Source organism: Gossypium hirsutum, chromosome A06, assembly GCF_007990345.1.
Source record: "Gossypium hirsutum isolate 1008001.06 chromosome A06, Gossypium_hirsutum_v2.1, whole genome shotgun sequence".
Taxonomy (NCBI): Eukaryota; Viridiplantae; Streptophyta; class Magnoliopsida; order Malvales; family Malvaceae; genus Gossypium; species Gossypium hirsutum.
Window position 1 is genome coordinate 7,256,015 of NC_053429.1, and position 60,948 is coordinate 7,316,962.

The 60,948-nt window shown below is 32.6% G+C and overlaps 3 protein-coding genes and 1 pseudogene across 6 annotated transcripts; 3 read left to right on the plus strand and 1 right to left on the minus strand.

Moving 5' to 3' along the window:
* The first annotated feature begins 24,087 nt into the window (after nt 1–24,087).
* On the plus strand, nt 24,088–33,824 carry LOC107962509 (uncharacterized). 2 transcript variants are annotated; one of them, XM_041115002.1, is made up of 16 exons: nt 24,088–24,522; nt 24,613–24,753; nt 25,635–25,802; nt 25,947–26,240; nt 26,588–26,640; nt 27,100–27,190; nt 27,297–27,512; nt 27,997–28,056; nt 29,263–29,342; nt 29,469–29,791; nt 29,889–29,980; nt 30,065–30,194; nt 31,155–32,314; nt 32,390–32,709; nt 33,066–33,233; nt 33,347–33,824. In XM_041115002.1, the coding sequence occupies exons 1-16, from the start codon at nt 24,253–24,255 to the stop codon at nt 33,456–33,458; spliced, it is 3,678 nt and encodes a 1,225-aa protein (XP_040970936.1). In that variant the 5' UTR covers nt 24,088–24,252; the 3' UTR covers nt 33,459–33,824. The 2 variants fall into 2 exon arrangements, with proteins under 2 accessions (XP_040970936.1, XP_040970937.1); XM_041115003.1 differs by having other exon boundaries at nt 24,089–24,522; nt 32,402–32,709.
* A 9,376-nt stretch (nt 33,825–43,200) lies between these two features.
* Nucleotides 43,201–45,034, plus strand: LOC107962510 (uncharacterized). Its single transcript, XM_041115004.1, has 3 exons — nt 43,201–44,025; nt 44,459–44,580; nt 44,679–45,034. The coding sequence occupies exons 1-3, from the start codon at nt 43,627–43,629 to the stop codon at nt 44,827–44,829; spliced, it is 672 nt and encodes a 223-aa protein (XP_040970938.1). The 5' UTR covers nt 43,201–43,626; the 3' UTR covers nt 44,830–45,034.
* A 5,156-nt stretch (nt 45,035–50,190) lies between these two features.
* On the minus strand, nt 50,191–52,164 carry LOC107962512 (uncharacterized). 3 transcript variants are annotated; one of them, XR_001701654.2, is made up of 3 exons: nt 51,781–52,164; nt 51,512–51,629; nt 50,191–50,430 (listed from the first exon to the last, which is right to left on the minus strand). XR_001701654.2 is itself a non-coding variant. In XM_016898927.2 (2 exons), the coding sequence occupies exons 1-2, from the start codon at nt 52,076–52,078 to the stop codon at nt 51,580–51,582; spliced, it is 348 nt and encodes a 115-aa protein (XP_016754416.1). In that variant the 5' UTR covers nt 52,079–52,164; the 3' UTR covers nt 50,191–51,579. The 3 variants fall into 3 exon arrangements, 1 of the variants encoding a protein (XP_016754416.1); XR_001701653.2 differs by having other exon boundaries at nt 50,191–51,438; nt 51,781–52,136; XM_016898927.2 differs by having other exon boundaries at nt 50,191–51,629.
* A 598-nt stretch (nt 52,165–52,762) lies between these two features.
* On the plus strand, nt 52,763–59,952 carry LOC107963239 (small glutamine-rich tetratricopeptide repeat-containing protein 2-like; annotated as a pseudogene).
* Nucleotides 59,953–60,948: the final 996 nt, after the last annotated feature.

A 60,948-nucleotide genomic window follows, 5' to 3' on the forward strand; every position in this document is an offset into this window, starting at 1 on the left:
GTTGTGTACGAATCAGTGAGTAATATGTACATATTAGATGAATTGTGACCTTTTGGTTCTACCTGAATTAAGTTGTGTGATAAATAATTTATGTATATGACTTAGAGTCGAATGGTCACTATGGGTTAAGTTTGAATGATGAAATAGATATGTGATATTTACGTATGACTTTTGAACCGAAATGTAAATGATGGTGTTCATAAGGAGCTTATATCCGAATGTAGCAAATGACTACTAATGTGATATGTTGAATGAAAGGTGTTAAAATATGATTAAATATGCATGATATTCGATGTATATCCGGGTTAAATCCCGCAGGCTTCGTACTGGTATTATATCCGGGTTAAATCCCACAGGCTTCGTGCTGGTATTATATCCGGGCTTAAAGACCCGCAAGCTTCGTGCTGGTAAAATATCCGGGTTAAATCCCGCAGGCTTCGTGCTGGTATTATATCCGGGATAAATCCCGCAGGACTAGTGCTGGTATTATATTCGGGCCTTCGTGCCTAGTAGGCTTTGTGCCAGTGATGTGTATTCGGGCCTTCGTGCTTAACAGGCTTCGTGCCGGTGATGTGTATTCGGGCCTTTGTGCCTAGCAGGCATAATGCCGGTGAAATGATATGTTATGTGAATTCGGTGTTCCTTGTAAGATAAGGGTTTAGCCGAATGTTAAAGATGAAATGATAGTGTATTGTATCATGCTTATATGGCCTAATGGCAAGTATAACATGTTGGTAAAAATGCAATATGCTTTTTTAATTGAATGATAAGTTTGAAATGAACGTGAGTGAAATGTTATGCATAAGCTATCAAATGCTAAGTGTGAAAATGAGATGAAAGAAAAGTGTTTGAAATGTATAATCATATACGTTCGAATGATGTTAGTACTTAATTGATATGAATATGTTATATGGAACTTGTTGACTTGATTATTCGGGCCTTTGAGCTTAGCAAACTATAATGCAGGTGAGATACTATTCGGGCCTTCGAGCCTAGCAGGCTATAATGCTGGTGAACTGATATCGGGTCTCGAGCCTAACAGGCGAAATGCCAGTGATTTGAGAAAAGTCCATGACTAAGGTACCTCGTGTTAGGTTGACAAATGAATACATTCAGTACGTTAAGTGGGCCAAGTACGCATTATGTACTCATATGTGAGTTTGATCTGCAATGAATCATAAGCGTACATTATGATACATACGTGAATAAATGTTATAACTATATCTATGATCATGATACACCGGGTCAGGGTGTGAAAGTATGTGAAAGTATTCGATTTAATTATGTTATACGAATTCAGATTGAGTGTGATAAGAATGATGAACGTGCATTATGTGTTTGTGTGTATTCGGCCAGATGGCAATATACCTAGAATATGGCCACTTAAGAAATTGAATAATCGAAGTGTAATTGCGTTTATTTGTTTGCATTGTTTAAGACTTACTAAGCTTATGAAAGCTTACTCCGTTGTTACATTCCTCTGTTTTATAGATTGTTGACTTCGTTACCTGCTCGGGTTGGAGTTCGCCGGAGATATTATCACACTGTCGAGCTCACGCTATTGGTGTAAGTAAATCCTAGTATTTCGAGTCTATAGCATGTATAGGGTTTTAATGTTGAGTATGTGATATTATAATTTAGCCAAAGGTGTTGGCTAGTGATGTTTTGGGCCTCGTAAGCCCATATATGGGACAGATTGCATGTGAAAAGAAAAGTTTTGAATTGATTGAAATTTTTCGGCACTGTTTTTGTGTGATTGACTGAGTTTAAGTCGGGCAACAGCTCGAACCCTGTTTCGACGAGGGATACGGGCGAGGGGTGTTACATTTAGTGGTATCAGAGCTATGGTTTAGTCGGTTCTCGGACTAACATAGCAAGTATAAGAGTCTAAATGTACATGCCATAAGTAAAGCATGATAGTGTGATATCTCTCGGCTCTTATAAATTGTTTTGCTCAGGTAATGATGTGTTCCAACCGAGCTATTATTAATTGATCCGAAAATGCTATTGAACTGATTGTGATATATTTGTGATATGATGGAATTGAAAGGGAATGAGTACGATCGTTCACTAATGAATTGACGGAAAAGATCATGGTTGGACCATGGCAATACATGAGACAGATGAACTAGTGTAAGACCCGTCGGGGACGTGGCATCAGCTCGACTTGTGCTAAGCGTAAGACCTATCTGGGATAGGCATCGGCACAGCCCAGTGAGTGCTAGTGTAAGACCTATCGGGAATAGGCATCAGCACGGGCAGAGCAGAACTAGTATAAGACCATAGTTGGACTATGGCATCAAGTAAGCGATATACTCAAAACCGTAAGACGTTTTCCGATTTGATAAATATTGACAAGTGATCAATACTAAATGTGGAAACTTGATAAGACATTATTGGTAATTTGAGTAAGAGAAATGAAAGTGTGAATTGTGATAAATTCACTTATGTTTTCCTAATATTCACTTGAAATAAAGTTACGTGTATTACTGAGATATGTGAAATTGTATCTGTAACGAATTGAAAATTTGAAACGTTTGAATCAATGTGCGTATTATTATGATGAGTGATAAAGTTATTTGTGTATACAAATATGAAAGTTCCATTCGAGGCTTAACGACCCCACCCCCTTACCAGTGTTATTATTATAAGATTTCATTGTAGTATGATCGGAATAAATTCAAGGATAAATTCATACGATGTTATTCTTCTGTTTCTATTGAATGGTGTTCCATCTTATAAAAGTATATGAGATGTGATAGTTCAAAATGAGTTCAGAGTAACAGTTATTTGATTTTGGATATCTGGACATATAAGATTTTTGTTAATGTTATTATTGTTCTGATATGGAATAAGTATACAGATGGATTAATGGTTATGTAAAGGATCTTCATATGAACTCTGATTGTGAAATGTTTGTTTATCTGGGTTGTAATAGATTATACAAGTATATGGAATAAAAGAAATCAGTGGTATTATAGAAGTGGTTGTGAGATAGAATTTCTATCCAAATTGAATCAAAAATTTTATTATTTTCTAAGAGAGAAATCAATTGGATTATGATTTATCATCTGACAAGAAAAGATCGGTAAGATGGGGTTTGCATGTGCAAGGTTTTATTTGATGAAGTGACTAAAGTATCTATGATGTGATCTGTTGGTGTAGACCAAAGTTCCGGATTTTTTTGGTAAAAAGAGATACATGTGAAGAATGGAAAATTGTGATTCCGAGAATTTTGCTAAAACTAGTCGGAAAGTGGTTTCAGGATCACAAAACCGAGTCCCAAAAATAATCAGATGTTATATTATGTGTTTATTTCATGTGAAAGTGCATGTGTGAAAATCCCATGCTTTGATTCTGCCATTTGTGAGTGAAATTATGAAATAGGACCTATGTGAAAATTTTTGAAAATGCTATAGGCTAATATGTAGTGGCCTAATAAATAGTAGTGCAAAATAGGAGGATTTGCATGTCAAACTCCCCATTTTATGTGTAGTGGCCGGCCATGGTGTTAATGGTAGACAACATGTGCAAATTTTTTATTGAAGTTATGGCATAAGTATGGCACAAATAATATATGTTATTTTGTGTCTTAAAATGTTTAGTAATAAAATAACAAAAAGGAAGAAAAGGAAGGTTTTTGTTCATTCTTGTTCATGAAAGCTGAAAATAGAAGAGAAAGGAGAGGAAAAGAGCTCTTGAATGTTCGGTCACTTGGGGATGAAAAATCCAAGGTAAGTTCATGGTAGTTTGCTTCTATCTTGATGTTCTATCTTGATGTTCATGAGTTCTTCTTGATTCTACCCTAACTCATGAAGCATATTTTGATTTTTGGTTGTGTTGTGAGCATTTGGTCATGAATTAAAATGAAGGAAATGGTTGTTGTTTCATGTCCTTTTGATGAAAAATGGAAGATAGGTGAAGTTGAGTCAAGCAAATGAGCATGCATGTGCCTTAGATGCTAAGGGAAAAATCGGCTAACATGTTGTGCTTTAAAATGATGAAATGAAGATTATGCTTAAGTAAAATTATAGATATGTGATGATTGATTGGTGATATGCATGTTTAGATAACATGCATGCAAGGTATGTGTGAAAGAGTGATTTGGTAATAAATCTGTTTGGGACAGCAGCAGTAACGTGATTTTGGAAAATCACCATAAATTGTGGGAGATGAGTTAGAAGCTGAATAAATTATGTAAGTAAAGCTTAATGAGTCTAGTTTCTTATAAAACAAACCATGTAAGCAAAAGAATTTCCGATAATGAGATATTTGAAGTGATGTGGGATAGGGTCAGAATGACTTCTAGATCCTCTATTCTGTCTTTATAAAATCATTATAAATTGTAAAAAAATCTTCATAAGATGAAATTTATATGCTTATACTCCTTAATGAGTCTAGTTTCAAATGAAATAAACAAGAACATATTTTGAATTCTGTACAATGAGAAATTTTATTCGTAGTGAGGAGTGGATAGATTAGTCAAACAGTGAAACAAGGGAAACTTTAAGAAAAATCTGGTATTGATTAGCCAGACCAAAAATTTTGAAAATTTTATGGATGAAAGATATATGAGTCTATCTTCAGGGAAAATTAACAGCACTTGATTTGGAGTTTCGTAGCTTCAGTTATAAATAATTTAGTGACTGTTGCTTAGGAAGACAACTTGCAGTGAAATTATGATTATGTGGTAAAAATTGACAAAAATTTGTTAATGAGTTGCTTATTGATTTCTTATAAGCTTACTATGATCAGTAGGTGTGAAAGTCGAATATATATATTTATATATAATATTTTGAAAGTGATGCTCGAATAGTCGAATAATGACTAGTTTAAAATCTTTGAATTTAAGCTCAAGAGCATAGAGGGGCAAAATTCGGATAAGGGAAAAGAGAAAGTAATCGAATAGCCATTGTAATCGTTCGGCAACATTCAAGGTAAGTTCTTAAGTGTTTAAGCTTGATTCTTTTTTATATGCCTAAGAGTTAAATTAATATGGTAAAGGGAATGTAAATTTTATTTAGTTAATGTGTCGAATATGTAATGATTTAAGGCTATAAGTCGATTATGGCTATTATGCCTAAGTTGAACTGGATTTGGAAATTTGATGCACTAAATGAGTGTTACAATGACTAACTATGCCGTATATGTGCTGGTGGAGATATCACGATTGTGATTATTGAATATCTAAAGGAAACCATGATGTGTATACAATTATTATATTTAGTCCGTTGTGGTAGCCGAAGGTGGCTTGGTACTAAAGTGATTAAATGTGAACTTCGATGAGGTAACTGTTAGTGATCGATGATGTAAGTTATGCATTATAATATATATTCGGGTTTCAAACCTAACAGACGTAATGCCAGTGAAATGACATAGGACTTAAAGGTCTAGCAGGCTTATGGCCGGTGATGAAATCAGGTTATTACGTAGCAGGCAAATTGCCGATAAACTATTAAAAGTGTGGTGCTATAAGACTATGGGCTAATACGATATGTGGATTCGTTCCGTATAGTAAATTATTCAGGTACGAACAACCTAATTAAGTACATGTAAATTAAATGAATTTGATGATTGATGTGAATCGAACGTATAAGAAATGGTTTCATGTTTATGTTCAATTATGAGACCTTGTGTTAAATCGACAATCGAATTCGTTCAAATACATTAAGTTGGTTAGGTATGCGATATGTACTTATGCATGTTAAATCGATTGGAATTGAATCACAAATGTGAATTGAGAAGCATAGGTAAAAATGCCTATATGTGAGTAAGGGTAAACCCATCGTAAATTATCGATAAGGATGGGCTATGTGCGGAACCATATTATAATTGCTAATTTGAAAGGTTGTGTACGAATCAGTGAGCAATATGTACATATTAGATGAATTGTGACCTTTTGGTTCTACCTGAATTAAATTGTGCGATAAATAATTTATGTATATGACTTAGGGTCGAATGGTCACTATGGGTTAAGTTTGAATGGTGAAATGGATATGTGATATTTACGTATGACTTTTGAACAGAAATGTAAATGATGGTGTTCATAAGGAGCTTATATCCGAATGTAGCAAATGACTACTAATGTGATATGTTGAATGAGAGGTGTTAAAATATGATTAAATATGCATGATATTCGATGTATATCCGGGTTAAATCCCGCAGGCTTCGTACTGGTATTATATCCGGGTTAAATCCCACAGGCTTCGTGCTGGTATTATATCCGGGCTTAAAGACCCGCAGGCTTAATGTTGGTAAAATATCCGGGTTAAATCCCGCAGGCTTCGTGGTGGTATTATATCCGGGATAAATCCCGTAGGCCTAGTGCTGGTATTATATTCGGGGCTTCGTGCCTAGTAGGCTTCGTGTCGGTGATGTGTATTCGGGCCTTCGTGCCTAACAAGCTTCGTGCCGGTGATGTGTATTCAGGCCTTTGTACCTAGCAGGCGTAATGCCGGTGAAATGATATGTTATGTGAATTCGGTGTTCCTTGTAAGATAAGGGTTTAGCCGAATGTTAAAGATGAAATGATAGTGTATTGTATCATGCTTATATGGCCTAATGGCAAGTATAACATGTTGGTAAAAATGCAATATACTTTTATAATCGAATGATAAGTTTGAAATGAACGTGAGTGAAATGTTATGCATAAGCTATCAAATGCTAAGTGTGAAAATGAGATGAAAGAAAAGTGTTTGAGATGTATAATCATATACGTTCGAATGAGGTTAGTACTTAATTGATATGAATATGTTATATGGAACTTGTTGACTTGATTATTCGGCCCTTTGAGCTTAGCAAACTATAATGCCGGTGAGATACTATTCGGGCCTTTGAGCCTAGCAGGCTATAATGCCGGTGAACTAATATCGGGCCTCGGCAAAATGCCGGTGATTTGAGAAAAGTCCATGACTAAGGTACCTCGTGTTAGGTTGAAAATGAATAATTCAATACGTTAAGTGGGCCAGGTACGCATTATGTACTCATATGTGAGTTTGATCTGCAATGAATCATAAGCGTGCATTGTGATACATACGTGAATAAATGTTATAACTATATCTATGATCATGATACACCGGGTCAGGGTGTGAAAGTATGTGAAAGTATTCGATTTAATTATGTTATGCGAATTCAGATTAAGTGTGATAAGAATACTGAACGTGCATTATGTGTTTGTGTGTATTCGGCCAGATGGCAATATACCTAGAATATGGCCACTTAATAAATTGAATAATCGAAGTATAATTGCGTTTATTTGTTTGCATTGCTTAAGACTTACTAAGCTTATGAAAGCTTACTCCGTTGTTACATTCCTCTGTTTTATAGATTGTTGACTTCGGTTACCTGCTCGGGTTGGAGTTCACCGGAGATATTATCACACTGTCGAGCTCACGCTATTGGTGTAAGTAAATCCTAGTATTTCGAGTATTTCGAGTCTATGGCATGTATAGGGTTTTAATGTTGAGTATGTGATATTATAATTTAGCCAAAGGTGTTGGCTAGTGATGTTTTGGGCCTCGTAAGCCCATATATGGGACAGATTGCATGTGAAAAGAAAAGTTTTAAATTGATTGAAATTTTTCGGCACTGTTTTTGTGTGATTGACTGAGTTTAAGTCGGGCAACAGCTCGAACCCTGTTCCGGCGAGGGATACGGGCGAGGGGTGTTACATGGGTAATGTGACGGAAAGAAATATCAGAGAAAGGATTGATAAAGGCGTAGCAACATCGGAATGGATGCAACTTTTCTTGGATTTTTCGTTGTGTCAGTTATCAAACTCATTCTTGGATCATTGTCTCTTGTTTATTCAAATGGAGCATGATGATCAAGGAAGAAAAAAAAGGTGATTTCATTTTGAAGCGTGGTTGGCTTTAGAGGATTCGTGTGAGGGGAAAAAAGACGATTATTGGAAAAGAGTTCAGGAGGTTTTATGGATAGAATTTCGGCACTTACCTTTTGCATGCGAGTTTGAGTTGAAAAGACCAAAATGAAAACAAGTAAAAATGTGAAGGTATTAACTAAGAACTTGAAGAGTTGGATGGTCATGATAGATTGAATGAGACATTGGTCGAGTCAATAGACATTAAACTGCAACTTAATTTGAAGATAGAGAAGGAGGAAAGATATTGGGAGCAACGAGTTAGAGTGAATTGGTTGAAGATAGGAGACAAAAACATGACTTTTTTCCCACAATTATGCATCTTAGTGATGATGCACGAATTGTATATGGGGACTGCAGAGATAGAAGGTGTTGTTAGAGCCTACTTTATGGATTTGTTCGTGACAATGGGGATTGGAAACCTTGATTATATGCTATTGGGGGTAATAAGATGCATTTTGGACAGTATGAATTAGGGATTGACTACTGAATATAAGGAGGAGGAAATTGTGGAGGCATTGAAAATGATGGGGCTTACAAAAGCTTCAAGGGCAAATGATTTTCCAATGCTTTTTTACTAGAAATTCTATTATATCGTTGGTAAAGATACCTACTTGTTCTACCTCAACATTCTTAATAGAGGTAATTCTTTGGAAGAACTTAATAAAACTAATATTGTTTTAATCCCAGAGATTTCTCATCCCACCAACCTTAAGAATTTTCGTCATATAAATCTTTGCATGGTGATTTACAATATAATTGTTAATATTGCTGCTAATCGTTTCCATGTGGTACTTGACTTATGCATTGATGAAGCACAGAGCACTTTTATGCCGAGTAGGCTTATTATTGATAATGTGTTACTTTTGTATAAGGTGCTTCATGCATACAAACACAAAAGAACAGAGAGAATGGCTTTATCTTTGAGATCAGACATGAGTAAAGCTTACGATCGGGTAGAATGACCTTTCTTAAAAGGTATGATGTTAAAAATAGTATTTGCAAGTTCTTGTCTTGAATTTATACTACATTGCATTAGTTTGGTGTTGTATTCTATTATTGTTAACGGTGAAGAATGAATGAACTTTAAACCTTCTAGAGGGTTTCGACGAGGTGATCCTTTAAGCCATTATTTATTTTTATTGTGTAGAGAAAGTTTGTCGGCTCTTATGAGATTAGATAGGCAAAATGACCTACTAGAATGTGCAAAAATATGTCGGAGTGCTCCCCCAATTTCACACCTTACGTTTGTTGACGATTGCATCTTTTTTTGTGAGACTATGAAAAGAGGGGGTTAATGCAATCAAAACTATTCTCCGAGAATATGAAGTTTGTTTTGGTCAATGTGTTAATTTTGAGAAGTCTACTGCTTTCTTTAGTTCTAATATGATAGAATTGAATAAAACCATCACGTCTCAAATTCTTAATGTTAAATGCTTTACAAATCTGAATAAGTATTTGGGTTTATCGAATACGATGGGTAGAGGTAGGAGATTGGTGTTTCAATGGTTGAAAGATAGGATAAAGAACAAAATCAGTAGTTAGAATATCAAACACCTTTCACGATGAAGAAATGAAGTTTTTATTAAGTCTGTTTTACAAGTGATTCCAATTTTTCTTAATGTCAAAATCCTATGTATGGAATTGGAAAACATCATAGGAAATTTCTGGTGGTAAAAAAGTCAGGGTAAGAGGGGGATTCATTGGTGTGAATAAAGGAACTTGTGCATTCTTGAAGAAGATGGGGTATGGGTTTCAAGAGTTTATTGAAGTTTAATGTGGCATTGGTAGCAAAGTAATGGTGGTGTTTGATACATAATCCAAATTATTTACTTGTGCGTATGTTAAAGGCCAAGAACTTTAAGGAGATGATTTTTTAAATTCAAAATTAGGTCATCTACCTTATTTTACTTAGAAGAGTTTGTGGGCTGCAAAGGGTTTTCTTAGAAAGGGCTCGATTTGTAACACCCCTCACCCGCATCTGACGCCCGGACAGGGTTCGAGGTGCTACATGGCTTTTATTAACACTTCTATACTAAACAGGGCCATGAAATCTCAAATAATTAAAAACTTTTCTTTTCACATACAATTTGTCCCATACACGGGCTTACTAGGCCCAAAACATACATCTGGAGTGGTTCGGGACCCAACCGAGAACTCATGAAAAACTTAGAAAATCTCTTGCATCAAGGCTTCATACGCCCGTATGGGTATAGAGCACACACCCGTGTGCTAGGGACACGCCCGTGTCTCGAATCCGTGTCCAAAAACCTAGACAAATACAAGGCTATTTTCCAAGCCATTTTGTCACACTCACAACAGATGCACGCGTACTTATACAATAACATACAACATGGCAAAATTAGGTACTTAAACATTCCTAACATGTCATGATTATGAAAATTTCACATGCAGTAGATATTATAGATTTTACTCACATCTTTACCACATTCATGCTATAATCATTATAAACTCATCACATAATACCATAGCACATGCATGCATAATTAAAATGGATTTACAACCCCATAATCAAAATAGGCCAATACATATGGCTAAAGCCATATCACATACTCTAATATTTAAACTCCTATACATGCCATAGGCTCAAAGTACTTGAAATCACTACACCAATAACGTTAGCTTGACAGTGTGATAATATCTCCGACGAATTCCAACCCGAGCTAACCTGGAAACCTTAGGAAACATGGGAAAGAAGGGGGGTAAGCTTTCTCTTAGTAAGTAAATATGAAAACAATAAGCAACTCATTAACTTGTTTTATCAATGTTTACAACATATTCTCAAGTTCACTACAAGTTGTCTTTCTGAGAAATAGTCATTAAATTATTTATATCTGGGGCTAAAAAACTCCGAATTAAGTTCCGTTAATTTTCCATGAAACTAGACTTATTTTCCTTTCTTCCATAAAATTTCTAGAATTTTTGGTTAAGCCAAATAGTACAGTTTATTCCTAAAAGTTACCCCTGATTCACTGTCTGATAGTTCCGACCCTTCTGTACTAAAGTTCAATTATCTCATAGTACAAGACTTGAAAAATGTTATTGTCTATTTCTCTTGAAACTAGACTCATATTTCTATTTACTAATTTTTTTCTAGAATTTTTGGTTGGGCCAATTAGTACAGTTTATTAGTTAAAGTCTCCCATGTTTCAGGGTATGACCACTCTGACCCCTGTGCACTACGAACTGAATTTCTCCCTGTACAGAATTCCAACGACCATTCCGTTTATTTCCCCTAAAAATAGACTCAATAAGGAACATGTAAGGTATGACTCTTAATAATTTTTGTAAAATTTTTGGTGAATTTCTAAATTCAAAATAGGGGATCTCGAATTCATTCAGACCCTGTTTCACAAGAATTCAAATATCACACAATATAGAATTCTTTTTCTTCCCCTGTTTCATTCATGTGAAAATAAACTCATTAAGCTTTAATCCCATATTTTATTCTGCCTCTAACTCATTTAGTGTATTTTCAAAGTTACACTACTGCAGTAACTCAAATCTACCAAGGCTAAATTACTCATTCATGATCATTGTTCACAAAATTAATACAACATCATTTGTATAATCATCACCGAGACATTCATATCACATTTTCATTTACCATCTTACCATTTTGTTGTTATGTCAAGTTTTCAACCCGGGGGTTAAGTACATACCTGTTCAAAGTATCCATTTCACAACATTTATCAATACGTCTCTTTCATCTCGAGTATTCCTCCATTTGAGTAGAATTTTACCCATTGAACACATCGGAATATAATTCGAATACATGGAAAGTTTGCACATAAGTGCCACATATGTAGCCAAGCTACCATGTAACCCGCCCATAAGTGAACTCGGACTCAACTCAACGAGCTCGGGCGTCCACATCCATAAGTGAACTCGGACTCAACTCAACGAGCTCGGATGCCTAGTTACATCTCACGAACTCGGACTCAACTCAACGAGTTCGAACATTCGCATCCATAAGTGAACTCGGACTCAACTCAACGAGCTCGGATGCCCAAATATTCCAGTGACATGTCACTTGTATCCTAATCTATTCCTAAGGTTCAACGGGACCTTTTTCCCAATCATGTGTCTCAACCATCTTCTACGGAATGCCGATACCAATACTCGGTAGTATTTCACATTTTCCAAGTATATCATATAATTTGGCATATTATCAAACAATTATCACAAGTATAATATCTCATAATAATTATCATATCATTTAAATAACATCAAAACATTTAAAATAATAACTATGTTACCAACATTTACATATGAACTTACCTCGATACCACAAAGGTAAAAAAAGACGTAATTATCCCTTAATCGATTTCTTTCCGTTCTAGGTCCAAATCTCGATTTTCATCATCTCAAATATCACATTCAACTTATTAAAACAATGTACTGATCAAATTAGTCCATTGACACACTTGAGAAATTTTTACAATTTTGCCCCTATATTTTGCCAAAATTACCAAATTACCCCTAGGCTCGTAAAATAATTTTATCACGTTTCTTTACTCCTTGAGTCTAGATGAACCATTTTCTTAACTATAGAAACTCATAATTTCAACTATTTCACACATTTACAACTCATTTTACAACTTAGCAATCTAGCCCTTTTTAAGGTGTTTTCATGCAATTTCTTTCACAAAAGTTGTTTATTAGACAACTAGGACTCATAATCTTTCATAAAAACACAGAAAACAACACATTTACTCTCATGGCAAAACCCTAGACTCTTCATCATTTTGCAAAATAGACCCATCATATGAAAGCTCATGCTTTAGGGGTTCCAAAAATGTAAAAATCATCAAGAAAGACATTAAAAATCACTTACTAGCAAGGGATGTAAGTGGCTGATATTTTAGAGCTTCAAAACCCCTTTCTTTTCTGCCATTTTCGGTGGGGGAGAAGAGAAAAATGATAGCTTTTTCTTTTTAATTTGTTAATAATAAAACTAGTCAAAATTGGTGACCAACTTCACCTAATTTTGACTTTTGAACAATTTTTTTTTGTCTCCCATGGCCGGCCATCACAATTTCAATGGCCTAATTTCACTTTAAAGATCCCTAATTTAAGATACAAGGCAATTTAACACCTTTAGGTATTAAAACACAACTTTTACCTTTTACGCGATTTAGTCCTTTTTCGAAATTGGACTAGAAATTGCTAAAATTAACTTACCAAAATTTACATGCACTTATAAAATTATATTATAACACATAAAATAATACTAAAATAATTTTATCTGGCCTCGAAATAGTGGTCCCGAAACTATTGTTCCGACTAGGCCCAAAATCGGGCTGTTACATTTCTTCCCCCCTTTAGGGATTTTTGTCCCCGAAAATCTTACCAGAAAAAGTTGCTCTCTACTTTCACGAGTCACTTATATTTTTCTCTCAAAACTTACAAAAAAACTCAGCTGAAACTCATACTCAGGATTTCCGTAATCTTTCCACAATTACCATAAAATTCTCGGCTCAATTCGAAATACTGAAAACTGATATTCTAAGAACTATAAGCTTAGAAGCACAACTTGTCCAAACCCAACTAACAATACCTCTGTATATACCAGAATAGTCATGCAGACTACTATCATCAATCTATCAAAATCCAATATGGTATCTCTTATTTCCCGGAGAAGAGAGACATCCCGATACAAAATTCATACTAATCATTTCTCAATTTTCTCATTCAATGTCAGCACTGACAATTATAATCTTTAATATATCTGATAATTGGCTTCACCCAGTAGTCAATTTAATATCCTTTAGAAGAATAAACAAAAAAACTACTGTGAATTCTGTACATAATTCTCTGCATAGCCTGGACTTTCTCAATACCCTAATCTTACTCTGAAATAATAGTAACAGAAACCAGAAATCAAATCTTCCTTGCAATTCCAAATTAAAAGTCGAATCATGCTGTACTTGTTTAATTTACCATTTATAGCCACATTTCTATACGCTGATCATCAACTGCTTAGAAACTTTACTAACATGAATCAAATGATTCCAACTTCATAGATGTGGTCTCTTTATTAATCAGGATAACTATACTTATAACATCTCTCGAACAAGAGAAATCCAACTAATATGTTTCCATAACATACTTTCAAGAATAAAACCTCATCATTTCTGACTGTACGACTACTTACCAAGGAACACGTAACGGTATTCTTGAACCAGAGAATAAACTTAAATGCACATAACTCAGATTTACTTTTGTAGAATAACCATTCTTTACCACAGGAATTTTAAAGAAATCTCGACATTGAAATCCCCACACTTCTATGGTCGAGCCAGAAGCTTAATCATAACAGATTCTAATATCGCAAGTCAAAGATTACTCGTAAAGATAAGCCAAGCTTGATAATTCTTGAAACAAGAACGAGAGAAAAGCCAATATAAGAAATTCCAAGATATAAAGACTATACCAGAAATCAGAGAATATAATCCAGAACAAAATAATATAGATGATCCGGAAAATCCCTTAAAGAAAACCAGAAAGAAACTACTGTCTGTACGCTCTAGAATTTCTCGTAACAGAGATAATATAATTCTCGCATATATAAACCATAATCAATAGAACATCAGAATAATCTTACATAGATTTTTTTTTCTATCAACTTCATTCCAATATATCAGAACAGAAATCTAAAAAGATGGGGAAAATATCAATCACAACTAACTGGACCAATAGAGCTTTTCATCTAATATCACAGTCAATAGCATACTCGTATGATAGAATTCTCACTCGAAAGGGATAACCATACGTATTCCCCAGAATAGAGGAAAACATAGAATACTCAGAAGAGAAAGATAGCCATAACTTTTATTTGATTGAATCCGACATATTCAAACATCAGTGCAAGTCCGACATTATTCCTCTAACTAATTCTGTCTTCACTAATCCCATACTATTCCATTATTATACCTTTTTAGTTTCACTTTTGCAAGCTTATGCAACATATCTCTCGAGAATCTCATCGTATAACTCTATTCTGGTAAGGGGCGAAGATTGTAAAGCCTCTAAACTTTTGACTCTCAAGCAAATACATATTCAACAACAACATAGCTTTACGCATATTGATTCAAACATTTCAAATTTCCAACTTGTTATAAACACATTTTCACATATCTTAGTAATACATGCAACTTTATTTCATGCGAATAGTAGCTAAACATAAGTGAATTTATCACAATTCAAACTTTCATTTCTTTTCTCAAATTATCGTTAATGTCTTATCAAATTCCCATATTTAGTCTTAATCACTTGCCAATATTTATCAAATTGGAGAACGTCTCATGGTTTTGAGTACATCGTTTACTTGATGCCATAGTTCAACTATGGTCTTGTACTAGCTCTCGTCTCAATGCCGATGCCATGCCCCATACCTGGTCTTACACTAGCACACAAATCTTATGTATTGCCATGGTCCAACCATGGTCTTTTCTGTCAATTCATTAGTGAACGATCATACTCATTCCCTGTGTTCCACCCAATTTGATCTTTCATTACAACTTTCATGCTATTGTGACATTTATGATTCTCTAACTGAGATTATAAAGCATAACATTGCTGTATCTTGACTTCATTAATCTAGACATAAATGTCAACATCATGTATATACTGATTATTAATCATGCAATAAAAGCATTCATACATACATTATGTCATTTCAAACAAATTTCTTTCTTTTCATAAACACTTGGTCAAATCAAGTTGGACATTTAACATCGTATGGATACTAACATGCATAAAAGAGCTTTTCACAACTTAACTTTGTTTCATTCCACTATTTTACATTCTTTAACTCAAGAGTATCACATAATGAATACTAGTTCATATGAAAATCATGAATTTCATTTCATACCTTTCCCATTTTCAGCATGTCACAAGTATGATTCAATAATCTCAACTTTACTCTTATCTTTATCAAGATTTACTCGATTGGAATTCATTCCTATCTTAACCAACATTTTTGTTAGGGCCGAGAGATATCACACTATCACGAGTAATACTATGGCATGTATAGCTAGACTCTCTTACGCTAGGTTAGTCTGAGAACCGACTAAACCATGCTCTGATACCACTAAATGTAACACCCATCGCCCGCATCCGACGCCGGGACAGGGTTCGAGGTGCTACCTGACTTTTACTAACACTTCTATACTAAACTGGGCCATGAAATCTCAAATAATTAAAAACTTTTCTTTTCACAAACAATTGTCCCATATACGGGCTTACGAGGCCTAAAACATACATCTGGAGTGGTTCGGGACCCAACCGAGAACTCATGAAAAACTTAGAAAATCTCTTGCATCAAGGCTTCATACGCCCGTGTGGGTATAGAGCACACGCCCGTGTGCTAGGAACACGCCCGTGTCCAAAAACCTAGACAAATACAAGGCTATTTTCCAAGCTATTTTGTCACACTCACAACAGATGCACGCATACTTATACAATAACATACAACATGGAAAAATTAGGTACTTAAACATTCTTAACATGTCATGATTATGACAATTTCACATGCAATAGATATCATAGATTTTACTCACATATTTACCACATTCATGCTATAATCATTATAAACTCATCACATAATACCATAGCACATGCATGCATAATTAAAATAGATTTACAGCCCCATAATCAAAATAGGCCAACACATATGGCTAAAGCCATATCACATACTCTAATATTTAAACTCCTATACATGCCATAAGCTCAAAGTACTTGAAATCACTACACCAATAACGTTAGCTTGATAGTGTGATAATATCTCCGACGAACTCCAACCCGAGCTAACCTGGAAACCCTAGGAAACATGGGAAAGAAGGGGGTAAGCTTTCGCTTAGTAAGTTCATATGAAAACAATAAGCAACTCATTAACTTGTTTTATCAATGTTTACAACATATTCTCAAGTTCACTACAAGCTGTCTTTCTGAGCAATAGTCACTAAATTATTTATATCTGGAGCTATGAAACTCCGAATTAAGTTTTGTTAATTTTTCATGAAACTAGACTTATTTTCCTTTCTTCCATAAAATTTCCAGAATTTTTGGTTAAGCCAAATAGTACAGTTTATTCCTAAAAGTAGCCCCTGATTCACTGTCTGATAGTTCCGACCCTTTTGTACTAAAGTTCAGTTATCTCATAGTACAAGACTCGAATAATGTTCTCGTCTATTTCTCTTGAAACTAGACTCATATTTCTATTTACTAATTTTTTTCTAGAATTTTTGGTTGGGCCAATTAGTACAGTTTATTAGTTAAATTCTCCCCTGTTTCAGGGTATGATCACTCTGATCCCTATGTACTACGAACCGAATTTCTCCCTGTACAGAATTCCAACGACCATGCCGTTTATTTCCCCTAAAAATAGACTCAATAAGGAATCCATGCATGTAAGTTATGACTCTTAATAATTTTTGTACAATTTTTGGTGAATTTCTAAAGTCAGAACAGGGGATCTCGAATTCATTCAGACCCTGTTTCACAAGAATTCAAATATCACACAATATGGAATTCTTTTTCTTCCCCTGTTTCTTTCATGTGAAAATAGACTCATTAAGCTTTAATCCCATATTTTATTCTGCCTCTAACTCATTTTCCACTATTTTTAGTGTATTTTCAAAGTTACACTACTGCAGTAACTCAAATCTGTCAAGGCTAAATTACTCATTCATGATCATTGTTCACAAAATTAATACAACATCATTTGTATAATCATCACCGAGACATTCATATCACATTTTCATTTACCATCTTACCATTTTGTTGTTATGTCAAGTTTTCAACCTGAGGTTTAAGTACATACCTGTTCAAAGTATCCATTTCACAACATTTATCAATACGTCCCTTTCATCTCGAGTATTCCTCCATTTGAGTAGAATTTTACCCATTGAACACATCGGAATATAATTCGGATACATGGAAAGTTTGCACATAAGTGCCACATATGTAGCCAAGCTACCATGTAACCCGCCCATAAGTGAACTCGGACTCAACTCAACGAGCTCGGGCGTTCGCATCCATAAGTGAACTCGGACTCAACTCAACGAGCTCGGATGCCTAGTTACATCTCACGAACTCGGACTCAACTCAACGAGTTCGAACATTCGCATCCATAAGTGAACTCGGACTCAACTCAACGAGCTCGGATGCCCAAATGTTCCAGTGACATGTCACTTGTATCCTAATCTATTCCTAAGGTTCAACGGGACCTTTTTCCCAATCATGTGTCTCAACCATCTTCTATGGAATGCCGATACCAATACTCGGTAGTATTTCATATTTTCCAAGTATATCATATAATTTGACATATTATCAAACAATTATCACAAGTATAATATCTCATAATAATTATCATATCATTTAAATAACATCAAAACATTTAAAATAATAACTACGTTATCAATATTTACATATGAACTTACCTCGATACCACAAAGGTAAAAAAAGACGTAATTATCCCTTAATTGATTTCTTTCCGTTCTAGGTCCAAATCTCGATTTTCATCATCTCAAATATCACATTCAACTTATTAAAACAATGTACTGATCAAATTAGTCCATTGACACACTTGAGCAATTTTTACAATTTTGCCCCTATATTTTGCCAAAATTACCAAATTACCCCTAGGCTCGTAAAATAATTTTTATCATATTTCTTTACTCCTTGAGTCTAGATGAACCATTTTCATAACTATAGCAACTCATAATTTCAACTATTTCACACATTTACAACTCATTTTACAACTTAGGAATCTAGCCCTTTTTAAGGTGTTTTCATGCAATTTCTTTCACAAAAGTTGTTTATTAGACAACTAGGACTCATAATCTTCCATAAAAACACAGCAAATAACACATTTACTCTCATGGAAAAACCCTAGACTCTTCATCATTTTGCAAAATAGACCCCTCATATGAAAGCTCATGCTTTAAGGGTTCCAAAAATGTAAAAATCATCAAGAAAGACATTAAAAATCACTTACTAGCAAGGGATGTAAGTGGCTGATATTTTAGAGCTTCAAAACCCATTTTTTTCTTCCATTTTCGGTGGAGGAGAAGAGAAAAATGATAGCTTTTTCTTTTTAATTTGTTAATAATAAAACTAGTCAAAATTGACCAACTTCACCTAATTTTGACTTTTCAACAATTTTTTTTGTCTCCCATGGCCGGCCATCACAATTTCAATGGCCTAATTTCACTTTAAAGACCCCCAATTTAAGATACAAGGCAATTTAACACCTTTAGGTATTAAAACACAACTTTTACCTTTTACGCGATTTAGTACTTTTTCGAAATTGGACTAGAAATTGCTAAAATTAACTTACCAAAATTTACATGCACTTATATAATTATATTATAACACATAAAATAATACTAAAATAATTTTCTCTGGCCTCGTAATAGTGGTCCCGAAACCATTGTTCCGACTAGGCCCAAAATCGGGCTGTTACACGATTGGCAAATTTGAGATGGTATGAACGTCTCAATTTGGGAGGACACTTGGGTGCTTGGACATGGGGATTTCAAAGTTTAGAATATTGGAAATAATCAAAATTTGAACAAAGTAGTAGAACTTATTGATCCTAGTACTAGATTGAGAAAAATAAAGTTGATAATGGATACCTTTCACGAGGCAGATGTTGAAAGAGTCATTTGTATACCTCTATCGTGCAATTCGCATGCAGATCATATTGTTTGGCATGGAGAGGCTATATGTGATACTCAGTTCGTAGTGGACGTAAGTTACTTCTACAAGATTTACAAACTCCTATGGCTACCAATATTCATCCTAATTACAAGTTGTTCTACAAGAGATTATGGAATCTAGACCTACCCTCGAAAATTAAAATTACAAACTAGTGAATTTGCATAGATGAAACCAAGCGAAGTAAGACCTGTAATACCCCCTACCCGTATTCATTACCGAAATAGGGTATGAAGTATTACCGGAGTTTACGAATTAATTTATTTTTTTAACTCAATATAACCCCTTTATAGATATCTAACCTTCCCTGCAATTTTAAACCAAAAACAATCCACATCAACCAATCCAATTCAACATATTTTCAAGATAGATTAACGCATATAGATTCATGCATATTTATAAGATAACGTCATCATATACCAAAATCAGGTTTGTTAACCATACTAGTGGCTAACTTTACATTCATTTCACGTTAACATTTACTTTATTAGCTTATACATGCCATTGATTTCCAAAATAAAGTTTCTTGATATACCGAAATCTTGAAGTTGATAGTGTGATGTGTCTCCAACCAAATCCGACCTCCGAGCTCTTAACACTACAAAACAGGGAAAAAGTAAACAAGGTAAGCACTTTGTGCTTAGTAAGCTTATGTAACAAGAATTATACTTGCCTAATATTTTCAATACAATGCAATAAACATTCAAATATCCATTCAATGCGTTATTACCCTAACATGCAAAATCTCAACATTCAATTTAGTACAATAATTTCCATGTGTCAATAATATATATACCATGATTGATGAACTCATCAATACCATGATTTCCATTCCCTTATATATATTTTTTTCATATTTATCCCGTTGAATTTCTTGGAATTTTTTATGGATTTTCAGAGGTACACTTTTAGTGTACATTTCCGGGTCCGCCAATTCATATTCATGTGCGCACATTTCATTTCAGAGAGCACACTCCCACGAACCTCATCCTTACAGCATGATTACCAGTCCAGGCTAAATCCCCTGTAATATAAACACATAGAGTATTGTCAGGATTACCAGTCCAGGCTAAATCCCCTGCAACGACAATTACTCTAATGAGCTTGGATCTGAATTACCAGTCCAGGCTAAATTCAGACCTTAATTCAGATTACCTGTCCGGGCTAAATCTGTTTTACACATATTCTTCGAGAGAGCTATATTAGGATAGGATCACCCGTCTGGGCTAGATCCTTTTTACAGTCAATTCCTTTTCAAAGATCCATCGAATTTTCCTTTCATTCAACCGGGATTTCTTCCTCTTTTATCAAATATGTCAATGTTTCATTAATTCTCATACAATGAACATTTAAATCATATTCATATCAATAACATACATTTCAAGCATTTAAGAATATAATTCAAGTTACACGAACTTACCTTGAGACTTGTTTGTAAACAAAAATCTACTAATCCCGAAATTTTTCCTTTCCTTGATCTAGCTTCGTATTTGAATCTTCTGGATCTAAATAAATAAATTTAATTATCAATTTAATACATTTCATGTTCATATGCAACATTCTCTATAATTCAACTATTATTTATAGTTCATTCAAAGCTGTCTATTTGAGTCATATTCACTAAATTATTTTTATCTTGAGATACAGAACTCCAAATTAGGATCCACTAATTTTCCCTAAAACTAGACTCACATATATTCTTACCATAAAATTTTCAGAATTTTTTGTTTATCCAATAAGTACAGTTTATTTTTTAAAGTCACCCCTGTTCTGCTGTCTGACAGTTCTGACCATTCTTCACTAAAAATTAATTATCTCTTCATACAAGATTCAAATGATGTTATAGTTTATTTATATTAAAAATAGACTAATTCAGAATTCTATACATATAAATTTAAGCCCATAATTATTTTTATTCAATTTTTTATGATTTTTCAAAGTCAGAACAGGGGAATCCGAATTCATTCTGACATTGTCTCACAAAATTCATTATATCTCATGATTTACAGATCCATTGCTTACATCGTTTCTTTTATGAGAAACTAGACTCAATAAGATTTAATTTCATATTTTTTCATCTTCTAATTAAATTTCTACAATTTATGGTGATTTTTCAAAGTTAGTCTACTGCTGCTGTCCAAAACTGTTTTAGTGCAAGCTGCTTATTACCATTTTCCCCTAAGCTTTTAATAAATAATAATTTCGTCCCTACTCAATTAGCCTCTCAATTGAGCTGATTTTTCTCAATTAACACTTTATTCTATCACTTTAAACTACTTTATAACCTTTAGGAATCAGAATTTCAGCACTAGACTTTAATTCCAAACATTTTCACAATTAGGTCCTAAAAATCAATTTCTATTGAAATTACCTAATAAAATCGTCTCATAAAACAATTAAAGCTTCAATTTCATTCTATTTCATCATAAAATTACAGCACCGAACCATGGTGACTTTCAATTTCATCCATGAAATCAAAAACTAATGAATTTAATAGTACGACCTAGTTGTAAAAGTTTTAGAAACAAAAAAAAATTACAAGAAATATGCAAGGATTAACTCACTTGGTGCAAAAATTATGGAATACCAGCTTAGAGAACCCCACCTATGGCGTTTTGGCTGATAAGAATGAAGAAAAATGAAGAGAAATCTAGATATTTCCTATTTAGTCCTAGCTTTATTTAGTTAATTTTGCAATATTCCAATTTTGCCCTTAATTCATCAGTTTTCCAGCTGATTTCATACCCTTGCCGTCCAGCCCAAATAAATTTTGAGTCTAATTGCCTTTTAAATCCTTTCTCATTAGACACTTAAGCTATTTAATCATTCTAGCAACTTTTACACCTTTTCCAATTTAGTCCTTTTCATTTAATTACCTACCCAAACGTTAAATTTTTCTAACGAAATTTTAATACCACATCATAACATTTCATAAATATTTATAAAAATATTTCCGACTCGGTTTTATGAGATCAAGGTCTCGATACTTTGTTTTTACCCAATTCTTTCAATAATTCCCTTTTTTCTTTCTAACTAACCACTAAATCGGTAAATTTTTTTTATTGATATTTTCATACGATTTTCCTATTATATAAATATTCATGTAAAAATATTAAAATAAGTTTCTCTTTAAATCGAATTTGTGGTTACGAAACCACTGTTCCGATAACCTTAAATTTAGGCCATTACAAGACCAATGCGAAAGAAGTATTGCATTACAAGTGGTAGATGAAGTGCCTACTTCCAACACCATCACGATTGAATAACTTCAATAATAAATTACTTTACTCACATAGAACTTTGATAAAACTTTTAAGAAGTAGTCAATAAGATTCAAGAAGATCGAGGCTTCCAAAAACACCCTGAAAACCAAAAATAAATGAATTGTTATCAAATAAGAGACTAGAAAAGATAATAAAAAATGAATCCAAAGTCACGAGTGTAATGGCTATAGATATATATAAGCTGAGTGTGCCAACACTCCGAATAAGAAAAAGAATCCTCTGCCCGTGACTTAGAGTGATGAAGATCACTCCAATAGCTCTAATTTTGATGAGGATTATCAAAACAATTATGTGACCTTCACGACAAGTGTTATTTAAAGATTAGAAGTGGACACAAATGGTGAGCCAGATGAAGGATCTAAAGAAGAGTTTTTGAATACCTATAAGACCATGATTGAAAAATGAGAACAAGTGTGTAATTTGAATGTCAAATTGTTACAAGAAAATAATCAACTAAAGGATGAAATCTCGAGGTTGGTCAAATAGATAAAAACCAATGAAGAGTTGACAACAACCAAATTGATGCTTGAGAAATTCAATGTCATCAGTGGTAAGTTAGATAAAATTCTTGTCGTTGGGAGGAGAGATCCAGACAAAGGAGGAATTGACTATGTGGACAAAGGAAAAGCAATCATGAAAAGTAAACTTTACTGGGATCAAAACCCGAACATTTAAAAAATTCAAACATCTTTCTTCTTCGATCTTCGATATTGACCGTTAGGTCAACTTGGACATAAGATATGCTATTTTACTTGTTGTTAGATAGTGATCCATTGTACCAATTATTGAATTTTCACTTAGCTATTCAAACTTTAAAAAAGAAAAAAAATAGCCTAGTGACTAAAATAAAAATATTCAAATAATTTAGCGACTTAAATGAAGACTTTTGAATAATTTAGTGACTATCTTATAATTTTTTAAAGTTAAATGATTAAAATAAAAACTTACTAATATTTTAATAATATTGGATATCATTTACTTTAAAAGTAACCTGACAATTTACAAGTCTACTATTAATTGACGTTAACGGCTAGAAGGAAAAATCGGGAGAAACGCGGGACTGCAAAATTTTAAAAATTAAGATTGAATTTTAGTTAATTTTATTAGGTAAATTAGAATCAAGTAACCTTTTACCACCTCTGTACTTATAAACATGGCGGTAAATTTATTTTTCTTTGACCACATGGCGCGGGAAGAGAATCCTTGTTCCCTCCAACTTTCTCTTTCTATCACACTCGCTAGATCACGTTCGAAAATCCAAAAGCAAAAAGAATAAAAACCCAAATCTTTGAATCTCTCAAAAACCCTAAAGTCCTAAATTGAGATTGGGTAAATCTCAATTCTATGGACGATTCAGATGAGAAGAAAGAGCCGGAGGTGGCGATAGTCAATGGCACCGTCCGCCCGGAAGGGAGGAGTGTCCGCCGGAGATTGATCCAGTCAACATTGTTCCCGCAAAAATCACCAGAAATTGAACCGAAGGTTGATCAGAAGGCTAAGGAAGGTGAGGATGATGATAAAGACGGCGAAGATGAAGACTTCTGCGGCAGTCAGGGCAAGAAGGGAAGAAGAAGGAAAGGGAAAGTGACTCCTCAGAATCGAGCTTCTAAAAAGGTTTAGTTGAGTTATTTTAACCTATTAAATAAAGGGAGAAGCTGTTTGATAGTATTCCTTTAGAATTTTAATGTGGTTTTCTATGGGCAGGCAAAGAGCAAATCGCCAGTGAAGACTACACCGAAGAAGACTACACCGAAGAAGAATGGGATGAACAATTTGATGGAGAGCGAAGATATATTAACGCCACAAATCCCTAATTTAAGATTGGAGGCAAAATTGACAGCTGAGGTTAGTGACTGTCTTAGCATTATTCTGATCTCTCCTTTAAATTTTTGGAAGTTTTAACACGCTTTTTGTTCACCATTACACTGTGGATAGTTTGCATTAGCAGTTTTTTGGCTAATTCTCGCCCCCCCCTTTGTTTGGTGTTGATTGAGAATGTTGTTTTAGATGTTGATGAGCAAGCATCAAGTTCTAATGCTGAAAAATTTTGCTGTAATTCAGTAATATAAAAATAGTTTCAAGTAGAAAAAGATAGGTCTGGGGTGGAATTTAGCTTTTCTTAGCGACATAGGGACGACATGAATGATGACGAAGGTAAAAAATCAGGGTTCTAGAGAGAGAAAATAATTGAACTTGTTGGCTGATATTTATCTGATTCTAATTTACTGTAAGAAGGATGCTGAAGGTATTCATGGGTGATGTAGGCTTTGTGCTGCTTGGTTGGAGACCATTGATATGATGAAGTCTTTGGAGCTTAAGTAGTGCCCAGCATAATGTCATTGGGCAGGAATGTGTCTAATTAAGAAATAGGAAGAATGATAATCGACCTTCAAAGCTATAATGAAGAGTTTACTACCTCCCAATTTTCTGGATAATGTTTAATTTGAAGACTGTTGGGATTTTCCTTGCAACACGGAAGCCTCTTTGTTCCGTTTTCTGTCTTTCTCCTTTTTTTATGCAACATTTTACCTTCACCACCCCCTTCTCCCTGGTTTTCCTTGTAATGAATGCTGCAGTATGGTGTTCACATATTTGGCTGTCTGTACATCAGTTCTTACTACTAGCAAACGGTACCTTAGTTTAGGTGAAGTTAATTTAACTAGCATCATGAAATACAATATTTGGCATGTAAGATGTAACTAAAAGATTTTTTTATGCTTGATCAGGAAAATTCACAAATGTTTGCAGGAAGGCAAATTCATCCATTTTTCACATCATGGAAAGCAGGAAAGAGAAGCCAGGAGACTGCAGAAGTAGGGAAAGATGGCGCCTTGCTTGACATAAGTGACGAACGCATTAACATTGGTCCTATTCATGTATTTGAAAGAACTCAGGTATGGCATTATTGACTCAACCATGTTTAAATGTACTGTTTTTCCTTTATATTGTTGTTTTTGGGTTTTTTTCTTCCTAATTGAACTTATTTAAATGTTCTTTTTTCTTTTTTTCTGGGATGACACCCAAACGTTTTTATGCAGGATGATCTAGTTCTTGATTGGAAAGATTGGTCATTTTTTGAGAAAACCTCCTTTGACACTTTTTGCAATCCTGAAGGCCTATTTAAATCAGTTTTTGAAAGTTATGTTGAGGCATTGTGTATTGACAACTTTCCTGATGTTTCACATTTCTCTAATGCATCATTTGTTCAAAGCAAGTTGTCAGATCAGTGCATTATTGAAGATAATGACTTACTGGGAAAACCACCTGCAATACCTGCTGTAATAGTAGATGAGCAATTGGAAAGCTATAAGCTGCTGAAGAGCTCAGAACGGGTATGTGTTGTAAATTTTATTTTCATTGCCTTATTTTGTTGAAATTTATTTTCAATATTTTCTTTTCTTCTCTTTTCTTGTTCTATTAGCTTTTTCTCCTAGACAATAGTAGTCTTAGACAATCAGCCTCCACCCCGCATATTCCTAAACCCCATTTAAGTGATTACTTAATGTGGAATCTAATGTGTACTTCCGTTACCCATGCTTTTAAAGATGCGCTACCTGCCATTGAACCAAAGGCTTATCTGTTATTCATGGAACTTGAATGTTCTTTGATTTATTTCACTAGAATTTTGTTATTGCCAGGATGGCCAAGTTGATGAAGTTGGTGTCCTTTTTCTATGCAGGTTGATACTGTAGAAAATTCAGAGCTTGAACAAAGTAGACTTCTTCAAGAAAGGTTGAAATTTTGCATATTAAAACTCTTCTGCCCTTTCTTTAAACTTCATCTGTTATATGCTAGCTTGCGTTTACCTTAATATGTTTGTTATTATGAATATTTTACATTTTTGCGCAATATTTTGCTCAATATGAGAATCTGGTGTGTTTCTGTAGTTTCTGGAACTCTTGAATTCAAAGTATGCAGGATAGAGATGGTATTTAGAAATAGGATTTGCATCTTAACAATGTTGGTATTTGCTAATCAAATGAAAACAGCCAGTTGGTTCCACAAACTTGTTAAAGTCTTGGTGTTATGGTCAAACTTAGTTGTGCAAACTTCTGAAAAGGTTATCGTTACTAAAAATAATCTAGTGTATACAGAAAAGTTGGTACTTGCTAGTGAATGGATTCTGCCTCTGTTTATGTCAGTCTGTTATTCTGCTAAGCAAGTTCCTTTTCATTATGTTCCTGGTTGCAGAATGGTTCCATGTTATTATGATTGCAGTCTCCAGCCTGAATCTGATAATAGCTTATGGACTGATAAGTACCAGCCAAAAAGTGCCACAGAGGTGATATTGTTTGTTCTGAACTACTATGATCTTAAAAGGTAGAGGGGATGTAATATCATACTTCTTATTTTCTTTTTCTTTTCCCTCCGCTATTGCTGCTTTTCAGGTTTGTGGTAATATTGAATCAGTGAAGTTTATGAGTGACTGGTTGCGTTTGTGGTGTAAGAGAAGTTTTCGAGCCATCAAAGCCTCTAATAACATTGATAAACAAAGCATGCAAGAAGATTCTGATGATGATTTTTGTGCAAGTGGTTCTGATTCAGAAAACATAGATGAAGAGGATAGCCTGAAGAATGTTCTCTTAGTTACTGGACCAATTGGGGTATATAAATTTTTTGACTAAAGTTAGCACATTCTTATTTTAAAGTTAACCTTTGTGTCTCTGTTTTTTCAATTCACATAATGAACCATCATGCTTGGGTTTGTATGAATTATTATCTCTATCATGTTTCACTTCATGTTTGGGTTGATAATTTTTTTCCTGGTATTGGTAGTTGAATTCTTGCTAGCCTTTATTGTGTGTTTCTTGCTTACAAGGTTCACTGGTATTATTCTTTTCCTGAAAATGGAACTAGGAACTTAACATTAAGTTGATTCACTCACAACAGTAATTGTAGTTAGATCTGCAAAGATTTCAGTCTTGTGATTGTATAAGGTTTACGGGAAATCTCTTGCTTATACTCATTCTTTTTCTAAAAGGGTTGCTTTTTTGGAGAGTGTTCTGTATTTTTTTTTTCAAAATATGTTAGGTCCATATGCGTTTGGTTTCTATTTTTAGTTAAAGGTATTTTTTCCTTTTGTTGCAGAGTGGGAAGTCTGTAGCTATCCATACTTGTGCGGAGGAACAAGGATTTAAAATTCTGGAGGTTGCTACTGAACTTTTAGATTCTCGTTGGAAAGATATACATTTTTTTATCCTCCAGCATTAGTTGTGGCCAACCAATATCCCAATGGTGTTTATCCTGGCATGAAAATGCATATAAGCATTAAGTTTTCTTGGTAGAGTATTAGGAGTTATATCTGAAGTAAATGAACTCCTCTTGTTATGAAGTTAAGGGTCTAGGTTGAGTTCTTAAAGTTTGCTAGTCTAAGTGCTCGTAGTTGTTAAGACGTGTCTTGCAACTGAAAGCAAATATTCATCTCTCCATTATTTCTAAATCATTGGAAATCTAGGTGAGCTTTTGAACCCATCAAACACTTCTATTAGGGGAATATCAAAGTGCCGGAGATGCTCCGACACAGTGAATACATGCCGGGTTACTTCAAAAATATAAAAATAAAAACAAAATTGGAAACAGTCAAAGACACTCAGACATGTGAAGGTTTTTTTCTTTTGCATTTTTCTACCCAATATGGAATCAAGAATGAGTGATTTGGTTCCAATGGTTTCCTAAGGTTCAAATTTTTAAATTAAAAAAATAAAATAAAAAAAGAAATGAAAGTGTATTTGCATGTAATATTTATTGAAAATTATCAAATTTACATTTTTATTGTATATTATGATATAAAAATATTTTTTATTGCTGTCATGCCATATTTATGTATTACTGTTTAAAGCAATTCTCTTGTCATGTCTTAGCTGTATTATATGCCCCTGCTTTTTGCTTTGGACTTATATTTGTACATTGAGGGTTTTGGAGGATTTTGACCAGACGTGATATAGGTTCATGATTATAAACCAGTTTACGTGTCCAGTACCTTCAAAACATGCTGCAAGTAAATCTATGTTGCTTTTGATATCTACTTTATTCTGAGGCTTGTTTTTGCCACTTCTAAAGAATAATTTGCATAAGACTGAATACTGAAATTTTCTGTCAGTTGGAGAACTATGCAAGTTTCTTCTGTTTTTCTCTTTCTTTGTATCATGATTCATCTTACAAGGTAGAAAGATGATAAAATTACTGTCCTTTCCTTTCCAGTATAGTTTAGTTACATTCCTTTGTCATTACAAGGCATCATTAATGCAATCATTCAAATTAATATTAATTCAGTCAATCTTTAGTGTTTGTAATTTAATAATAGAACAATTCATTGTGTAAAAGTTGAACGCTTCGGATCTATTGTTTTGTTAGTCCAATGCATCAGACTGTCGAAATGGGGCTGTGGTGAAGCAAAAATTTGGAGAGGCTTTAGAATCACACTGCCTTACAGGGTTGGTGACTCTGTCTTCAGCATCGCTCTTACACTTCCATGTTATGATGATTCTATTGCCCATTGAAGCATCTAGCAGAAAAGCTTTACTAATTTAATTCTGTCCTAAACTGTATACTTGTTGCAGGTCAATAGAAAATCTTGTAGATTCACCTAGCAAGCATGTGATGAAATCTGCAGGACCTTTATCTAAAGGTGAAGCAATGAAAGAATTTGATAAGGAGGTGGAATTTATACCAATACCAGATGAGGAAGATTCATCAGGGCCTCATGGTGCATCTGGAAAACATGTCTGTAATGATCGTGAGACTGGGTTTGGTCAAGATAAAGTTAGGTCTTTGATTCTCTTTGAGGATGTGGATATCAGTTTTCCTGAAGATCGTGGTTTTGTTCCTGCTATACAAAAAATTGCTGAAAAAGCTAGAGGGCCTGTGATACTGACTAGTAATAGTAAGATGGCTTTATGGTTGAAACAATTTAATATTTCTTGACTCCTTATAACTTGATGTATTTCCTTGTAACTCCATGTTTTGGTGGTAATTCTCAGGTAACAATCTTGTTCTGCCAGACAACTTGGACAGGCTAGAGTTATGTTTCACCATGCCATCAAGAGAAGAGCTGCTTCACCATCTTAATATGGTATAAACTTCAGAGCTTTCTTTGAACTCTTTCACCTAGCAAAGTTCTTTATCTATTCATGTTTATCTTATCTTTATGTGACAGGTCTGTGCAGCTGAGAAAGCCATCATTCAACCGTATTTACTAGAGCAATTAATTAAATGTTGTCAGGGTGATATCCGAAAAACCATTATGCATCTCCAGTTTTGGTGCCAGAGCAAAAAATATCAAAAAGGTTAATAACAGTACACAGCCTTGTTTGTGCAGTACATTTATTCTGTTTCTGAAATTTACATGGTATGGTTAGTATACTGGTTTCCCCTGACATCACAGCTGGGTACAATGCTTTGAGAACGGACCTTGAAAAATGTCAAATAATCAAAGAGCTCTAATATTCTATCAACCTTATTTGGAGGTGGTTTAATTTTCCAAATTATTGGAATTCTTAATAAATCGCTATGTAAGAAAACATGAGGAATCAGTTTTAAAATAAAAAATACGGGAAATGTTTGAGCCTTTGCATAAATCCAAGTATCATTTGAATTAAGCATTAGCCATCTACAAATACATATTCAGTTTGATTTGGGTAATCTCTATTGGTCCCTGATACATGAATGGATGGAAACTGTATTAACAGTTTCTTTTGGGTGTATGCTGATGTATAGAGTAGTTAATTCAAGTGTTAATGTCAAAAGTTTTGATTGATAGATTCAGTAGAAAACTTATAACAGCCTTTTTAGTTATGACTTAAGGTTTAGTGACCGTTACCATCTTGCTCTGAATTTTATTTGCAGATTCATTTTGTTAATGATGATTAAATTTATGAATAATAAGTATGCCTTGTAGTTACAGCTATATGAGCTATGTAGCTGGGTAAGAAACCTAATGGAAGAAAGAGCTGGTTTCAGTCTAGGTTTTGATACTTCATACTTTTTCTAAAAGGATTTCTGTTATCATTTAGTAGTGGCTTTTTGGAAGTTATTATGGTGCTGTCGGGGCCAACTGGATGCCTTTTTGCTCCTCGTACAATTTCAAATACTTGTTTTGTGCTTGAGAAAATCACAAGAGGTCTTTTCAAGGGTGTGGTTTCTATGTTTAGTGTTTGTTTTTGAGCTCCTTGCCAGTTTTTAGTGTCTCATAAAGATTCTTTGTATCATATATTTGTACTTTGCTTTAATGCCCATTGATGATCCAGGTGGCAAATCGCAGAAGACTTATGGGTTACTGCTATTTGATATAGAAGCTGGTCATTTGGTATTACCAACTGTAATCCCTTGGGGCTTCCCATCTCAGTTATCAGAGTTAGTTGAGAAGGAAATTGCTGAGAAATTGTCTCTGATGGGAGAAAATCCTACTTTAATGGAGGTGATGGAGGACGAACTTGAACATAACAACATGCCAAATGGGTTGGAGATGCATAATAATGAAATTAACAGTATAGAGGCAAAGAAGGAAGTAATGTCACACCGGAATTTCTCTATTCATGATTGCTATGAATCGATAAACCCTTCTTATACTGCACATGACTTTTACAATTCCTCAGGCACCCCGGTTTCTTTCTCTCGGAGAACAAGTAGTAGGAAACTTGATGTTGTTATGTCTTCTGATTCTGAAGATGAGGACTTCAATAAACACCGTTCTTTAGTTTCAGACTTAACTGTCAACCGTGAATTATTCATCGAAGAAGATTATGTACACCTTTCCCATAGTCCCAACAGGCCATTAACAGATGAGCTACTTAATTCTGAAGTAGATAAATGCGAGGGAAGGGGTTTCCAATGCTCAGAAGCTGAAAATAATTTAAAAATGGAAACATGTGAATCTTTGGATGTATCATATGTTCCCGAGACTGAAATTGTTAATGGAATGGAGCTCTCTTCTAGAACTCTGTCTTGTGCTAATGTTTCTGAAACAACAGAAGTTTCAGTTAGTTGCGAGTTTGAAGAAGGCCTGTTGCCAGCTGAAGCAAATGACCACGGTAAATTTATGCATATGTTGATTAAAACTTCAGATATTTCAGTTGGCACATGCAATATTATAGCAGAAGCATCTCATGAAGAGGTGGTGGAGAATTCGCAAAATCAGTACGAGGCTGTATCAAGTGGGCTTGAACTAATGGATGAATGCAGTCGCATGAATTTCAACAAAAAATCTTTTTCCATGGGGAAATTTAGGAACCAGGTGGCCACTGATTTAGTACAAGAATCATGGAAAAAACTTCGTAACAGTCATGCTGATCTAAAACTGTATGTTGACTCAGAGCCAAAAGATGCTCTGAATATTTTAAAGCTTACTTGTAGAATGAGTGACCTAATTTCACAAGCTGACCAATTACTTTCCAAGTGCCAGATGCAAGTAAGTTCGGAATATTATTGGTTGTTTATTCAGAGACCCTTATTGAGTTTGCCTGTTATATTTGATGCTAATTAGCCAGTTGTGCAGGATTCTTTGGAGATGTTAATTATCCCTTCCGAGAATTCAGATGCATTTGTCTGGCATGACAAGCAGCTGCAGATGGCAAATACAATTTCACAACATGGATTTTGCTTGTATGCTAAAGAAATTGATGCTTTAAGATTGAAAATGGGTTTTGAGCATAGGGTGGATTTGAGCCAAGAGATTCTGGCTTCCTCAACTAGCACAATGGCACTTGGTAGATTGCTTAGACATGATGCTAGTGCAAGCAGGACTTCAGTTGATGGAAAGGGTTTGGCCATGACCCCATCAAAACATGAGCTGGCTGTGAAAAGGTCCAGAGTTGTCATTTTCCTTGATGCCACCCTGGGGATATATATTACTTGCATATGAGTTGACCATTTTTACATTGGCAAATCACATGTCAAATTTCATGCTTATTATTGATCGTTTACAATTTTTGTTTTGGGTTGCTTGGATGGAATGAAGTATTTCATTGGATAAGTAGAACCTCTATAGATGCATGATTTAGGCATTTATCTAGTGTGCTCTGTCTGGAAAAATTTTGGTACATTCATCTTGCTAGGGAGAAAAAGCATGTTTTCTTGCTGCTCAAGTTGTTCGGTTTAGAATTTCATTATTGGCACTGCCATTTTACTTATCTAAATTAGTTTTTGAATATGCAATATAGGGACGTGAAGTCATGTTTATTCGACATCATTAGCTCCATGGTGCCATCAAGATTTTGCTTGGCGCTGAAGGGTGATGCATTTCATGAATATGTTTCTTCCTTGGGGTATATATCAAAATCAGAAGCTTCCCGCTTATCAGTAGGCACAAGCTTGACTAAAAGATGCAGGTATACGAACTTTTACTTCAAATTACTTCCCTGCAAATGTGTTAGTATTTGATTAGTCATCACCACATATCCCTTGCGGTACTTCTGTTTAATTTCAACTTGTTTTCATACAGGACAAGACGATCTCGGCATTACTTGAGTACTGGTGCACTAATGTTATCTCCTGAAGACATCTCATTGTTGGAACAATATAATTTCAATGGGAAGTTATCGTCCAACAACTGATGCTAGTTTCAGAAAACCATGATTGAGAAAAAATAACAAAATAGGCACAGTAAGCTTGTAAACCACACAATGCCTGAGGGGGGAGATTTGAAAACCTGGCTGCCGAGAAAAACAGAATGCCATTCAGCAGATATTAAGTGTTGAATGGTAGTATTTATTGGAAAAGGAATGTCTGCAACAGATGTCATTTTGGCCTATACTTCCTAACATGCTCAACATGGTACTAGAGGTAAAGTAGATATATCTTAATCTTGAATGCGATTCCATCCATTATCCTCATTGTTAAGCATATAGATATAGTAATAACAGTTCTGTAATGATATTACTGATAATAATAATAAACATCAGTCATATTTAAATTAGATATATAATGCAGTTTTTTTTTCCCTTCAATTAGTCAGCCATCTTAGAAGAGAATTCCCTGTTCTTCATATATGCTTAAAAATCATTGCTCAACTCTTCTGCTCCTTGAATTTCTGCCAATTATTGTTGTTGAAAATTAGAGTTATCAAATTTTTGAGTGTCTGGTGTCCAAAAAAAATGTACTGTTTGTTTCTAGAAAAATCCCACAACCAGGATTGCCCAACCAAAACTTACAAAAATAATATCTAAATAAATTCAAGTGCTATAGTTAAAAGAAAATTTTGATTTATGCATTATTAGCTAAGAAATTTAATCATGATATACTTTATTTCGATTCAAAGTAAAATTGATGTATGCTTTGCTAGATTTTAGAAATTTACAAATTTACGCTATTATTTAAATGATATTTTTGGTAATATTTAAATGATTAAATTACCCAATATTTCATTTAAAATTTTAAACTACATTTTAGATTTTTTATATTCTCGTATGCTATATTTTGATATAAAAAAGTATTATATAAAATTTTCATATGAAATAATATTTTTTATATTATACCAAATTTTATGTATTTATAATTTATTTTATTTATTTACAACAATAGTAATTATAATAATATTATGATAAATGAATTATATAAGTTTTTATAACTAAAACGAGAATATGAAAATTGAATGCAAGGGCTTCATGAACTTTGGTATCAATATGTTTCGAGAAAGATTAATGTCGGAAGAATTAAACTCGTTAAAAAAACAAATTTTATACCAAAATAATTTAGTAAAATTGAGATTTTAGGTAACTTAAATTTTATTAATCAAATAACAAAATTTTACATTTTAAGTAAATGAACTAAATAAAATAATGTAACATATTCAAGAATATGTTAAGGTATATGCCGATAATCTTATTACGAACGTAATCAATATAATGGTAACTTAGTGTTTACCTAATTACTCAAATACCCTTTTTATTTTTTAATTATATGGTTACAATATCAAATACGACATGGTTATAGATACCAACATAATATTAAAAACATAATTAAATATAATATAATACCAATATGATACAATATAAATACGTAAGTGTATCAAAATTTTATTATAATATGAATTATTAACATAATAATATATATAAATATAAAATAAGATAGATAAAAAAAAATACTCAATTATAATATATAGGTATGAACTATATTGAATTTGGGATTAATTCTTGTGGGATCAGGTTAAAATTATAGTTGTAGTGGTTAAAAAGTGAGCTTCTCCATTCATAAGCTTATTAATAGTATTGATTTCTACCAACAATTTCAAATTTCTACCTCAGCTGCTATGAAGGTGTAGTTATTTAATTTTGAAACTCTTTTTGGGTAAATAAGGACACTTATCTTGTAAAAAAACACAATTTTTTTTTATGAATAATCTCATTATATCTTCTGATTAAATCTGAATTTTTTTTATACAATGTCTAAAACTAGTTATAGCGAGGATAATATATTTTAGCACACTCGAACTCATGTTCTCTTGCATTGACAACAATACTTATATTAAAACAACTTTAGTACGAGTGTAATGGCCCAGTTGCACATCGAGGGAAATAGAATTTAAAACAACATGCTGATTGATTCAGATTTAAAAAAAGAGAGTAAAATTAGAAGGAAAAAAAATCCATTTCCTTTTCTTCATTTATTTCACTTTTGTATACAATCAACTCACTACATTTAAAGGAAAAATAGAAGCGTTAAACTTCCATGTCAGTATAACTTGCCATTCCACAATTTATTATCAATGAACAAGTAGTTTGTTGATTTTTCTTTTTTCTATCTAACCATCCGTATGATTCAAATTATTCAATCCCACATGCACTGCAAGTTATGTGTCTATGTTTAAATTTTACTTGTTCAAATTTTATAATGATTTCAAGTTTTATCATGTGTAAACCTAATTTAAATTTATTCTAATATAAGTTAAGATATATTTTGATTATTAGTTTGTCTATTCTTGCATTGTAATAGTTTGATTTTGATCATAGTTATATACATGTATTAATTGTAAATGTAATTTCGTTTATGTATTGTAATGATTGATTCTAATTATAAATATACGAATGTATTACTTGTAATTGTACCTTAAAAAACATCTTTGTAGGAGAGTGGGTCATGACATCTTTCCTACTATAGAGAAATGTAACCCATTTTCCTTTTCTGTCGATTCTAGTCGCTTCCATTGTGGTGCTCTCAAGGAGGATGTTTTGACTATATGCGGTATCAATAATGATCTTCTATCTTTTTCTTGAGCAATTGACTGGTTGGAATTTGCTATGCAAAAGATGGACAAAGAGGCTTTCACAAACCTGATTGTTCTCATTTGGCAATAATACTCACAGAGACTTGACCCCTTAGGATGTGGTGATTCGGACTAATACTACTCACAGAGACTTTCGGATCCATAACATGTTGTTTGCACCTCTTCTTATTAGGCAACTAGTTATTGCTAAATGGTGCTCATCGATTAGTGAATTCATAAAAACCAATGTTGATGTTGCATGGAACAAGGATGCTAGGGGTTCTATTTGTGGTGCGGTCTTTCGAGACCACGAGGATTGGTGCTTGTGGATTTTTCTAGCAAGATCGAGGGCGCTTTTGATGCTCCATCTGTCGAGTCCAAGTCCATTACTTGTGCTATTAAGAAGGCACATGAGTGGGGTTATCTAAATATTGTCTTAGAGTCCAACATTGGATTTATCTTTTTATGACTGCATTATTCGGGAGGCCTTGGTTTATGTATAAAGAAAACCGATGAAAGCAATAAAAAAAGGAACTGAATATTCACTCCAACTCAAAGCTATAATTATAATAGAAAAAAGTAGATAGAATGTGGTTGGTGATGGCAGATTCATTATACTATATGATGAGTATAATATAAATTAAGATTAGGGTCAAACATTCAACAGATAAAAAAGGTATGGTCCAAATTCCAAACTCCAAACAGGGTGTCATACTTGGTTGTTTTAAAAACACCACCGACCATAACGACTTTGTTATGTAATGTTTATCTTATATTATGTCGTATTTATGTATTGATGCATGCATGATAATCCACAATTCACTATATCTAAAAATAAGATTTTGATATAATGCTTAAAATTACACGTTATCCCTCGTCAGTTTATAAATAATATCGCGCTTCAATGCACTCAAACTTATATTTTCCTACATTGATAACAATACATATATTAATCGAGCAAATATTCAATTGACACACTGAAATGAAAAATAAAAAATGCCAAAAAAAAATAGAGCATAGCTAGGGGAGCTAGCAGGAGCTTAATCCCCTAAAATAATTTTTTTTATTTAGATCTTTTAAAATTTAGTAAAAATAAAATTAAACTTTAATTCTCTTAAAAATAATAAAATTTTAATTTAATATTTTAAAATTTATAAAAACATAAACTATTAAAATAATAAATATATATTTCTATTATCGTAAAAATTATAATTTAAATTTAATCTTAATTTCTTTTTCTAATTTCGCAACTGCCTTAAAAAATGTAAATATATGCTGTATTGGTGCTGAATACTTTTATGAACCCATCAATCACAAAGACTGAATTACATCCATAAGCATCAGTGTGTTATACATTAGATTACTGTCCGGTACTGAAAATTTTTAATAAAACTTGGTATGAGAATAGCACCCTATCCTTTGAATGCCTTTCATTGCTTTAGCTTTGCCCATATTCCCATGCAATCTGTGCCACTGTTGTTCTGTTACTTGATATATATATATAATATTAATTAAAGAAAATAAAAAAAAATAAAAAAGTGTGGCAGGGCAATGGCAGGGGCAGGTGATGATACCGTGATGGTTTAGATTTAGGGTCTAAGATTCGTCACTCAAACCTCCTCACACTATTCCTTCTCTGTTGAATCATCATTAGGAAAATGACATTTGACCTTTTTCTTATCACGGAATAGATTTTCTCACTTCAAATAAATACCCTTACTTACTAATCAATTTCATTTCAATGTCGTAATTAAATTTGTGTTTCGAATTTAGAGTATTAAAATTAAATAGATTCTAGTATGGATCAATGCCTAATTTTTTTAGAGAGGGATTCGTCTATATGGTGATGAGAACTCATGCAAACAAATTATATAGTGGTTTGTTGATCGAAATAAGAGTAGAAATAAATAGCATAACAAAATTAAATCTTTTATCTTAAAAAAATACTTTGTTTCTATTTTACTATAACATTTATAATATTTTAAAATATATTTTAGTTTAATAAAATAGTCCAAATTTGAATTAGGGAAATCCTCCGTGTTTAAAGTGATGACTACCTAGATATGAGTTTTGTCTAAAAAAGTAATTAATAGGAATATTAAATTAATTTTTCAATTCTTCTCGAAAATCAGTGTACCGTGTTCTAAAAACAAATATAAATCTCGAGTTCAACAACAAATCCAAAACCACAACCAAATTTGAACTCTTATTTTTTAAATACATAAAATCTCTTTTCCCTAAAGTAATGGAATAATTTTGTATGTCCACTTTGAATTGCATTTTAATCCTTTTATTTATAAATTAAATAAATTATATTTTGTACATTAATTTTTTTCACTATAATTGAGTTAAATATTTATTTTGTTGTTTTATATGTAAGTATAATAAAAGTTTTGGCTTTAAATTTTTAATCTTTTATTCAATTTAACCCATACAGTTCTACTTGCTTAAGGGTGGATTTAGATAGATAGTGGGGTGCAGTGTATTTAGCTTATTTTTTGTTTTACATTATAATATCTAATCTCACCATCACCACCGCATATAAATGCACCGCTCATCCAAACTCACCCTAAATTGATGCTAAATCTTTCATTGTGAATCCAATTGAATAAATTCAACTATAATCTAATGTTCTATTAGAAGTTGGATCAGATGCTATGTCACAATTTATATGATAGTCTACGTGTATTTATTGTTGATGTAGAACTACTTTATTTCATATGTTACATTAAAAATAATTTATAAATATACTAAAACTAAAAACTTTATAAAAATTTCCCAAAAATGTTAAGAAAATAAAAACTCGTCAAACTTATATAAAAAAATACATTAAAGGTTCTAAAATATCTAAAAGGTTTTCACATTTTTTTTAAAAAAAATCCAAAAGTATGAAAGAATTAAAAACTCTTTGAAATTCAATAAAAAGTAAAATAAAAAAACAAACAAACATAAAGATTATAAAAGTTTCTCAAATTTTGAAGAAAATTTTTATTTCATATTTTAAAAAACTTATGCAGTATGAAATATGAAAAAAAATTGTACTTCTTTCATAAAATTTGGGTTTTGTTTATTTTTAAAAAAATTTTAAAGACTTTTTCCTGTGATTTTTGAAAATATATATTTTATTTATGATTTTTAAATTTTTTAGAAATTTTGATTTTTTCAAATTAAATCATTTATTGACTTAACATAATGTCACATCAATAATGAAATGTTGAAAGTCAGTTTGCTCCGAATAAAAAAAAAGGAAAGTAGAGTCTAAATTGAATAGAGGTATAAAGGTTGAGGGCCAAGTTTATTAATATCTATTATATATAAAAGCAAAAAATAATAATAATAATAATAATAATAATAGTAATAATAATAATAACAATAATCGCACAATTTCAACAAAAAGAGTATCTTGTTAGTTTTTGTAACATACTGAAATCAATTTATTTATTTTCAAATAAAAAGCTAAATTATATTAAAAATATTAAGCTCTATAAAAATTATTTAAGCAACTAAACTTTATTTGCTTTATTTAAAATATCATTTATATATATATATAAGTGAATAATTACATTATAATTAAAAAAAGGAAGAAAAAGTTTATAAGTATAAAAATCAAACTCTGAATTTTATATCAATTAGCTTGAAACCCACACAAAATTATCACTTAACCAGTGACGTGATTGACAAAATAAAATTATAGCTTTTAGTATAAACAAGATTGTAATACTAAAGTTTAAAGAAATAAATAAATATTAACTTTTAAGTGCAATTATACAAATAAATTTCATTAATATTTGGATTTTAAATTGAATCATAATTTTTTTATAGAAAATATGACATGGTGTACAATATTAACAATTAAATTAAATTTAAATTTTTAATTCTAAATTCTAAGAAACAATGCAGTTAATGATAGATTTTTAACTTCCCAATTCTATTATCTAACTATATAATTTTTATTATTTTTAAATTTCAAAATTAATTTACATTTACATGCATATAAATATATCACTTCACATAATTTTATCATATAAGGATTCACGATTTACATCATTTTTAATTTAATTTAATGGTTATCAGTAATGGTGGTTTTAGTTTTAGTTTTTTTATTTTTAGTCGTGTTCTAGCATAAATATAAGATTTATTAAGGTAAGAGTGACACAACATTTATTGGAATCATTTTCAGAAGGTCTTTTATGCATTATTGATCTGGTGGGTCTCTTAGGGCTATTAGCAATAGTTTCTTGGTTGACTATCATCATCAAGTTGGTTTAATAATGGCGGGTGAGGATACAATTTTCAATGGTTTGATCAATGTGATGCATCTCTAGTTTGTTTTTGAATCTTCAAATGTTATGATTATTGTTAGTTTTATCTCTATTCTCTTTTGAGTTTATTACAAGTTGACACATTTGAAGGTAAGGAAAAACCTGTGACTTAAACAACGACCACAAATTAAGGTATCGTTTTATTTACTGTGGAGATATTTGAACGAGCTAGAGCCTAAAACATAAAGACTAGTTGAGTTAAAATTGAAGAAGTCACATTCTATATTTGAAGATATTGGATTACATCGAGATTCTTATAGAATTATGTCATGATTATCTTATGTTGATTTTTAGTTTTATTTTATAGAAAAGAGATTAGATTATGACTCTTATGTAAACGAACTTAAATTTTGCCTAGGTTAAAAGATACCGAGAGATTGAGATAGCACAAAATTTGTGCAAGCTAGGAATGTTTTATGTATGCATTGTTTTTGCAATCAATCAAAATAGTCTCTTGCATTTTAAAACTAAGTTTTCGAGGGAAAAGTTTAGTGAGAGAGTGATTTACTCTTTGTACAACGGTGAGATCGCTAAATTGGAAAGTGTTAGGTCAATCTTAGGACTTAAATTGGTAATATATATTATTGAATTGAGGGAAGTAATAAAATGTGCATATTAAAATTAAAATGTATAAATTTTTTTTGATTAAATAATAAATTTAAGAATTTATCAATGCAATTAGTATGGGTTTCAATATTTTCATATGCATACATTTCCTAAATAAAAAGAGTAAAATATTTTTAAATAATATAAATTATTTTAAATACGAAAATACATTTTTATAATTTTTCTAATAAAATTAATGTCTTTAAACTCGTGATAAAAAACTTAAATAATAATATAAATAAATGTAAAAATGATTAAGTTGATTTAAGAAAAAAGTAAAAAAAGGTATAAATGTAATTTATGGAGTAAAAAAGGAGCAGTTAAGGGCGGGTTACCCGGGAGCAATAATTTGGAAGTGAAGGAGTAAGGAGAAAACAAAAAAGGAAAAATCCAAAACAATCCCAATTCACGAGGGGTCTCCTCTTTTTTACTGACATTGCTTTTTCCTATCTTAATTAATTTAATTTAATTTATTATTATCTTCAAAATAATTTTAAAAATGGATGTAATTATAGGATTTGTGTCAGAGCAGGAATTTGTACTGTTACTAACGTACGAATTAATAATGATGATAAGGCAAAATAAAGTTTGAAAAAAAAAGAAATATATCTTTTTATTTTATTTTCCCATTAAAATTCATCTGCAAAAAAAACAATAATTAAACTTTTGAATATTAGTTTGATTTTGATCTTTGACATGACATTTCAGTAAGAATCTAAATCTTATGCATCTGTCTTTCAAACTCTTCTTAAAATATGTATAATATAAAATGTCTATTTTATTGTCTGTATTTTTTTAAAAGTATAAATATGTTTATCCATAAAAAAATAAATTTTTATAGCGTGCTTAAAAAGTCCATAATCTTTAAACTTGTACTCTAATAAGAATTTACCCTTTAATTTCTATCCAAATGATCTTTTAATATTTAATTCATATCTAAATAAGTGCTTAACACATGAAATAAAGACTTACTCAAGTACAAATTAGAAGATAATAATAGCTTATTTTGAGTCTAAAAGTTTTGATGTTTTAACTTTTCACATGAAAAATATTCTAAATTATTTTTCTAGAACAATATCTAACCTGATCATATATATATATTTTAATATAATATCTAGAATTACCATATAAATGGAAGGATGTCGCGTTTCAGCGTACTGGAACTTACATTCTCTTGTATAAACAATAATACTCATATCAATAGAACTAAGATTTAATAAGTTTATTTTCTGAAAGAAATACTGAATTAGATAAATAACAATAGGCATAGGTAAACAACATAATTCAAGCCATGAATAAAAAACCGACCAAAAGAACAGTGTTGAGGGGGCATAGGCTATAAAGTAGAAGAGGGGGTCCATAGATCCATTTCTGGTCACGAGAAAAAGAGTAGGCAAACATAAATGGTATGTTGCAATTTATAAGTTGGCCCCAATCTTAATATAAAATGGACCCTATTTTTGCTGGCATGAAAATCACTTTTCATCTTAGAGAGATAATGGCCAAATTTATTAAATTATATTAAATTAAATGAAAAGAAAAAGTATTGTACTCAGAAGAGAATCTGTAATAATAGAGACTGAAATAGGCAAGGGATTGGCATTTCACAGTACAAAAAAGAAATAGGTTTAATTCTGCCCATAATCCCTTTACTTTTCGGTTCTTTTATTGCCTTTGAAAATTAAAATTCAATTGATAACCCTTTCTATGGATTCTCATTAAATTTGAATATTTAAAGGTCTGATTTAAAAATTAGAATTCAATCAATATTACATTTCTAATTTAATAAAAATTAGTTAAAAATAATATTTAATCAAGGTTAAAATATATTATAAATCCCTTTATTCTTCACAATCTGAAATTTAATCTTTATACTTTTATTTTCAAGAATTTAACCTCTGGACTTTTCAAATTTCAAATCCAGTATTACCACTGTTAAATTTTTTGTTAAATTTGTTAATATAATATTTTTTTTAAAAATATTCACTTGATAAATATGTAACTACAAAAATAATATTGTGATGAACTTAAATTTAATAAAATAATTCTAACTGTTAGATTTTAAAATAAAAGTAAAGAGACTAAATTTTAAAGAGTATATAGAGGGCATAATTATGAATTAGACCAAATAAATAAACATATAATATAACTAAAGAAACCTGTTTTTCAGCATCATGAACCTGACATTAGCAAATTATTATTTTTTGAACGAAAAGGCCACGAAATAGCCAGTGATTCCCGTGACTTTAACCTGCAACAAAGGTAAAAATTATCATGGTTTTGCATCATCACGGTTGCCTCCCAACACTCCCCACTTTAACCCCTCCCTCCTCCCATCCATCACTCTTTTTGTCTCTCTCCCCCTTTTTTTTTTTCAGTATTCAGTTCATTTTTGGCCCCCGTTGGCCTGTTACTACAGTATCAGTCTTCTCTCAATATTAAAGCCCCACAACTTCCCAGAAGCACCCCCACCATGGCCCTCAGCATAACTCTCCATTTCTTTTTTCTCTCTCTTCTATCCTCTTTCTCTTTCCCTTGGTTTCTAGTTAGTGTAGTAAGTGTCTTTGGCAGCCAAATTTAGGTGAAAGGAAAATGCCAAGTTCAGGGTCATTTTTGAGGCAGTTAAGTGGAAAAGAAGGCTGGAAATCAACATCTTGGAGGTGGGGAGGAGGGAACAGCAAGTATAACAACGTTGGTGGGAACAGTTGTGGTGGGTTTGAGACAAGTTTGACTCAGATGGAAGGGCTTAACATGTATGGCAATGGGGTTGATAATGGGTTGGTGTTAAGGAAGAGAGTGATGGTTGTAGTGGATGAGAGCTCGCATTCTAAGCATGCAATGATTTGGGCACTCACTCATGTGGCTAACAAGGGTGATTTGCTTACTTTACTTCATGTTATTCCCCCAACCCAAAAGACTTCTGATTCTTCTTCTTGTTCTCCTTACCTTGCTAACTCTCTTGGGTCACTTTGCAAGGCTTGTAAACCTGAGGTAATAACATGAAAATTTCAATTGTCTTTTTCTTTTTTTGGGGGTGTTTGATTGATGGATCCAATAGGTTAGGAGTTAAGAGCTGGAGAATAAAGTAATCTTGTCTTTGTGTTTGAAAGATCCCACTTGATTTGATCTTCCTTTTTCCCCTCCTTTGAGCACCTTTTGGGTGTGAGGGCAATTTTCAAGTTATTCTTGGGTCTCATAGTTTTCTACTTTTACTCTTTTTAACCCATTTTCTCTTTCTACTTCCTTGCTTTTGCTTTACAAGACATGAAGTCTTTTCCTGCTACAATTTGTCTTCCCCATGGGAATTTTTACAGATGCTTTAGTCTTCATTTGTTTTCTTTAAGTTGCCATAGCACTATTGCCATAAATCATGTTTGTTTGCAAATTTAATCTGGGCTGGTGTGTTTTACTTGCATGTGCACAGGTTGAAGTGGAAGCACTGGTAATTCAGGGGCCAAAGCTGGGGACAGTGATGAGCCAAGTGAAGAAGCTTGAGGTTTCAGTGTTGGTACTGGGTCAAAAAAGGCATTCTCCATTTCTAAGCTGGTGACTCCTTTTTAACTCTTCTTCCACTACTTAGATCTTCATCTCCCCCCTTACATTGTGATATATCTAACTGGTTCAACGCATGCTTTGAATGACAGTGTTTGTGGGAGCAGCAGCACAGAGGAGTTCGTGGAGCGGTGCATCAACAATGCAGATTGTTTAACCATTGGGGTTAAGAGGCAAAGCAAAGGCGTGGGGGGCTATCTTATCAGCACCAGATGGCAGAAGAATTTCTGGCTCTTAGCTTAGCTTAATTTTCTTCTAAGCAACTAATTATATGGTTCTTATAGTTAAGACATGTCTAATATCATCATGTGCATGCTGTAATAATATTATTAGCTTGCTGATCTTAGAATTACTATTCACCTGATATAAAATTATTACTACTTACTGACTAGATTTGGCTTTTGTAGTTGATCTCCATTGATATAAAAATCTATGACTAGTTCTGCCTCTTTCTTTCTTTGATTGAATGTTTCATTTTCATGCAATAAATGATTGAGGCAATCTAATAAATACAAGAGATGAGCTTTAAGTTCATAAATTTGCTGTTTTGGAGAGAGGAACAATATAAATGTTAAATATCTTCCAACTAATGTTTTATTATCCCAACTTCCAAAAGCCAACAACTCTAGACTTCACAATTTCTTTTATTTTTTTAGGGTGACATGTTGTAAACAACCTGTAGATTGAATTGCAAGTATGATGCAATGGTAAGAGCACTCTTTCTCTAATTATAGAACAATATATGAATACACGTTGAAATAATCACAAAATAAAATTAAAATCAAATTATTACTTCTCATTGCACTTCGGACTCTACAAGTGTTTTTTCTTCATTGCATTTGGAGTTCTAGAAAGTTGAGATTTAAGTACTTTTATTTTATTATAAAGTAAAAATTATTAAAATAACCTTATTTAAAAAGTATATAAAAATTTAAATTAATTATTTTATGAATAATTATATTAAATTATTTAAATAAATTATATTAAAGTTTTTAAAATATGACATGTACTGTTTATTTTCCAAACAATTCATATTAATTACATAAAAAGGTATTGAAAATTTATACTTCCAAGTACTATTATATTAAATTATTAATTAATTTTTAGCTTTCTATTAGGACATTTTAACTTTCAATCTCAATATTTTGTAGCAATGGGGAATACTAAAAATTAACTACATTTTTAATAGCACTTCTCTACTACAATTTTCAATAGCAATTTTTTTTTTAAGAAAGCAGCAATTTTTAGAAAAGTCCAAACCAAAGTCCACGAATAGTAATCACGTATGATGTGACTAGGAGACTTACTTATATCATTGCCCATAATAAGTTTCGAATCAAAGGTATTCAGGACCTAGATCCTTTGCTTTTGCCAATTATTAGTTATCCAATTATTAGTAAATTACACTAATTCACATTCAATTATTAGTAATTTTTTTCGATCATTTAATTATGAGAAGTTATAAAATTATTAATTATTCAATTTTATCTTTTTTAGTCACCAATAAGTTAATAGTGACAACTTTTAAAATTGATATAATAGTATTTTAACCCTCAACATTTATAAATTTTGTCAATTAGTCTTTGATTCTAAAAAAATTGACCCTCAACATTTACACATATTGTAATTTGGTCTTTTTTTTGCATCTTTGTTTTTATTTGTGATATTAAGGGTTAATTTTAAAAGAATGAGAAAAGATAAAAAAATATTATTTTGGATTTTTGGGTGTTTCTATTTTTTATATTTTCAATCAAATTTAGCTGATAAATTTATTTTTTTAGCTTTTTAGATGAAAATGTTAAAAAAAAAATCAAAACTGCAAAAATGACCAAATTAGTGTAAATGTTGAAAGTTAAATTTTTTAGAATCAAGACTAAATTGACATAATGTATAAATGTTGAGAGCTAAAGTTACTATTATGCTAATTTTAAAAACTATCACCTCTAACTAACTGTGTCTGAAAAAGAAAAAAGTCAAATAATTGAGTTAAAAAAAGAAATTACTAATAATCGGATAATTACTGGCGTATGTTTTAAAAACCAATTTTCTTGTAGTAGATTACACTTGATTGCACATGTTTAACATATCATGATTTGCAAGGGTAATCATTTCCAGCTTTGTGGGGTTGAGAAACATTTTTCAGACAAAAAATCTGCTTCCTATGAGTGTGATATCCAAAAAACTATTAAGACTCGCCGGTAAGTATGAAATCCGAAAGTACTAAAATCGGGGGTTTCGAATAGCAGCCATAAAATCAAATTCAACAATCTTGTTTTATTAAAGGTTAACTTTCTAACAAGTTTTGATTATATTTGTTATTTTTTACATGATGGTAATGATAATATCTTGTATCTAAACTGACACTTTTTCTAAATAATGGGGAAGAGAATCGAAACATACTATTGAAAGAGTCTATTGTCAAGAACATAGAAAAGATAGGATAGTCGGTTGGTCAGATCTAGTATAGATCGCACATGGACGGTAGTTGGAGTTAGTAGCTCCCCTAGGTTCCCCCGTTTGGGATCCTTGGAGAAGAGGATCAAGTTGACCATTGTGAACAGCTTGATGCATTATTTTAGTGAAATGCGGCAAAAGGAAGGAAAATCCATGAACCAATCCCATGGATGCCTTTGGTAATCAGGGGTCGCAGATCGACCTTAGAACCTTGTTCAATAAGTGGAATGCATTAGCTATCCGCTCTCAAGTTGGGCAATCACTAATTCTTAAACTTAGCATTGTTAAGACTAAAAAGTCGGAGAGAGGAGTTATTGTCTATCGTTGGCCTCTATGGTAGAATCAATTGAGAGCTTAGAATTACTCATAGTCCCTCTCTAACCTATAAATAGGAGGAAAATGTATTTCAGCACATTAGAACCCATGACCTCTTACATTGACAACAATATTCGTACCGATCGAATTAAAACAGACTTTCACATCAAAATTTACATTCGGAATTAAAACCTAAATTGAAAGCAAATTCAGGGGTCAAAGCCCAAAACCCAATTCAAAGGTTCAAAAGCCCGATAATATATTAAATATGTGTTGTTGATTTATGTATGGACAATTGAGGTAGTTGATTTATGTGTTGTTGCTATCTCCATAGATGGGTGTCGATTAAATAAGTAGATATAGCCTTAAATATGGCTCCAACAACGATAACTGCTTTTTATTCCCGATGCTATGAGGTGGCAGTTAGTAACTATAATACCAACATAGAAGGGACATAGAGCGTCAAGCACGATATACAACAGTTAGGGTAATAATATATCCTTCTCTCCCATCTGTGGAAAACTAATTCAAAATGAGTGAGACGATTAGATTCAACTTCCCCATCTTTGATATCAATGACTTAGATAGGTGGCTCTCTAAAGACTTTCCTTATCAAACTAGTTGGTGTAAATGTGCTAACATTTTTTTTTGGTATTTACTCTTTCTCATTAATTAGTTATTGATACAGTGACAAATGATTTGTGTTATTTAAGTTCTTGTTGACATCGAATCATGAGTTTAAACCTTGAACAATTTCTTTCCTTTACCATTGATTAAATAAAAATAATAATTTCTCTAAAAGCTTCAAATTAGGATAAGATTGGCTGATCTTCCTGCTTTTCCTTTTGATAAAAATTTCAACTTAATTATCTTAAACTCATCTTACACTTTAGAAATGTGAAATATTAAGGGCGTGTTTGGTTGGGTGGAAAAGTGGAAAGAAAATAAATTCTGAATATACTTGGTTAGGAAGAAAAGTGATAAGAAAGAAAATAAGAAAAGTGATTATTTTCCATCCTAATATATAAAAACCAATCCTTTCAAATTGGAAAAATGAGACGAGAAAATAGAAGAGAAATGTATGCTAATTCAAAATTTATATATTTCCTACTAAAAACACGTATGAAAAGAAAAATTATATTTTTCATTGTACTAATTTTTTACCCCTTTAATTTTCCATCTTTCTAATTTTCTTTCCTTTGAACCAAGTTACTCATTGATTCTAGAAATGTGACTAAAGAAATTCCAAACACCAAGTCTAGCTTCAAGAATGTTTCCCCTTAAATTCCAATGTAGTTTTTGTGCTCAGGTGAATTCGGGCTCTCTTTTTACCTATTCTCTTAGGCTCATCAGAGGCCCTCATTTCACATTTCGTGGGCTTGCATGATATTAATTGGAAGGTGTCTGAATTTGGCAAACATTGTCATTCAATTATCTTTAAAAAAAAAAGAGAAGGGAATGGCATGAATGCTATTTGGGAGTTTATTCTAATGTGCTATCTTTATTGTTAAAATGTTTAATTTATATAAAAGTTTAATTTTGTCAACCAATCTAATTTTTAACCATTTGGTATATGAAGTTTAATTTTATTAACCAATCCAAACGGTTTTAATACACGGGTCAATCATGAGATGACTCAGGTATATTTGTTGACTTTGACTTTTTAACTTAAAAGTTTAAGGATTTAAGTCTAAGTTACCAATAATTATTATTAATAAAAAATTCTATAAACAAATGAATAATAGATTTTATCTCAAGCATGGAGTTTAAACAAGGAATTGATCTCAAACAGATGAACACTAAAAAAACCCAAAATGCTTTAAAATTGGAAGGAAAAAAAAAAGAGAGAAGAGAATTTCAAAGTAGTTGCACAATATCTAACAACAATTGTGAAAAACAAAATCATCCAAATGGATCCATTTTCAAAACTAAGCCCACTTTTTTTTTCAAGTTCCTCTTGGAATTTGAAGCAAAACTATCAAATGTTGGTTGAAATGTGTAATATATTGCTTGATCTAATTGATTCAAAGTTAAAATTTCAAATTGCTGGATTTTTGAAAGCTCTCCAAATTATTATTATTTTTTATTATTGCTCTTCCTTTGAAAAAAAAAAACCCATTTTTTCCCTTTAAAATTTTTATTTGGCTTTAAATAAATAAATTAAGAAGAGTCTATGTACAAAGAAGGCTTGAATTTAAATAAATAAATTAAAAAGAGTATGTACAAAGAAGGCTTGAAAATTGGGTGTTCAGAGATGAATAAATGGAAATTTTGAGCTTAAAAACAGAGAAGGGCAGTGAAATCTGAAGGAAAAGGTTCATAGAAGTCCCTGTCACTACCTCCTCCTCACACAACTCATCATCGGCAACGAAGCTCCAAGCCACGACGTAGATGCCCCTCCCCGAAAAAAAGACATTTGAAAAAATTGAAATTAAAATTCAATTGATAGCACTTTCTATGGATTCTCATTAAATTTGAATATACAACAATTTTAAATTTAAAGATCTGATTTAAAAATTAGAAATATATATTACATTTCAAATTTAATAAAAATTAGTTAAAAATAATATTAAATCAAGGTTAAAATATGTTATAAGTCTCTTACTCTTCACAAAAATTTAACCACTGTACTTTTCAGATTTCAAAATTCAAATTGAGTGTTTAAAATTTTTTGTTAAATTTGTTAATGTGACATTTTTAAAAAAAATATTTACTTGGTAAACATGTAACCAAAAAAAATATTGTGATGAATTTGAATTTAACAAAATAATTCTAACAATAATGACAATTGAAATTGAACCTTGAAATCTAAAAGTAGGACTAAATTCTTAAAAATAAAAGTAAATGGACTAAATTTTAAATTTATGAAGAGTGACAGATTTTAACCTTAAATCAAATAAGGCCTAAATTTCAAAGAATACATGGACTGACGGCATAATTACGAATTAGACCATATAAATAAACATATAATATAACTAAAGAAATCTGTTTTTCAGCATCATGAACCTGGCATTAGCAAATTATTTTTTTAGAACAAAAGGCCACGAAATAGCCAGCGATTCCCGTGACTTTCATCTGCAACAAAGATAAAAATTATCATGGTTTTGCATCATCACAGTTGCCTCCCAACACCCCCCACTTTAACCCCTCCCTCCTCCCATCCATCATTCTTTTTGTCTCTCTCTATCCCCCCTTTTTTTTTTTGAGTATTCAGTTCATTTTAGGCCCCCGTTGGCCTGTTACTACAGTATCAGTCATCTCTTAATAGTAAAGCCCACGACTTCCCAGAAGCACCCCCGCCAAGGCCCTCAACATAACCCTCCATTTCTTTTTTTTTCTCTCTTCTATCCTCTTTCTCTTTCCCTTGGTTTCTAGTTAGTGTATTAAGTGTTTTTGGCAACCAAATTTAGGGTCATTTTTGAGGCAATTAAGTGGAAATGAAGGTTGGAAATCAAAATCTCGGAGGTGGGGAGGAGGGAACAGCAAGTATAACAACGTTGGTGGGAGCAGTTGTGGTGGGTTTGAGACAAGTTTTAACTCAGATGGAAGGGCCTAACATGTATGGCAACGGGGTTGATAATGGGTTGGTGTTAAGGAAGAGAGTGCCTGCAGTGGATGAGAGCTCACATTCTAAGCATGCAATGATTTGGGCACTCACTCATGTGGCTAACAAGGGTGTGATTTGCTTACTTTACTTCATGTTATACCCCCAACCCAAAAGACCTCTGATTCTTGTTCTTGTTCTCCTTACCTTGCTAACTCTCTTAGGTCTCCTAGTTTATTACTTTTACTCTTTTAAACCCATGTTCTCTTTTTACTTCCTTGCTTTTGCTTTACAAGACATGAAGTCTTTTCCTGCTAGAGTTTATCTTCCCCATGGGAATTTTTACAGATGCTTTAGTCTTCATTTGTTTTCTTTACCAAGAACACAAGCTCTTCGACTCTTTATTTCTTTACGACAAAGACAATTCTTTCGAGCTTTCAGTATATATGAATACTACAACATTTATTGCTTCGATTTTTAAGAGGCTAAGGCAGGAAAATTCCACTCTTCTCTAAATCTGTTGATTGGTTGATTTGATTCTACAAAATTACTGCAGTTGATCACAGAACTATTTATTATCAGAAATTTGATCTCAAAGAAGAAGATATTCACCTCTCAACTATGCAAATACCCAAAAGTTCTAGCTTCCTCGCAAAGATTACTAAAATCCAATTCAGAGTTCAAACAACGAACTTCGCTGGTGGTGATTTTACACCTTTTGCAGAATCTCCTGGCAAAAAAAGAAAAAAAACACAAAAAAGGTCAACAAAATGCGATTTAAAGTGCTTCATATTAATGATTAGTGCAGATCCATGAGATATTTTTCAATTGAAACACTGACCCAAATAAACCCTAATAAACCGTAGAGGAAAGGAAGTTACCGGTTGGAGGAGTTGGGGATTCACCGTAGATAGCTTTGAGGGAATCGAGAGGGACAAGAGGAGAAGGGGAGGACGCTTCGGCGAAGAGCTGCTGCTTCCAATCCCACATAACCTTTTTGAGGGCTTTGTTAGATTTGGTCAAGGAATCTTTCTGGGCTTCCAAGGATTCAATAACATTTTGCTGGTTCAGAGATCGAATGCCTAATACCGCAAATGATGTGACCAAGCACACATCGATCACCACGTTGTTGTTGGCTGCTCTGCTTGCTAGCCCCACCAATTTGTTGGCAAACTCCATTTCCCTTTTGGGTTTTGAGGTTTTCCAACTTCCAGAGATTTTAACTTTTCCATGAAAAAGAAGCAAGGACAAGTTTCGCAAAAACGGGGCTGGGCTTGGTCTTGGGCCTGAGCTATAAATATCTCCATTCGTAGGAACTCACATCAAAATTTTCTTTTCCAAGTTATTATTTTTTAAGCTTAAATTCTATGTTAATCCTTATTGTTTATATTTTAATTTGATTATTTTAAATCTATATAATTTTTGAATTTTAGAATTTAAATATTAATTTGATAATAGCTGTTAAATTATATATTAAATTAAGCTTTTTTTATTAAAATATGGTACGAAAATTAAATGTAGAGCAATTTAATGAATATATTATATATATTTATGATATGATATGATTTATAAATAATGTTTTAGCCATCTAATGTATGGTCATTGGTAAACTCTTTGGTCATGATGATATGTGTTAATTCATTTAATAAGTGTATAAAAAAAATTAAATATTGAATTTAAATTATAAATCTTTCTAGAGTATTATTTAAAATTAGATGAAATAAAATAAAATAATAAAAAAATTTAATTTTATTGTATGTTCTTATCTATTTATTATTTTTTTATAAAAAGAATAAATTTTATAGTGAAAAAAATCAATTTATCAAACAGGGCCTACTGTATAGACGAGTAGAACAAATTCCGAATAGAAAGATAGATGTGCTTACTCCACTTCCAAACGATAAACAACAGGGGAAGAAAATTCGTGGGTGCCCAACTTGGTTCTTGTAAGCAAAGTAAAGAATAGAATAGTGTTAACCCAGCATCCAAACACAGTATAATTGAACTGTTTAGCTTGCTTTTCTTCTTCTTCTTCTTCTTCTTCTTTTGTTGCTAAATTAGAACTGAAGTGAATTGAAGTCCCCAAATATTTTGTTTGCAAATTTTGGATGGGTAATTTGAAGACTGATTCTCCACTCTCTCGTCGCATCGTTCGTTCCTTCTTAGATTTCCTCAACTCCGGTACTCTTTCTCTCATCTCTCATTTTTTTATCCTGTACTTTTCTCATATTTTGTCATTCAATTAGCTTAGCTTAGCGTTTCTCACTAATTCCTTTTTTGTTTCTTTATTTTGCTATGTTTCGATTGATTTTGGCTTCTGAGAAAGCAAAATTAGGCAGTGATTGTTGAGAAGTAGGTTGTGTGATGAATGTGAATATGATAGTGTGTCAATGGTGTGGCATCGGTGATATAGGATTTGGTTGGTCATTGATCTTTAAATTATCTGGAAAAAAAGTTATAACATTTGAAGTTTTATCCTTGGAGCAGCCACTGGAGTTTCTGTAACCATGAGCTGATGGTGCTATTTGTTAACTAGTCAAATTGTCTTAGGATGCAACCTCAATAGGTTGTAAGGAAACAAGTGGATTGGTATTCGTGTGCAAATTCTTTGAGAGTAATTGTGGAAGGGTACTTTTGAAATGCGTGATTGGTATCATGTCTGTTAAGTTACAAGACTTTTGAGATCATAGATGTCATCAGATAATGATGGTTGCTGGCACTGAGATTATATAAAGTTTCTCCTTTTCTTCCACCTCTCTTTATTTATTGTTTGCGGGGTTAGGGCGATGGAGGGCTTAGGGTTGTGAAGTGGGTTGATTTGAGGTTTGCCTCAAGCATATGAATTTGTTTCTGGATCTTATTTTGTTTAGATTGTGTGTCACTATTATATCTCCTTGTTGTGGTTTAATCGTATTTGATTATTTTCTACTTGATTTACTGTGTTTACTCAACCTGTTAAAACATTTCTACTAATGGGTGTGTTTTCTGTTAAATAGTTGAACCTGCCCCAGGGGTTGATTTTGAAGGCCTTGAAGTTGCCAGGGAATGTTTGCTGGAGGTGTTTAAACTTGACTCAGCTTCTATAAATGATGTGAAATCTGATAGTTTAGTTGACATATTCAGTTCATTGGAAGCAAGTGAGGATAAGAAGATTAAATTGGATCTCAGTCACAGGGGAACTTCTGATAGTGACCCCTGTTCCTCCTCTGCCTGTGATGTAAGAAGTGCTAATTCTGTGGAGGCAGCAAAACTGGTATTTTGTCTGTCTTCTTGTTTTGGAAATTTATTAAAGCATTTTGGGCTTTAGGTTTTAAATTAGGTGAAGTTTAGTGTGGAAAAATTTTCTCTGGAAATGGATACCTTTCTTTCTGATTAAATGCATGTTGTTGTCGAGGTAACTAACTTTCAGTAACATTTTTATTGGAAATAGTGGGATACAATCTCATGTCCAATTCTGGATGCAAACTGTTCTATGTGACTTGATGTTTGATAAAGTTAAAGGGGGATCTGGTTGGGTGGAAGGGACTGTGTACTGTAGCATGGATATAGTCATTTCATGAAGGGACTATTATTAATGGTTTGTTACTATCTTGCTGTGTCAACTGCTGTGATAACAAATTGCATTTAGAGTTTTTGTCTTGCAGAAGTAAGTAACTACTCAGTTTTGAATTCATTCTCTGACTATGTAATGTTAAACCTCTAGGAATTATAGAGGCTGACCAATTTGCTTTCTGAATTAGATTTGCACTAATTTTTCTGTTCTAATTCTCCAATTGGTCTCTCATCTTTGTGATTAGCATTTTATTCAATGAGCAACTGAAGAACAATGAAGGGAGAAAATGTTCAAATCAATTGCTTCATATGAATATTGACGCATACTTTTATTCTGCATTGTCTAAGAACATAATTAAAGTTCTTATACTCTTATGATAGCATTGAATTATTACAATATGCGTCTACAAGCTATTAAAATTCACATGACATTTTAGAGGCATTATATTATTGTGGTATGCATCTTTTGCAGTACTTGTGTTCCTTTCTGAGTACTTGGACAATATTTTTTTTCTGATTTCTTTCTAATGCGATTTGTTTGTTGGTTTTGCTGAATCAGGGGGATAACTGGACTAGAGAAACTCAGTCTTCTGGTATGACCATGCTATTTGTCTTGATAATTTCACATTTTTTATTTTTTAGTTTTGGAGTTGAAATGGTTTTACATTTGTGTCATCTTTTTCAGTGCTTTAGTTTATACAGAATAATTGAATTTGATACCAATGTAACTTGCAGGAGTCTCTAAGGATGAACTCTTTGGGCAATTCTTTGCTGCACTGGAGAAAATTCACTTTTTTAGGCCGATGACTGATGGGAATGATGATCCTGCCCAACTGGATAAAGCCACTTGTTTATTTGAAGATGCTTTACATGTTTGTTTTGCTCTTTTATATGTTATAAATGACGAGTTGGTTGTTTCTTAATTTAATTATTCCAAAGTGATTGTTCGTATTGAGGTATCTTCTAGTTTGCCATATGGTTTCTAGTTTAGTGTTACATTGTCCATGTTCCATTTGAATTAGTTTCTGTGTATTCCGAGCTTCAATTCCATTATTAACCCACTAAATAAATTGGCTGAATCACATGGGACAGGCCATCTAAGGTGATTTTTTAGTCCTCATGTTTAGTATCTTTACTGTAGAACATTCAGAAGGTGCACTGAAATTAAATAGCTAAATTACTGGGTTTAAAGGCATTAAACAATAATATTTATCCTGTGTCTTTCCAGAGACTTGACTGAAAGTCAATGTCCAGGGAAGTAAGTTCTAACATCAAAGGATAGCCAAGGATATGGGGGTCATGAATATTTCAGAAGGGCATGGATTTATTCATCAATAACGATCTTTTTCCTAAATAGAGCTATTTACTTTGCGGATCTCTGGTGGGTGTCTTCTGATTATGTAATCAGAACCAATCATGTCCTGCCTAATCATTGACCTTGGAGAATCATGCAAAGTATTTTCATTTCTTTCTTAAATTGCCAGTTGATCTGGCTCAGCAGATAATGGCATCTTTATTTCCTCTAGTTGATTGATGAAACTTCTTCCTTTCAATTGGCCAACCGTTGAAGCCTTACATGACACATGACAAGCTCCAGCTTATGTTATCCCTTACTTAGGTGAACTCTATAAATGCACATATCTTAGCATCATATAGGTATTTGGCTTTTGAATCTGAAAGTCAGATGCTAAAGGTTGAACTTCTGTGAAATAAGCATCCTTGAGCAAAGTTGCTTCCAGTATTTAGACGGAAAGGAGAGTTTGCAGGTTAGCCAGTAATGACTCAGAGGAAGGTAGAAAGTCACAGGTGGAAATGTTTTGTCAGCTGCATTCTATCTAGCTGATGTAAGCATGTGCCTTTGTGGTTTTCCTGTGTAGAAAACGTGATTATTAGGAGGGATTTTTTGTAGGTTTGATTCTCGATGACTTTTCATTTTAGTGCTTTGAACTAGTTTAGAATTGGGGATATCAAAATCCATATTGCTTTTACATCATTAAATCAGGATAGTTTTGGATTTGACCTTCTTCATCGTATTCTCATCCAGTTTAGATAATTTTTTGCTAATTACGTTTATTGTCATATCTTTTTTACTTATTCTTTATAAATATGCCAGTTACCTTCTGTTGTGCCTTTATTGATACCTTAATTCTGCTACATCGGGGGATGGAAAGATCTGGATGCTAGGCATTTGACTGTAGAAATCTGGCTGAGACATTCAAATGTCAAGGTAATAAATTATTTGTGTGCCTTTTTCATTTTGTTGAAAATCATTGCTTTAAATGTGTAACCTTTACTTTCACATATTATTTGTAGAGTCCAGGATAGTTTTTTTTTTCCTAAGTTGTAATGTTTAAATAACCGTACTGAAGATCAAAGTGGTGAGACATCCGGTTATCAGTTCAACTAGTTGACCGGTTGAACCAGAAAAAGGAATTTAAACAGTAGGTATTAAATATTGAAAGTATTTAATAAGAATCTCTATTTTACTAAATGAGTCTGACTTCAATATAAACTTCAGGGGTTAAATGTCCAAATTTCATCACTTACAATAACTTTTTCATTAAAAGAAAATTAAAAGCCAACAGTACAAAAGAGCAGTGGTTAGTCCCCTTGTTGGCATCTCAAAGACCAGGGTTCAACCCTGTCGTTGTTATCCCTTCCCCCAATTTGTTATATGTACCAAAAAGAAAAAGAAAATTAAAAAATGAGTTTAAAACCGACTTTTATGGATTTTCCAGTTCTTTACTGGTTTTTGCTTGTCTAGCTGGTTCTTAGCCAATTTGAAAGATTCTCAGTTGGATATTATATATCAGGCTGGGTGGACCACCAATTCCTGGTTCAGCCGCCTGGTTTGGTCTGTTTTTTTAAATACTAATTTGTGTGTGTTTATCAGTTGTTTTGTTAATAGTCATGAAGAAGAGGCTGAGAAAAGCAGACTCAAACTGACTGCACGTCTTTGCTTTCAGGTAATAGGGCCATGCAGTCAAAGCTATACTCTGATGCGATAGAATTATATTCTCTTGCTGTTTCTCTTTGCGATGATCATGCAGTTTATTATTGTAATAGGTGCAGTATTATTTGTCCATGCTGATTGGTTGATGTATATAAATTTTATAAATTTGTGCATGCAGTTTACTATATTTATTGGTTTAGTGTTAAATAAACTTTATAAGGATGTGAAAGTCCTTAATCCTGTTTTGCCACATTTTTTTTTGAGTTATTTGGCCATACTACTACTGTAAAAGCTTTTGGCCTTTGACTTTTAGAACTGGTAAACCTGTCTTTTATGGTCATCATCTCTTGATAGTATCAGATTTAGATTATCCTAGCAGTGTCATTGAACACCGCAAAAATCCCTAAGCCTGTTATGCCACATTATTCATGTGCTATTAGGTCATCCTACCAGTGTCATTGAACACTGTAAAAGCTTTTAGTCTTTGACTTTTAGTTTAGAACTGGTAGACCTACCTTTTATATTCATCATCTCATGATAATATCATATTTAGATCATCCTACCAGTGACATTGAACGCTAAAAATCCCTGATCTTGTTATGCCACATTATTCACGCGCTATTAGGTCATCCTACCAGTGTCATTGAGCACTGTAAAAGCTTTTAGCCTTTGACTTTTAGAAATGGTAAACTTGTCTTATGTTCATCTTCTCTTGATAATATCAGATCTAGTAATTTCAAGAGATCTATTTTATTTGATTGTAGCGAGTTTCTACATTTTCCAATATTTGTTCCATGAAATTGTTGTGTTATTGAATTATGATGTATGCTCAACAGGGCTGCTGCTTATACTCAAATTTGCAAGTACAATGAAGCCATTAAAGACTGTCTTAAATCCATTGAAATCGATCATAGTTACTGCAAGGCGTACAGTCGTCTTGGTTCAGCATATTATGCTCAAGGCAACTATGCTGATGCAATTGAGAAAGGATTTAAGAAAGGTTGGTTGAAATTATTTCTGAGCTATACATGATGTTACTGTTGACTGAGAAATGCGGGTGGCATTATCAAATTTTGTTCTCTATCCTTGTAGTTTTCAGCTAATGTGCTACTCTTTATTATTCTATCTGATTTTTGCAAGTCCGCAGTCTTATCTATTTACATACTTTGCAAATTTAATCTCCGTCTGTCCATGATGAGATGCAGTTGGCCTTATTATAAAGTACCTGAAAACACTGACCCATTTCTGTGATTATTTATGCTTGAGAATATAGTCAATTGACTTTGAATCGTATGTTTTAGAAGCTATTTGATCCATGCAAAAGGTTGTAGCTATTTTATATAATTCTCTATTAGCGAGGCTTCGGTTTATTGTGTTAATCTTTTATCTTTAATAAAAGACACATCCTTTTTGTGTGGATTATCATACATTCAGTCATAGAAAATTCCCACATTTGCTCGAGGCCTGTATTTCCTTCAACCATATCAATAACAAATTGATGTCCATGGATTCTTGATGCTGTAAAAAAATGTAGTTCCTAACTCCTTTACATTTAACTTGTGCAGCCTTGCGATTGGATCCAAACAATCAATCTGTTATAGAAAATATTCGGGTATGTTTCTGTGTTCCTTTTCTTACATTGTCATATGGTGTTGTCTTGACATACTGATTGTGTTAACAGGTAGCTGAGCAGAAATTAAAAGATGAGCCGCAGAGGGCAGACTGGGATCGGGTAATATGAACATTTACCATTTTATTGAAACGTGATTATAGTTGTTTAATAACTGAAAGATTAGTCCATCGTAATTAACACAATATAATTACCATTACCACAATTTGCCACTAAAGCCAGATGGTATGACTATCTCAAACCTGTTCCCCTTTAAACTTGTCTTTGCTATTTGAATTTTATTTAAAAATACTTTTTTGGGTGTTTTTCTGCATATAAATCACTTACCTTTTTTTTAAAAAAAAAAATAGATTTCATTGTCTTGCAGAGTGCTAGTTCCAGCCATAATAATCAAGGATCTAATAACCATTCAACTGGATCAAGAAGTCACGGTGCATCACCTCCATTTTCGATGCCTTTCGATATCAGTGCCCTTCCCACCAATATTGCAAACATGTTTATAAATATGGCTGGAAGTGCATATCAGGGACAACCATCCCAAAACCGGCAAGGGGAAGACATGAACGTCAATGGATCAGAAGAAGCTGGAATAAGAATGGGTGGGGGGAACATCAACTTGAATTTCGGCGAGCAAATGAACATGCCGGAGGAGTTAACTGGAGCCTTCAGATCTATGATGGGCATGTTCTCAGGGACATCATCCCATGGAAACAACACTCGGGATACAAATGGAAGATCAGCTTCCAACTAAATAATTGCACTACACTACAGACATAAGTATGTATATAACAATGGTTTTTTTGTCCATTCCCTTTGAACTAGAGTTTAATCTATTCAAGCCCTCGAGCTTAAACTCATAACTTAAAAGTTTGATTTTCTTTTACACGTAGCAATGATACAATCATTTGAATTTTTTAATCCGAATAATTTATGTTTTAGTGCCTACCATATTCTTTTTGACTTTGCCCTTGAGCAGTAAACAGAAATAGAAATCCTCAGTATTATCAACTGACTCTTTAAAAATAGCTGGTTAACTAACAATTATGTATAAAATTTTAGATTTGACTTTTTAAATAAAATTTGTTATAAAAAAGTTTCTGGCATTTAATTAATTTATGGAAAAGATGATATTAAATTAATACATAATAGAATAAATATATATGAATTTAAAAGTTTGCACATACTATTTGTGAAAAAATAAAATAAAATAAAATAAAATAAATAAAGAACACACAGATTTTTACGTGGAAACCCTTTCGGGAAAAAATCACGGGCAGAGGAGAAAAAAATTTACTATGTCGAATTCGAATTATTACAAGAGGAATAGACTATGTCTATTTATAGGCCTGTAAAGCCATATTCTAGTAAGATTGAAACACCTTATTCTAATCAATATCAAATAGATGGAATTTAATAAGGTTTAAAAAACCTTATTCTAAAATAAAATAAAAGAACTGTAATTCTATATGGATTCTTCTTTTATTTTATTTTAGCACTATATTTTATTTAAATAAGGAGTCGGGTCACTTAATTCTAACAATCTCCACCTTGACACAAATTCTCAATGAACAAGTTCTTCATCGCAAACTCTCAACGAACAAGTTCTCCACCTCTTCCATAAAACCCCTTACGGGTTTAACTTCAACAATGAACACCAACCAAGTTTAGCAATGCTCAAACTTGGTTATAGGAAGTGACTTAGTCATCATATCTGCAGGATTTTCATGAATACTAATTTTGCTCACAACAATATCACCACGAGCAATAATATCACGAACAAAATGATATCGAACATCAATGTGTTTTGTTCTCTCATGAAACATTTGATCTTTTGTAAGAAAGATGACACTCTGACTGTCACAAAATATTGTGCTGATTTGAAGGTCTTCATTGAGTTCACTAAAGAGTCCCTTC

Bases quoted from the DNA above. Each gene is read 5' to 3' on its own strand.
- LOC107962509 (XM_041115002.1), top strand. From the start codon at position 24,253: ATGGACGATTCAGATGAGAAGAAAGAGCCGGAGGTGGCGATAGTCAAT. The intron at 27,513-27,996 runs GTATATAAATTT...CTTTTGTTGCAG, and splicing joins TAGTTACTGGACCAATTGGG to AGTGGGAAGTCTGTAGCTAT. The intron at 33,234-33,346 runs GTATACGAACTT...GTTTTCATACAG, and splicing joins AGCTTGACTAAAAGATGCAG to GACAAGACGATCTCGGCATT.
- LOC107962510 (XM_041115004.1), top strand. From the start codon at position 43,627: ATGCCAAGTTCAGGGTCATTTTTGAGGCAGTTAAGTGGAAAAGAAGGC. The intron at 44,026-44,458 runs GTAATAACATGA...GCATGTGCACAG, and splicing joins GCAAGGCTTGTAAACCTGAG to GTTGAAGTGGAAGCACTGGT. The intron at 44,581-44,678 runs GTGACTCCTTTT...TTTGAATGACAG, and splicing joins CATTCTCCATTTCTAAGCTG to TGTTTGTGGGAGCAGCAGCA.
- LOC107962512 (XM_016898927.2), bottom strand. From the start codon at position 52,078: ATGGAGTTTGCCAACAAATTGGTGGGGCTAGCAAGCAGAGCAGCCAAC. The intron at 51,630-51,780 runs GTAACTTCCTTT...TTTTTTTGCCAG, and splicing joins ATCCCCAACTCCTCCAACCG to GAGATTCTGCAAAAGGTGTA.